This window comes from Haemaphysalis longicornis, unplaced genomic scaffold (genome assembly GCF_048455015.1).
Source record: "Haemaphysalis longicornis isolate Haplotype H1 unplaced genomic scaffold, Haemaphysalis longicornis Haplotype H1 scaffold_18, whole genome shotgun sequence".
NCBI classification, from domain to species: domain Eukaryota; kingdom Metazoa; phylum Arthropoda; class Arachnida; order Ixodida; family Ixodidae; genus Haemaphysalis; species Haemaphysalis longicornis.
In genome coordinates, this window is record NW_027526282.1 from 7,060,577 (window position 1) to 7,132,449 (window position 71,873).

General features: G+C 50.3%; 1 protein-coding gene and 2 long non-coding RNA genes across 3 annotated transcripts in view; all 3 read right to left on the reverse strand.

Moving 5' to 3' along the window:
* Positions 1-21,268: 21,268 nt before the first annotated feature.
* Positions 21,269-26,663, reverse strand: LOC144166603 (uncharacterized). The gene is made up of 2 exons (XR_013321714.1): positions 26,481-26,663; positions 21,269-26,232 (listed from the first exon to the last, which is right to left on the reverse strand). It is a non-coding gene; the product is annotated as an uncharacterized LOC144166603 (long non-coding RNA).
* Positions 26,664-56,077: 29,414 nt separating this feature from the next.
* Positions 56,078-62,498, reverse strand: LOC144166643 (solute carrier family 22 member 7-like). Its single transcript, XM_077696179.1, has 3 exons — positions 62,136-62,498; positions 57,864-59,267; positions 56,078-56,098 (listed from the first exon to the last, which is right to left on the reverse strand). The coding sequence occupies exons 1-3, from the start codon at positions 62,496-62,498 to the stop codon at positions 56,078-56,080; spliced, it is 1,788 nt and encodes a 595-aa protein (XP_077552305.1).
* Positions 62,499-70,050: 7,552 nt separating this feature from the next.
* LOC144166556 (uncharacterized) overlaps positions 70,051-71,873 on the reverse strand; it is a 6,297-nt gene continuing 4,474 nt past the window's right edge. Inside the window, exon 3 of the long non-coding RNA XR_013321702.1 lies at positions 70,051-70,177. This is a non-coding gene — a long non-coding RNA (uncharacterized LOC144166556). The remainder of the gene's footprint in view (positions 70,178-71,873) is intronic.

Consider the following 71,873-nt stretch of genomic DNA (forward strand, 5'->3'; position numbering starts at 1 on the left):
ACCTGTTGTTGAGAGCGAGGAGGGTAGCGTGATGCGGGAGAGGAGGAGTGGGGGGGAGGGCGCACCTGGAACGGCTGTTGCGGAAGCCGAGGCACGCCGACAACGCCGGGTGACATCGTGAGTTAAAGAAATGCTCTGCATTTAAAAGCATGTTGAGACCGATCAACATTCCTCTCCCTCTTCTCGAAGCATCGTTTACTCACCCCTTGGAGGCGTCCTCGTTGCCCGCCTCAACGGCCGGCTGTGCGGGCTGAGGTGCGGCACTCGGCAGATCAGTCTCGGGCTGCGACGCTGCTACGTCCGCGTTGTCGGCAGCACCCGCGTCGTCCGGGTGTTCTTTGCTGCTCTTTGACGGGTGAGAGTTCACGCTCGGGAATGCAGTGACGTTACTCCCGGCCGTCGAAGGCTCAGGCGTCTTGCCTGAAAGGGAAAGCAGATGGGAGAAGATCCCGCAACCGTAGTCTCGCTGGGCAGCGCTTAGATCGTGTCAAAGTAAAGACAGCGTGAGTCGCGAGCTGGAGTGTATGCGGAACGATGAAGAACGAATGCAACTGTGCGTAATGTGGCACCGGAGTGATGCAGTTAGAGATGTAGTGTGCAAAGTTCGAGCCATGAAGCGGTTGTTGTCAGCTTCTTAAGGTAGAGCAGCAAGCGGTGTACAAATGGTGCCATATTTGAGGCACTTAGAGGATGTTCTTACCATCTCTTCATGCTGTCGGCATTAACTAAAAAGGCTTCTTAAAGCTTAAATATATATTGCATACAGATACATGGCACACAGGAATGGGCGGATCCAGGGGGGATCCGGATGTCCTGAACCCTCCCTTAATTTACCATTAATGCCCCCAGGAAGATGAACCTTAAGGTCGTAGAAAAGTCTAGTTGACCATTTTCTATTCCTTATATTTTTAGTTTAACAAAATTTCGGCAAATAAAAAGGCTATTAACCTCATCATCATCATCACCATCATCACCATCACCCGCCGCGGTGGCTCAGTGGCTAAGGCGTTGCGCTACTGAGCACGAGGTCGCGGGTTCGATTCCCGGCCGCGGCGGCCGCTTTTCTGACGGAGGCGAAAAGCAAAAACTCCCGTGTGTACGAGACTTCGGCGCACGATAAAGATCCCCAGGTGGTCAAAATTAATCCGGAGCCCTCCACACGGCGCGCCTCATCGCCTGCGTTGCGTCGGCGCGTTAAACCTTACAATCAATCAACAATCAATCATCATCACCATCATCATCATCACTGATAGCTGACACCCCTACTGAAACTTTCCGTACATACGGAATTATGGGAATACGGAGTTCATACGGATTATTCCTCCCCCAAGCACACCGAAAGTAGATGTCAGTATAAAAAACAGGGAATCACATTAGTGGGCGCAATAAAAACGTTTGGCACAGGTTTCATGTTTTTATCTTCAATAATAAGCAAAATGACGCTCCGTATGTTTTCCGTATACTCCGTATATACGGAATTCATACGGACAATGATTTGGCGGTTCTAGTAAACTTACAGACATAAAATCGGTGTCAAATTTTTGGATAAGTATGCACTATTTCATTGATGGGTGTTTCTCAAAAATATTCCGTGTTTTGTTGCGGCTTTGTGTCAGTCTAGGAAAGTACTCCATATTTCCATATTTCCGTATATACGGAACTTTTCAGGAGGGACCCTCTTTAAAAAAACCTGGATCTGCGCCTGCACACAAGTAGCGGTGCGGGGATGTCGAGAGTCGCAGACAATTGTAACTCGTTTTATAACTGCTGACAAAAAATTCTTATACCGACCGATTTTTTCCGTTTTACAACCTTGCGTTTGGCGACAAAACCGTCTTTTGTGATCTATTGCTAAACAATTTCCTAAGTCTTGTGTATCGGTTTGTTAGTGGGAATAATGCCCTTTCCTTAGACCACTTGTCTGAAGGGCTGGTCAAGCTACTTTTATTTCCATTGAACATAATTCCGTGACTCTTGTCCTCTAGCAAACTTTTTTTAGCCATCGCAAGGACACCTGCCGTCCCTGCAGAAGTGTATGCCAAACAGCGTGCGCTGCTATTTTCTGCGGATAGGATTCGCAAAGAATTTTGGCTACGCCTTAGGAAATACCCTATGCGGGCAGGATAAACTAAGTTGTATCACGACCACTAAATGGGTGCGCGAGAATTTTATTTACGTTGGCATCGCAGCCAATAAGAATAGGGGGATTTACGAACGAAATCATTACTGTGGCAGCTGGAGCCCGGTTACGTCAAGGGGCCCTTTCGGACGTCCCACAAGATTGAAGGCATAAAACTCCGCCTACCTCGGGAAGCATGGAAGTAAGCCCTCTTCAAAGAAAGGGGGTCTGTGCAAGCAGTACTGTGTGTCCCAGAAGGCACGGGAACGCGTTCCTAGAACTTGGCAAAGCCTCGGCTCACGCGACCAATGATGTAACACTGATTGATGAAACCATTATTGGAGATTGCAAATGTGTAAAATACTTGTAAAACAATACTGCCGGACTCTTGCCTACACAGTAAGTGCTCCATTCACAAAACGTAATGTTTAGCAATGGATTTTTTATGGTGAATTATTACATATTGCAGTTGAGGCTCTTCGTGGTTCAATGAACAATAGGACGCCCCAAATCAATTGGTGTTTTCTTTACCACTCGGCACGCTTCACGGTAATAAATCGGCCATTGATTGATTAATCGATCGTGCGATTCATTCATTCATTCATTCATTCATTCATTCATTCATTCATTCATTCATTTCTTGAACACAGCGTTTATATTTGTCACGGACTTCATTAAACGGTCTGCCTCTATATTCACCGTGCAGTAGTAAGATCTGCCAACAAAGACCACCCAGATGTTTGAATCCTTCAGCCATATCAATTGGCATGGAAGAAATAACCAGCGTGGTTCGGCTTTCGAGTTTGGGGTCGAAGCCTCTTAGGGGCTGGGGCTGTTGGCGTCTCCTGTCGTCGTCGTCGTCGTTGTAATCGTCACTGCGTGTAGTCACGGTACTAAAACGCCAAAAAAATCGTTTGCGCCTCGCGCTAGAACTTAACGCGTACTAAAAAACACCGGGTCACTCGTTTACGCATCGCCCTAGAGAGCTTCGTGCTTAAAGCAAAGAGTCTTTTAAAGCAAAGCTCTATACCTCTACCCCCCCCCCCCCCCCCCCTTAGCCCCATAGGTTTCATCTCCGTTAGGAAAGACGCCAATGCGCCAAGAATACACTGCATGTTTCGCCCCTCCCGAGGTTTCACGTTAGTGGAGATGGCCCGAGATATTTTTATGCGTCAGCTACTACAATAACGGGCGTTGTTTTTTCCATGTCCTGTCCGAGCTGTATGGCGCGACGGGAAAACTAGAGCCGTGTACGGGATGCGCTGACACGTACCTTTGCGGCCATCCTTCTTGGACTTCCTGGCCCGCTTTTTCTTTCCGGTCGGCGGCTGGGCATGGCCTTTGTCCGCCACCGGCGCTGCAGTCTCGGCGTGTGGCCTTGGCGCCTCCGTATCCATTGGTGGTCAGCCCTACGCAGGCATGAATGCCATTGGCTAAGCGTCCTTACTGCGTCGCAATAACGCCCCACCGCGCATTGTTTTACCGCCGCAAGATGTATACTCGTTATTGTAACACTCACCCCTTTCACTATAATGCGAAACTACGTCGACTTCTTTATGTTGGCGATGCACAGAACTCTATTGACGCGCCCCTGTGATGCCATCTCTGTAGCCAGGGCAGTCGTATATGCTGGCAGCTGAGATCACTTATCATATTATATTTACAGCTGACCCCTCCCCTCCCCTTCCCCCCTCCCCTCATTGTGCATTGGCGTGACTTCAGATTTTCACTGCAACGTTCGATTCGTGAAGACGTGTTTCACATTTTTAAGTAAAGAGAATCTATGATTGACCTGGAAGGGCGACCTGCGCCCAATTTTTGTATTCACGCAATATCTTTACAGCGAGCGTTGCTAATGAGAAATCACTTTATGCGACAGCTTTTATAAGCGACCATAATGTATGTCTGCACTTACAATAAGTAGAAGTTAGAAGTGCTGCGCTCATGTTCCCACGAGAATGATTGAGTACTTTTGGGTCTGCGCGCAGCGTAACACACTAGAGGTATTATGAGAGTGTTTCCTCAAGTGCCAAGTCTATAAGCAGTCGGTAGCAATCAAACTTAGCGATAGACTGCGCCCACCACCTAAAGCGGCTGGAGTTTACACAAATATCCCTGCACTTGTAAAATAAATGCGGGACGTATACGCTGATATTGTCGCATTGTTTGTTCCATCAAGAATTCAAGCGCCATTCAAGAAACTAAACAATGGGCGTCGTTCGTACTAGGCGCTTTATCAATTCCGTGTAGCATAAGGGCGAAGGGATATACTCTAGGGCGTTGCTATTTATACAACGCAATAACTGGCCAGCCGTACATTCCCGTGAACAACAATTCGGAAGCGTACGCAGCCATGACATCAAAATGAACTACGTCAGTTCAAAACACACATTACAAAAGCGAGCCGTTCTGTAACTGCATTCCCTCAAAGCGATTTATTTGCACGGTCAGAGTCCATAGTGGGGACGATCGGACTGCACAATTTTCTCTCGATACGGTGGCCGGCAACCTCCACCCTTTCCTCCAACACTACGCTAGCTGCCTCCATCGATACCTTGGAAAAAAGCACCAGGTCACGTTCCGTAAGGCTTGAGAAGGTCTGTCACACATGGTGACAGCGCTGCCGTCCCGTGCTTACCTCTCAAGCGCTTGTGACACTGGGAGCAGAGCCAAGTGGCGGCCAGTTTAGAGGCAGGGCGTCTTCTTCTTCTTTCCCTTCACGCGCCGCGTGGTCAAGCCCCCTCGTTTCCTTCGCCCGTGCGCTGATACGCCATTTCCCGCAAATATTCAATCGATGGTGACGATGGCGATGCCATGATCAAATTCGGCTCGTACTCAGAAAAGTGGATGCTGTTTCAGAGTGGCTCGTTGTTAGAGTTTATATATCTCTGTTTATATCTTAGTTTCATGGAATGGGAACGTGTTAGCAATAGAAATTTCAACCCTTTCAGATTATGGAGATGGAAGGCCAGCCAAGCTGACCCGCCCGTCCTCATATGCGGCACATAATTGGAGGAGGAGGAATGAACATTATTGCAGTACGCTATCTAGGGGCGGCTGGTGACCACTGGGCACAGCCCAGCGGTGACTTCAGCAGCACGCTCCACCAGGGCTATTTGGACCCGGGGTTCAGAGCCCCCGATACCTTCTATTGATCAATAGAGGGGATTAGGGGAAAGGGGTCAAGCCCACATAGTGTGGCAGATGGTGTCGACGTCTCCGAAGTGGGGGCGTAGGGGAAATGGGTACTGATCGGGTTATAAATCCGATGAAGGTGTGCGAGACATGGAAGCTTAGGATATTATTTTGATGAAGCAGCCATTAGCGTTCTTCTTTTGTAGAAAGTGATGAGTGATGGGTGGCGTGGGGGGTATTTCTGGCCCTACAGTGCAGTCCCCCCAAAACTCCCGTGGAGCTCCTGTGGACACCTGCCCACACCGGCTTAGGGGGGATTGAGACGGCGCAAACAGCAGATGGAGCTCTTACGGCCCGAGCAAGCCCTTCGGTTACCCTTATGAATTACTGCAGTGCCTACAGACAAACTAGGTGATAATAAGAAGGATTATTTTTATATATAACAACCCAACATAAACCTGGGTATAAATGAGTATGGTAATACGCCGAACCCCAATCTCGATACAAATTCCGCCGGTCAAACAGCCGTCCAGGGGCGGTATTCTCGAGTTTTGTCCCTTTTGCATCCCTTTTAAAAGTGTCCCCTTTGGTGAGCCCTGATTGGCTAAAAGCAAACAACCGGAAGTGACGTAACGCAAGCGCAACAAACCTACTGCCAACGCCCATTGCTTAACCGGAAGTACGTCACGATGAAAGGGACTCAAAAGGGACGTTTTCAAAAGGGACAGTTGCGAGAATACCGCCCCAGGAGGAGTAGACTTCGGCGCCGACAGAGTAAAGAAACGCATTAGCCGTACGCGGGAGTGCACCTAGTTTACGTGCGCTTACGCCGGGCTGCGTCGATGAGCGAGTGCGTCGATATTACGCGTCCTAGTGGTTGGCCCTTAAAAGCGTAATGCTACCACGCGCTGCGTCACGTTTGACAGATTAGTTGTATATGGCTAGGATAGCACGATCTCGCGTCGGCGGCAACAATTTACTCAGCGGCGTTTGCTCGTCAAAGAGGCCTATAGTAGAGCGTGCCTGTGCGGTTCATTGCCTTGTCAACACGTGAATGGATGCCGCAAGTGGGTCAGGGAGCTTTTTACCGCTGATTTTGTACTTAGCGCGTCGCAGCATGACACCGAAGCGGAGGTACATAGCACCGTTCTCCCACAGTGTTCGCTGGGCCTGTCATGGATGATGATGACACCCTTTGTCTTGGACATCCTTATACCTTCCGTTGCGTTGCCATTACCCCAGGCGGCACAGAAAGGGTGTCCCAAGAACGGCCGATCTATGGCCGGTTTCTGGCATGTCCGGCCAGCATCCAGGTTCTGGCAGCCACCGATCATACGTTGAACAGCCAACATTCGGCAACCAGCGCTTCGGTGTTTCTCCGGCCACCCGTGTTCAGACACACAACAGCAGGTACCCGGCTGCTAGACATTCAGTTTACTCTTGGCTGCCGATGTTCATAAAGATAACGGCCGAAATACGGCCGTGGTGCATCCGTTTTTCCATTGAGAAGCGGTGTTCAGCCGAACCACGGCAAGCGACCGGCCACAGAATATTCGAATTCGAATAATCGTAGTCTTTTAAATGCAGAGCATTTCTTTAACTCACGATGTCACCCGGCGTTGTCGGCGTGCCTCGGCGTCCGCAACAGCCGTTCCAGGTGCGCCCTCTCCCCCACTCCTCCTCTCCCTCATCACGCTACCCTCCTCGCTCTCAACAACAGGTCCGCACCACTCCCCCACCCCTCCCTCCCTCGCCGCATCTCCAACACCTTTGGCGAGGCATCGCAGGACGTAGCTCGGCGTTTAGTGCAAAGTGTACTTGTGTCCAAAGCCACATATGGCGCCATGTTGTATTCCCTCACCAAACACCACACCCACCAGCTAGAAGTCCTTTACCGGGAAGCGCTTCGAGCTATAACTGGGCTTCCACGACACACACGGATTGAGGAGCTCTATCGGTACGCTGGTCTTCCCACTCTCGAAAGCATAATCCAATCCAGGGAAGAGGGGGCGAAAGACCGTCGCAATCTCACTCACCAGGGCCGCCGCTTACTGTGCCATGCCGGTGAGGATTTCGGCACGTCTGTGCCAACCATACATAAGCACATTCCACCTTGGGAGGATGAGCTCATTACTGAACAACGACCAGCACCCGCTCCACGTCACCAAGGAACTTACCCATCGCAGAGACATGTTTTTTCGGTCACCGCACCTCCCTTAAACACAGAAGACTCAGCAACACTTTCTGTCTTCGTGGCTGCTTTGTGGCGGCGCCATTTACAAACGGCGTCCCTCGCCGCCGTTACACACGTACCGGCCGTTGACACAACCCGCACCTTCAAGATGACCATACCACCTACCGCCACAGCGCTGGAGCTTCGCGCCATCGACGAGGGGGTCCAGCTGGCTGTACGCCTACTGGCAGCTGATCCCTAAACGTACCGAAGCGTCAGCATATTTACGGAGAGCGCAGAGGCTTTACGTTATCTCATTGGACCACCCAGATGGCACTCAGTCACTCATAACATTAAACGTTCCTGTGCAACGTTGTGACTGCGCACTGGCATTACTGTGACCGTTCGCCTGACACCCGGGCACGCAAGAGCCCTTGGTAGTGAGTGGGCCCATCAGCTGGCGAGCGAGGCTTGTCGAAATTTCCGCCCGCAGCTTCACGGCTCCCGCAGTGAGGAGTTCTGCTTTGATCCCGATGGCGAACGCCGCTGCCGCAAACAGCGCCGCCGTCAGGAGATCCTTTCAACAAAGTTGGTCGTGCTTTCAACAGTGCCCATCAACCCGGACCCAGTGCCTCCTGGGCTTAGCCGCGCTGCACATGTCTTCCTTAACCGTGCGCGCTCCGGATACGCTTTAACTGATGACGTCGTGGCCAGGTGGAGGCACGCCTCGAATAGAACAATGAGGAGCGGCAATTCCACGGCAGCAGCTTCCGAAGACCTTTCATCTGCGGTGGCATCACCATCCGACCCTTCGTACGTCTGCTACGCATTTGGGCAGTCACTGAAGCCAACCATCATTCACCTTGTATGGGACTGCATAGGTCTCGTAGGGCCACGTGAGACACATCGGCCTGCCTGGGTACTCGCTTACGAGGACTGGATCCGTCCGAAGGGCCGCATCAAACAGACTTTATCCGCACTTTGGCGGTTCGTTCTGGACTCCTCCATGTTGGGACACTATTGAGGTCTTCATCTCCCCTCCCTCCTCTTCCCCATGTGGCCTTGAGCCATCCCTTTCAATAAATGTTCGTTTGTTTGTTTGAACCCCTCCCCCTACACTATATATAAAAAATAGTACTTACCGGCGCCTGGTTTCGATCCCACGACCCTGCGGGCGGAACGCAAGGTACATGGTGCTCTACCCACTGCGCCATAAAGCCGACACAGAATGGAAGGCTACGAACGCGCCTTATATCCTTGACTCATTCAAACTACGTCAAGAAGCTGCTGATACAACGCATTCACTACCTGTGGGCGGAACGCGAGGTACACGGTGCTCTACCCACTGCGCCACAAAGCCGACACAGAATGGGAGGCTACGAACGCGCCTTATATCCTTGACTCATTCAAACTACGTCAAGAAGCTGCTGATACAACGAATTCACTACCACCAACTCCCCAAACACTAAACGTTAACGCAATACACCCACCCCCTATGCGACGCATTTACTCGAGTCCCCCTCGCGGGGAGATGGGCCCTTTCTTTTTTTTTTATTCTTGTTCGAAAGGAGACCGACCGGAGTGCGGCTGCCGCGGATTCGCCCTTTCAACGATGAACCGCGCGTCCGGCGGCAGAATATTCGTTTTCTTCGGGCAACCGGTGTTATAAAGGAGACCGGCCGACGTACGTCCCCAGAATGTACGTTTTTCATTCGGTTAGCGGTCCTCGGACGAATTACGGCAAGCGAACGGCCGAAGAATATTTGGCTACCGGTGTTCAGGAGAAGACCAGCCGATGTAAGGTCTCAGGTTATGTCATCCTTTCGGTAAGCGGCGTACTGCCGAACAACGGCATGCGTCTGGGCGCCGGAGCTCATGAACTATAGGTTGGAAAGATCCAGACCGGCCGCTGTACGACTGTTTTTTCCTGGGGGAAGAAAAAGCCGTTAGGGAGCCGAACGACGCAGACGCGTCTTTAATCCGCTCGGTGTTTATACGTTTTTAATGAACGAACTTCGTTTGTCAAGCAGTAATAAGTGGTTCTAGGTGAACGGACAAGGGGCAAGGAGTCACTGGACATTACCACATAACCTCTTAGGGCATCCGAATGCCATTTAGTGCACATGAAGACTGTGCTACGCCCACGGGTGAGCCAAGCCTCTCCAGTCATAGCCGCTACCACGCCTCGCCCGCCGGCTTCGTCGACGCGTCAGCTCGAAACTATTCGCCCCCTCGAGATGATTGGAGACATCGCCCCAGCAGAGATGTCCGACCCGAGATGGCGGTGGTTCACGGAAAATAACTGGCCTTAAAGGAGCCATGAAGAGAAAATGCAAGTTGGTTTTATTCGAAAGATTTCGTGTTTTATAGTGCCCCCAGCGCTTGTCCGGATACAAACGGTGCTTTATTCACTGAGAAATTAAACACTTTAGGTTAAAATTTTGATTTTCCCGCTAAATCGTGCGTTTTCGTGGCCCCAAGTGACATCACGGGAATCGACCGCTCTGCAGCCTAGAGTACCTTCATTCACGCATCCGCCGTACAGGGTAGAGACACGTAACGCTGGCGCCGCCATGTTCGGTTGCTCGCTCGCCGCCGAAGCAAGTCATTGTGTCAAAACCGCGCTAAAATTATCGCCGCAACGCGGTTTACTGAAGACGTTTGAATCATATTGTCTGTTTCGCGTTGCTAGGTCTCGTGGGAAACGAAAAGAATAACGCGTTGAGCCCGTTGGCCCAATTGCGGCGGCACGGGACCGTTCAAAGGTTGTCTCCACCCTGTACAGCGGTGTAGGTTTGTTCCCGCGTTTCTTTACGTTCCGTAACCTAGATGGCGCCACCATACCGTGACAAGCGTTTGGTTTGTTTTTGCCCGCATTTAAACCTGGCTTGTTTTTGTTCTGGGAGAAAATATTCGTTCCCTGAAACAGTACTCGCTCGACAAATGGGGTCACGTAAGACACCGTTGCTTGCGTCAATCGGCCAGTGTCGTCTGAGACAACCCCAAGCCCCGTAGTGCTGTGCAGCTAAACCAAAGCATGCTGTGCGCAGTACGAACAGCAGAACGTATCAGTACTTCTATGTTTACATGTGCTTTCTTAACTTCCACTGTTTGTCCCATCATTCTTATTGCTTTGTAAAGAATGTGCCCTAAATTTAAGCGCAAATCGCTCGTTCGTCTAGTTTGTAAGCTCTACCTAATTTGCGTCTGCTTCTGCCAGCCTCCGCCAATCGCAGAGCTTAGCCCATGTGACATCACAGGTTCTGTTGCGGGAAATGAGCTGGTGGGTCGCATGACCATTCCCGTTTTTCCTAATTATGTAGCTTTTTGAGCGAAGTTTACGTTAAAAGTGGTGTAAGTATGATTCTAACGAGACAATCTTTTGAATGAACCAAACTTGTGTTTTCTCTTCATGGCTCCTTTAAAGGGCGTCCAGCAAGCGGCCACCACGCAGGAGCTCAACCGGCTCCATGTCAAGGACTCCCCACCAAAGAAAGGCGAGGGCGCACAAAAGCGCAAGTTTTCGTCTATTCTAATGACAGTAATACTGCGAAAAACAATGTTGCACTATTTTGTTGGTGATAAAAGTAGAAGTGGCTAAGCTCGTGCATTTGTAGGTTCAACTTCATGGCCTGCACTATGTTACTTCATGGGATTTTATGCCTGCTAGTTAGAAACAAGTGTTATTTTAAATTAGAGATAACAACAGAGCCTTGTCAATGACAAAGTCTGGACATTAACTTAGTTGCGGTGTTTGAAGTTAGACAATAAAGCTGAGAAAAAAAATGTTGCACTATTATGTTGGTGATAAACGTAGAAGAGGCTAAGCTCGTGCATTTTTAGGCCGAACTTCGTGCCCTGCACTATATGACTTCACCGGATTTCATGACAGCCTATGTATAAATACGTGTTATTTTAAATCTGCGATAACAACAGAGCCCTGTCAATGAAAGTCTGGTCGTTAATTTAGATGCGGTGTTAGAAGGTGAGCTTAGCTCCACTTGAGATATGACTCATTTGGTTTCGCATATTCGCCAGCATCCTAGCAAACACGGATTTCGTCATGTTTTTCTTGCTCTACGCAGCTTGTTATGCTTTCGCATGATTTTGCTCTAGCAAAAGATAAGCTTAAAGTACTTGAGTGCATTTTAATGGACTTCAAAAGAGCATTTGACGGTGTTCCTAATGACCTTCTTGTTAGTACATTGCGCGCTATAAACTCAATGAATCGGTATTGCATGGATAGTTCAGTATCTCTCTCTAACGCAGCAGTCGGTCGCTCTCAGTAGTTGTTCTTCTGGGTATGTTCCCGTGACCTCAGGAATTCCCCAAGGCTCAGTTGCGGGCCCTCTTTTGTTTGTGTTAGATATAAATGATATTACTATTGGCCTCGAATCTTTGTTCAAAATGTTTGCGAATGACTGTGTAGTTTAGAGGACTATAGCGAATGAACGTGATTCCGAATACCTGCAGCATTACTCGAATTTAATACCATTGTGGTGTGCTGATTCATAAACGTTGTTGAATGTTAAAAAGTGTGTTAACGTCACCTTTACAAGAAAACCTTTATTCCAAGTCAATACGTATGGCGTAAATTACGCTGCTTTAAGAACGGCGGGAGAATATAAATAACCAGGAGTTTATTTAACGAGTGGTTAGAGGGGAACTAGGCACGATCACAACATAAAAGTTTCGGCTGCACGTGTTCTTAGCTTTCTGAGACAAAATTTCAGCGATCCTCCATCTAACTTAAAAGAACAACCATATTTCACTCATGTGCGCTCAATCTTGGAGTACGCATGTGTTTTCGTGGATCCCTACATAAAAAAGCTGGTTGACACGCTTGAAAGCGGACAGAATAGGGCAGTGCGATTTGTTTTAGGTAATTGGGACCGTCAACTTAGCATGAGGGAAAGTAAAAGTAAACTTAAATGGTAAGACGGGAAAGATTACAGAGGAAAGGGCAGGTTGAAATTTTTTCGTAATATCTATCATTCGAAAACTGAAATCGAAGGGGAGAAGCGCCACTCTACGTATCCCAAAGGGGGAGCGCAAACTCAAAGCAAATTATTAATTTTCCTTTAAAGGTGACGCCTTGCACGATTCATTTTATGTTAGATCAATACGTGAGTGTAATTATATTCCACGTACGATTGTATCCATTGTTTATAATGATGATTTTCACCGTACTTTGTAGAAATATTTTGTTATTTAGTCTCTAATTTCATGCTTAGTGTTATGTATCTCCCTGCTGTAATACATGGAAAGGCAAGCAGGTCTGATATAAATAAATAAATAAATAAATAAATAAATAAATAAATAAATAAATAAATAGACACCCGTTGAAAAGTGACTCGTTGTGGGCATCTTTTAGCAAATGGACATAGCAGGGTACAAAAATTGTTTTCCCTGTGTGTCAATTGCGGTAACAAAAAAGGACTAACACGCAGCCATTGACGCTGTTGAAAGTGCGAAAATATGACAGGTAGAAGCGTTAGAGTGCAAAGCACGGCTGGTGCTCTTTTCGAATGTGGAGGCAGGTGTGTATACATAGAGCCGAGCCGTAAGTTCGCCTCCGAGTGGTTGAGAGCCTTACGCATTCAAACTCGACCAATGAAATAATCATTATGTTTTATTCGTTGCAGTAGTCAACGTTGCTGCATGAATACTACCATCGCTATGGTATTGGTTTTAAACAAATTAAGAAACTCTAGTCTTACGCCTTTCCTTGCGTGAACACAGAGGGATACAACTGCAGCCACCAGAAGCAGGGCGTCATTCGCAACGAGTCTGAAGTAGGACATAAGAGAAAAATTAAGTTCTTCCGGACTATTATGTGGTGTGCACGTAACTCATGAAAACGGCATGAAAAATAGACTCAAAATGAAAGTACTTCTTCAATCTCTCCTATGATCAGCCCTGCGAAAGATCATCAGAAGAGTTGATCGAGTAGAAAAATTCTTTGAAAATGAAATTGGTGAAAAACTGGACATAATTTGTGTGAAGTCAATTGTATGGAATGTTCCTGGGTGTTTTGTGGAGTGCTGAAACGCTTCGTGAAATCATTCGCGCCGGTTTTATGCACAAACTACACTGGTAACGGAACCGTTGTAAAAATAGTTGATTTAGTCAGAGCATAGAAGTGTTCGGGAAGATTGTCTTAAAAGAAATTGGCCAAAAGCGCCACTTCAATCTTGTGAAACTCAACGTACTAAAGTATGCGCCCTCCGCCCGCCCCCCCCCCCCCCCCCCCCTGCCTCCGTTTATTACAGGTAAGCCACCCCACAGAAGATATCAGGACCTGGACAATACAACTATATTCCAGCTCTGCAAAGAATTGAATATTTTCTGCATTCGACAGTAAAAGAGACACAGCATATATAGAAACGACCATTTGTGAGCGTGTTTAATGAATTTTGTTTCCAACTGACGCTGATAATTAAGCAAGGCTGCGCTGAAGGCTGCACGGCTGGTGGTGGCGCGCGGGCTCACTTTGATGTGGCTGCAGTGGACCAAAAACGGTTGGTTTGTGCTGCTGCACATGCGCGACTGAGTCATCTGCTTGCGCTGCATGTAGTGGTCGTCCACCGGCCTCAGTGCTGTTAACGTACTGTGGCTTAACTCCAATGCCCGTAGCATGGCCGATCTTCCGGCAGCTTTAGTCCAGCTGGAGTCCGACGACCTCTTCTCGGCTGTACTCCCGTGGCCGTAATTCGGCCGCACACGGGTGGCTTTTAAATGGCCGGACCCTGCGGCTGGAATCTGGCCGTATGAACGTAAGCCGGTCGACTGGCCGACAGACACTGGCAGTTGGATTGCCATGGGAGTACGGCCGTATACGGCCAAAAGGCCCACATTTGGACACGGGCCGAACACGACTGCCGGAAAAAGGCCGGACAGAACATCACTGGCCAAAGAACACCTGCTTGACAGGCCAAACAGTTCTGTGCTGCCTGGAACGGGTATGATAGAATGACATGGTGATGGAATAAACCCACATTAGTACAGTAATACCTCTTAACTCGGACTCGCATATCTCGAAAAATCGGCTAAGTCGAACCATTTTCTACACGTCCCGTCTATTTGCTGCCCTTTATTACGAAGTGTTTTTGGGCCAAACTGCAGCTATCTGGATATCTGGACTGAGAGTGGAACGAACATTTCTCCGCCATGGACCATTTCACAATATTCGCGCGATGCTCCCGCGCCTAAGTCCTGCGATTTTTTTATCGTTTACCGCGCCTACCACAAAGGCGATGTTTTCCCCGAAGTCTCAACCTAGAGGCATATCAACTTCGTCAAGCAACCCTGTGTCACGTCATGTGACGGTAGAGACATGCGCAGAAGTACAGTGTACTAGATAATAAAGGTGTGCCGTGCTGGGAAAAACCTAGTGCAGAGCGCGGGTCCTTTTTACGGTGAAAAAAATAGTATGGAGTGGGGCCGTTCGCCGGAGAACTCCTGTGGCAGCCAGGCCCACCTCACGACCAAGTATAGTTGGTCGTGGTTGAAAGGATCTCCTGACGGCGGCGCTGTTTGCGGCAGCGGCGTTCGCCATCGGGATCAAAGCAGAACTCCTCACTGCGGGAGCCGTGAAGCTGCGGGCGGAAATTTCGACAAGCCTCGCTCGCCAGCTGATGGGCCCACTCACTACCAAGGGCTCTTGCGTGCCCGGGTGTCAGGCGAATGGTCACAGTAATGCCAGTGCGCAGTCACAACGTTGCACAGGAACGTTTAATGTTATGAGTGACTGAGTGCCATCTGGGTGGTCCAATGAGATAACGTAAAGCCTCTGCGCTCTCCGTAAATATGCTGACGCTTCGGTACGTTTGGGGATCAGCTGCCAGTAGGCGTACAGCCAGCTGGACCCCCTCGTCGATGGCGCGAAGCTCCAGCGCTGTGGCGGTAGGTGGTATGGTCATCTTGAAGGTGCGGGTTGTGTCAACGGCCGGTACGTGTGTAACGGCGGCGAGGGACGCCGTTTGTAAATGGCGCCGCCACAAAGCAGCCACGAAGACAGAAAGTGTTGCTGAGTCTTCTGTGTTTAAGGAAGGTGCGGTGACCGAAGGAACATGTCTCTGCGATGGGTAAGTTCCTTGGTGACGTGGAGCGGGTGCTGGTCGTTGTTCAGTAATGAGCTCATCCTCCCAAGGTGGAATGTGCTTATGTATGGTTGGCACAGACGTGCCGAAATCCTCACCGGCATGGCACAGTAAGCGGCGGCCCTGGTGAGTGAGATTGCGACGGTCTTTCGCCCCCTCTTCCCTGGATTGGATTATGCTTTCGAGAGTGGGAAGACCAGCGTACCGATAGAGCTCCTCAATCCGTGTGTGTCGTGGAAGCCCAGTTATAGCTCGAAGCGCTTCCCGGTAAAGGACTTCTAGCTGGTGGGTCTGGTGTTTGGTGAGGGAATACAACATGGCGCCATATGTGGCTTTGGACACAAGTACACTTTGCACTAAACGCCGAGCTACGTCCTGCGATGCCCCGCCAAAGGTGTTTGAGATGCGGCGAGGGAGGGAGGGGTGGGGGAGTGGTGCGGACCTGTTGTTGAGAGCGAGGAGGGTAGCGTGATGAGGGAGAGGAGGAGTGGGGGAGAGGGCGCACCTGGAACGGCTGTTGCGGACGCCGAGGCACGCCGACAACGCCGGGTGACATCGTGAGTTAAAGAAATGCTCTGCATTTAAAAGACTACGATTATTCGAATTCGAATATTCTGTGGCCGGTCGCTTGCCGTGGTTCGGCTGAACACCGCTTCTCAATGGAAAAACGGATGCACCACGGCCGTATTTCGGCCGTTATCTTTATGAACATCGGCAGCCAAGAGTAAACTGAATGTCTAGCAACCGGGTACCTGCTGTTGTGTGTCTGAACACGGGTGGCCGGAGAAACACCGAAGCGCTGGTTGCCGAATGTTGGCTGTTCAACGTATGATCGGTGGCTGCCAGAACCTGGATGCTGGCCGGACATGCCAGAAACCGGCCATAGATCGGCCGTTCTTGGGACACCCTTTCTGTGCCGCCTGGGGTAATGGCAACGCAACGGAAGGTATAAGGATGTCCAAGACAAAGGGTGTCATCATCATCCATGACAGGCCCAGCGAACACTGTGGGAGAACGGTGCTATGTACCTCCGCTTCGGTGTCATGCTGCGACGCGCTAAGTACAAAATCAGCGGTAAAAAGCTCCCTGACCCACTTGCGGCATCCATTCACGTGTTAACAAGGCAATGAACCGCACAGGCACGCTCTACTATAGGCCTCTTTGACGAGCAAACGCCGCTGAGTAAATTGTTGCCGCCGACGCGAGATCGTGCTATCCTAGCCATATACAACTAATCTGTCAAACGTGACGCAGCGCGTGGTAGCATTACGCTTTTAAGGGCCAACCACTAGGACGCGTAATATCGACGCACTCGCTCATCGACGCAGCCCGGCGTAAGCGCACGTAAACTAGGTGCACTCCCGCGTACGGCTAATGCGTTTCTTTACTCTGTCGGCGCCGAAGTCTACTCCTCCTGGGGCGGTATTCTCGCAACTGTCCCTTTTGAAAACGTCCCTTTTGAGTCCCTTTCATCGTGACGTACTTCCGGTTAAGCAATGGGCGTTTGCAGTAGGTTTGTTGCGCTTGCGTTACGCCACTTCCGGTTGTTTGCTTTTAGCCAATCAGGGCTCACCAAATGGGACACTTTTAAAAGGGATGCAAAAGGGACAAAACTCGAGAATACCGCCCCTGGACGGCTGTTTGACCGGCGGAATTTGTATCGAGATTGGGGTTCGGCGTATTACCATACTCATTTATACCCAGGTTTATGTTGGGTTGTTATATATAAAAATAATCCTTCTTATTATCACCTAGTTTGTCTGTAGGCACTGCAGTAATTCATGAGCAGATGGAGTGCACAAAACTACTGCAACTCATCGTGTCAAGTTCGAAACACTCGCGGTGAACCACTCTTTGCGCCACGTGTAGGAATAGCCACCTCCGGTGATGAAGCGCAGGGCTACCTTCGTTGTAGTTCTTAAGTGCTGGGGGAGCCATCTGACGACCGGAGAAGCCCTCGCCGGCAGTCCTCTTAGGTGGTCGCTTTTCTCATTTCGTATTCTTTCGTCTGGTCGATTTTCGAGGGGACAGAAGTATTCATCTGGGATTCAGGTCACACCTACTTTGTCCACTTCCGATACCATATGCCACTGATGCCCGGCTGCTTCCTAGAACGGCCGCTGAGCAGTTGCCCCCGGTGGAGTCTAATATTGCCTTCTGTCTGCACGGGTATCATATAACTTTCTAGAAACACGGCACCATACAGTGTCGCCACGCTGCATGCTGTGTACCGAAAACCTCAAGCAGTTCGCCGACCTTCTCGACAGCACCAATTGTGCTCATCATGTGGCAGTGCGTTACAGCAGGACGTTACAGCTCTCTCGGCTGACACTCAGTGCTCAGAGACCGTATGTGGTGAAGGCACCACCCAATGTTCGAAAACTTCCTCTCGACGACTAACTCACGCTATAGGGTCTTACGTAAGTAAATATCCTCCGAAACTTTTTATTCTATTTGAAGGCCAATCCTCGTGTGTGGATTGGTGCCACCTTTGTTTTTGGGCGGCACCACTACTTCCACTAGGGCGTAGAGGACATCAACATGGCCTTTTTAGGGGCGTAGCCACGAAGTGGAGGTCACTCCGGGCCCGCCCCCTCTCAGAAATATTGTCATGCCGGGTTTCCCTTTGTTTGAAGTCGTCTGAAGAATCGCCTAAAGTCGCCTGCAGGCGCGGAACTCGTTTTAAAGACGCGCTCGTTCATGCGAAACTGCAAACGAACACTGAGCCATCATCTAATTCCTTAGGCCGGTCTGGATGCTGTACATGTGAACATATACAGCCTGGAGACGCACGGACGCCGCCCGTCTCCGAATAGCTCCTCATGCATTACCCGCCGAATGCCCCTAGTTGGTCCGGCCGCCGGGCAACCCTTCCGCCCGGCAGTAGGGGCAGCAGAGCTGCTTGGCCCGCAAAAGAGCACAAAAAGCCTCATATGAACGTACATGTGATGTGGACCTAAGCGGCATATTTTGTCATGTATTGCCTTTACCACAGTAAAAAGTGTAATAAGATGATAGAGCATGTCACTGTATTTTAGCGTGTCAACAACCGATCATTGATGTTTTTTTGCATACCGACATCGCCTTTCGATGACTACCGGAGTTCAATAATATCTGTTGTACATGCGCAAAGCGTTGCCTTTGGCTCATCCTCTATTCCTCCAAATCAACAAAATGTACAACCCTCTTTGTTGTGTAGCTTTGCCTTTTTAGGAACTATTCCTCCATTCTTTAGCCACCCTCTTGATTTTAATCGATGTTCTGCATTTGCCTAACCGCAATTTTACTGAAACCACGTCTGTTCGACTAAACAGCTATAAATAGAGTGATATTTAAGAAACGCGCAACAATATCAATACTCAACAGTAGGCCAATAAGGTACTCAGGAGATGGTATACGAGCAAAAAACTATCAAAACATCATACATTGATGAAGAGTACGCACATTCCCTTGCTTCATTGCCATATCATATAAATGTGACGCAATTGCGGTCGAACGCAATTGGAAGGTTTTCGCGCGAACACCGACCGAAAAGAGCAGCAGCGCAGAATCCTCTTTTGTGAAGAAGGTGGTGTTTGGCCAGCTTCACGGACTCTTGGCCTTTATATGCGATGTTTATGCAGCACTTTATGCAACTTAAGAAATGGTTAAAAGAAAAGGACAGAACACCAGCTTTCGCAGATCTTCACTGAAAATTTTGTTATCGCCGGAGCATCTCAGACGCAACCAAGTCTGTGTTTGATCAGAACGAATGCAAAGCTTAAAACAGAAAGGGTGGCAGTTTGGTACCCGGGGGGCAATGTTTTAGCATTTTAGTGAAAGAAGAGTGCGAAATCTTGATTTTAATGGTTCATAGGAGAGCCGGTAGGCCCCTGGAGCACTTGGCTGGTCGATGCTCCCGCGATAACCTCAAATTGTGCGCTACTGTGCTTCATAGCTGGACAGAAAACAATGGGATAAAGCCTTGCGTGCCTAACACCCCCTCCCGCCATCTTTTGGTAGAGTGTGTCCCTCCTCCCTAAAAAATTACTGGGTACGCCACTGGCCCTTTGGCACAAACGCTTGGCTCACCAGTGAAGTTGACCGGCATTAACGTCGATTACCGCACTCTGAACATAACACCAGTGTTATTTTAAGAATCCAAAAACCTCTACATCTTTACCAAAAGCATGTCTTAAGCAAGTAATAAATGTGAATTTTGACACAGTGTTGTTGGCTTCTAAAAGATGGCTTCGCAAGCAAGGATTGCACATTTCACGGTAAATTGTGCAAGATGAAAGCGTTTTTTAGACATCAGTGACAGATGTGGTCAAAAACCGATTAATTATCACTGTTCGTCTAATATCTCTGATTTAGCAACCCAAAAACTTTCAAAAACGAAGAGTGCCGCTTCTCTGCGCACGCTCCTACCCGGCACGCTCCAGAGAAGAAGAAAGAGGTTGCGAGCCTCCAAGATGTTCAAAAACCAGCCTGACAGCACCGATGCCACCTGGAAGGCGCGCCTAAAGTCTCGACGTCGTTCGTCGCAAGAGCCACAGGCCAAGGTGGCAACCCCACCAACGGTGGAAACCCCTCCGTCCCCTCCAATGCCCACGCAGTTGGTATCGACGGCTGTCGCCGGTGGATCGCTCGGCCCCACGCTGCAGCACCGAGATGATGACAGCGATACTCAATCCTCCGGCGCATTGTCCTCCGATGTTGTCTCGAAGAAGCGCGGAAGGTCGAGGCGTCGTTCTTCGCAACCGACATCGGCCAAGGTGACGACCCCGTCAACGGCGGAACCCTTCCCGTTCAAGCCAATGCCTTCGCCTATGGGTTTGACGGCTCTCGCCACTGGACCGCTCGGCCCTACGGGAAAGCAGCGTAGTCCCGGCAGCGAACCTCCTCCCTCCTCCACCGTTTCGCCTTCCAGGTTAGTTCTAGTTGAGGGGCCGCCTTAAGCGACACAACCCTGTAGAAAAGGAAGCAATGAGAGGCGGTATAACTCCATTATCCACAGATTATAGTGCGAAAGCTCACGTTTTAATAACATGCGTATCAGCAGCACTTGCCGAAGTGACTGATGTCGTGACTGCCCCATTCCCTAGCCAACCCATTTCAATCCCACTCAACTCTGCACCACATAACAGCAAAACTGCCGATGCAGGCAAATACTCCACCGCCTCCAGACTTCTTCTTTAATACCGACGCGACCGTCGTACGATGAGTCCCAACATGCACTCTCATCATACCATTTCTCACACATCTTCACCCAGCATCCCGCAAGCACTTCCACTGCGGAGCTTATAGATCCAAGGCACGTATTCCTACTGTCATCACGACATCGCTCTTTTCCCGCGTTCTCTTTCCTAGTTGGAGCGGCTAGATCCTCTTGATTCTACAGAGAGCGAGAGTGGGGAAGGGAAGCAACGCAAAGACTGAAGTCTGAGTCTCAGGCAGCCTCCTCAGAGGCAGAACGTAAAGCAGCTTCGTCTGGCGGCGCGTCTTGAGGTGTGAAAGGCTGCTCCAATGCTAGCTTGTCCTGAACACGGGCAATGAGGAAGTTCTACCAGCATTGTCACTGGTGACGATTTAGAACGACCGAATCTTTCAATGCCGCAACACTGAGGTCCGTCGGTGAGGACCGGCCTGTTGTGTCGTGGGCGACGGCGAGCGGCCTCGGCAGCGACGGGAGCGAAGGCCGGCCGCCGGGCCCACCCACAAGCCCAAGAAGAAAGAGTGCGGCCTGCTCGCACCAAGACCAAACCCAAAGAGAACGTTTATTGTTCGACAAGACGACACCTAGACGCATACGCACGTGACCCGTCACGTGCGACCACAGCAACGACATCTAGTTACAATTAACACAACCAAGCGCCCACAGTGAGCGGGCGCTCCACTAGAGGGCGCCACTACACCACATCATCTTCCCGTGCAAAAGAAGTTCGCACACTCTGCGAAATACGCCACTACACCACATCATCTTCCCGTGCAAAAGAAGTTCGCACACTCTGCGAAATACATACAGCATCTTAAATGCACACTGCACATCATTCTCCCGCGCTTTGAAGAATGTCTGCATCTTCCTTTCACTTGACTCACACAACAGGCTATCAGTCGCTCACGACAGTTCTATAAAGTCCCAAAAAAAAACCCGTCCAAAAAACATTTTCAATGATGATATACGATTCAACACAGACATGACACGTTCAACATGACGCAAGGCATGAACCGTACGTATACCCCTTACTGCACATATTCGCGAAGCCACTGAGGCTGCTTAGTCTTACGGCGCGGACGCGTAGACGTTGAACTTGCATTATTTGACGATCCAGAAACCCCCTCATTTTCCCTTGTGTTGTCTACATGGCTATTTGGATCTGTTTGTTCACTATTTTCTTCCTGACATTCTAATGGTTCCCGAGGGACAATGGATTCAGACCTTGCACTGGTAGAGACCTCCGACAGATCAGGGTCTGTCTGAACACTGGGGCTTGTCCCTTCTGACAACTGTAGACTAGGGGACTGACTGTCACAAATGTCCAAGTTAGACAAAGAGTACAAAACTCTTTATGCCTCGACGAGAGTTCAACATTGTCATAGGAATACGGTGCCGAGCCAACCTCAATTCCTTTCGGAACGACTGTGAGTTTCGAAGCGTTCCAGATCTTTCCATCACTGAGCTTAAAGGTGAAAGGTGCAACCTGAGCTTGCACTGTCAACGGCTTACTATACTTCAGAAATCCTTGCTTACGGAATTTTACCTTCACGACATCTCCCACCTTTATGTGGGTCGGCTGCGCACCTTTCCTTCTGTCAAAGTACTGTTTAGCTTTATGCTGCTTCGTGAAGACCTGATTCCGAACATGAGGCAGGAAATTGTCCGATTCTGCTGCCTTTTTATGTATTCTGAAGTTGCTAATATCCACTTTGGAACGAGGCTGACGTCCATGCAGCAAAAAAGCTGGAGAAAGACCTGTCACTGAATGTGGTGTGACCCTATACGACCCAAGAAATTGTGTAATGCTTTTCGAAGCATCCTTGCCTTCCAGTCTGGCTACCTGTAAATGTTCTTTGAGAACTCTGTTAAACCGTTCAATCTGGCCGTTAGCCTGAGGGTAATAATTCGACGAGAACACGTGGCGGATACCTTTTTCCTTTAGATACTCTTGCATTTGTTTGGAGACAAACTGGGGTCCATTATCCGTCACTAAAACCTCAGGGAGCCCTTCCCGACTGAAAGAAGAGTCCAACAACTTAATGACATCCTCAGTTGAAATGGAATTTGTGCCCAGAACCTCAGGCCACTTAGAGTAGTAATCGACTAGTGTAACAAGAAATCGGGGGTACGACACATCTAACGGACCGACGATGTCCATTCCCAACTTTTGCCAAGGCCCTTCAGGCCATTCCACTGGCTGTAACGGAGCTACATGAGGCTTAGCAGACTTGTCTGCCAGCTGACAAACGTGACAATGCTTTACATGTTCTTCAACATTGCGATCCATTTGAGGCCACCAGTAACGTTCCCGGAGAAGTTGTTTCGTACGTACTATTCCTTGATGATTTTCATGTGCTAACTCGAGGAACGTAGGTACCAGTACACCAGGAATGACTACACGGTCATCACGCATGAGTAATCCGTCCACAACAGAAAGTTCATCCCTTACATGAAAGTAAGCTGTTAAGTCACTGTGTACCTTTTTCTTATCAGGCCAACCCTTTGACACATACTCTGCTACCTTCTGCAACGTTACATCGGCCTTCGTTGCCAGCTGCACGGTTTCTTTATCGACTACTGATGTTACCAGCGACACTATCTCTTCCTCCTTAACAAGTTCTTGACCGGTCTGAATGGGTAATCTCGATAGAGCGTCAGCCACCAGATTTTCTGACCCTTTGCAATACTCGATGTCAAAATTGTAGTACAGCAGACGAGCTGACCACCGTGAAATCCTTAAAGGTCTCCGACCTGAGTCTCCTGCGGCTAACAAAGCAACTACAGCCTGATGGTCAGTTCTAAGTGTGAACCGTCTGCCCCAAAGAAAAATGTGCCACTTTTCGCACGCGAACAAACAAGCCAGCGCTTCGCGCTCTCCCACAGAGTATTTTCTCTCAGTCTCCGACAAAGTTCTAGATGCAAAGGCTATGGTTTCAAGCCGAGAACCATACCGCTGCTGTAGTACCGCGCCAATTCCCACATCAGATGCGTCGGTAGTTACTACTACAGGCAAGTCAGGATTAAAGACTTTCACAACCGGAGAACATGTGAGGCACGCTTTCAACTGATCGAAGCTGCTCTGAGCATCATCAGACCAACAAAATGTCTGACCCTTCCTGAGCATGAGGCGAAGTGGTTCAACTATCTCTGCATAGTTCTTTATGAACTTAGCATAGTATCCTGCAAGACCTAAAAATGATTGCAGTGACTTTATGTCCGTAGGAGCGGGAGCATGAACTATAGCTTTTACTTTGCTCTCCAAAGGTGAGATGCCCTCAGCCGAAATCTTGTGACCCAAAAAATCAAGTTCCTTGACCGAAAAAAGACATTTGTCGTTCAACTTCATGCCACTGTTTGCTATACATGTTAAGACTTCAACCAGGCTCGCGTCATGCTCAGCTTGAGTCTTTCCCCACACAAGAATATCATCAAGATAGCAAACAACATTTCTGCAATTTTTTAAGATCTGAGACATCATTTTTTGAAAAACCGCAGGCGCCGACGCCAGACCAAAACACACCCTCTTAAACCTGAATAAGCCTTCATGAGTCACAAAGGTAGTTAAGTCCCTACTTCCCTCTTCCAGCAACAACTGATGATAAGCCGACGCCAAGTCAAGCTTAGAAAAACAAACAGCACCATGAAACATCTGCAACAGCTCTTCAACGTGCGGTAAAGGATATCCATCAATGATAATTGCCTTATTCGGTTCCCGGAGGTCCACACACAGCCGAATGTCACCGTTCTTTTTCCGGACGACGACGAGTGGCGAAACCCACTCCGAGGCGTCGACACGTTCAATGACATCATTGTCCTCCAGGCGTCGCAGCTCGCTGGACACTGGATCACGGAGAGCAAGAGGCAATCTTCGTAGCTTAGATGCAACTGGAGTCACACCTGGCCGCCGTTGGATCTTATGCGAGACGTCCTTGACAAGACCCAAGTCGCCGTTGAAGAGATGTTCGAAACCCGGGGGCACGTTCACGGGACACTGCACTGCACACACCGATGCTAGTCGACACGTAAGAGACGCACCGTCGATCTGAATGCCCAGTTGCTGGATGGCGTCGAGCCCCAAAAGAGATGTCCCTTTGTCGGTGACGTAGAATGTGACGGAGCAAGACCGTTGCAAGACTTGAACAGAAGCTTGGAATGAGCCGCGGATGCCGATACGTTGTTTGGAAAAATTCCACAAGTTGACGGAAGCCTTGGACAGCGCATGCTGTTTACTGAAGTGACGCTTGAAATCTTCGACAGTCATCAACGACACGGATGCTCCGGTATCGACTAAGAGTTGCATGGTCACTCCGCTGACTTCGGCTTGAACGACTAAGTCCTTTCTTGGAGGATTGTTGACGCTGACTTCAGCTTGGACGACTAAGTCCTTTCTAGAAGAAGTGCTGACTGTTAAGACGGAAGATCTTGCGGGTGCGTTGATCTCCGTGGATGCTGGATGCTCTACAGGTTCCGGTGTCGAAGCGGATCCCGTAGCTTCCTTCGAAGAAACTCGATGCACTGGTGCCGGCTTACGGCACATCGATGCGAAATGTCCCCACTTATTACAAGAGTTGCAGCGCCGATTTCGGGCTGGACAATTTTGAAATGCTGAATTATGCCATTTATTTCCGCATCGTTCGCACAACTGAAGCTTGCCTGCAAACTTCTGCTGAACTGTACCGCGGAACTCTACAGCTGACTGCGGATGGAAACGTCCATCTTGGAGGCCACCATCTTGCCTTCCCGAACCCAGTGGAATGACGTCACGGCCTCCCCGGCTGGCCAGGCCATCTTGAATTCCTGTGCCGCCATCTTGAGCGCGCCGGCCTCCCCGGCGGCCCATGCCATCTTGATTCTCCACGCCGCCATCTTGAGCGCGGCGGCTTCCCCGACTGTCATCTTCCGCGACGCCACCTTCTCCTCGTCGACCTACTGCTTGTACTTGATGCGAACCGAAGGCTTGGTTCGCCAACGACAAAGATTCAAAACTCCGACCAATCTCTTCAGCTTTCTCCAAAGACAACTTTTCGCCATGTGCGAGCAGCTTTTCTCTAACCTGGGGGTTAGACGTTCCATGTATGATTTGATCTCGGACGCGCTCCGCGTACGTCAGCCCGAACTTGCAACGCACGGCTTTCTCCTTTAGAGCGGTCACGTATTCTAAAAAACTTTCCCCCCGAAATTGACGACGGCTTGTGAACTCATGTCGTTCAACAAGCGTATTTGTGGACGCAGCGAAGAGCCGGTCCAGCTGCTCCAAAAGTTGGTCGAATTTCGAAATGGCCGGAGCCGAGGATGCGGTCACACTACAGTCGGTCGCGGAGTCGGTCACGATAGGGCTGGTTACATTAGCGTCGGTCACGTTACTGGCGGCGTCCCTCCTTGCTTCGTCCTGCTCCGCCTCAGCAAAATACCTTCGTTGCCCCTCCCTACCCAAAACACTGACGAGCGCCGACGCGCGTCGTCCGTCATTCCAGTCGCTGCCGCCAGCCGCCTCGAGATGGGCCTGAAACAATTTTTTCCAGTTATGCCACGGAATCGGAGGCGGCCCCGGCAATTCGAGGAAAACGGGCAGGTTATCGAAGAGGCCCATGCTGCCAAGCAGGAAGGAGAGAGATGCAGGAGCAGAAGCAGAAGAACGAAGTAGGGCGAGGCCTAAACGACGGTTCGACAAGCGTCAGCACAAAGAACGCTAGGCCTCGCGACGCCAGACGCGCCGGACAGTCACACTCGAGCGAGGTCAAACGCACTCACGTTTTCATTCTGCCGGACCCGTCGACGATGTCGTCGCAGCAGAAGAAAAGCATCCCATCCTCGTCGCCAAAAAGATGTTGTGTCGTGGGCGACGGCGAGCGGCCTCGGCAGCGACGGGAGCGAAGGCCGGCCGCCGGGCCCACCCACAAGCCCAAGAAGAAAGAGTGCGGCCTGCTCGCACCAAGACCAAACCCAAAGAGAACGTTTATTGTTCGACAAGACGACACCTAGACGCATACGCACGTGACCCGTCACGTGCGACCACAGCAACGACATCTAGTTACAATTAACACAACCAAGCGCCCACAGTGAGCGGGCGCTCCACTAGAGGGCGCCACTACACCACACGGCCGATGGCGGTCTTGGCGTCTATGGCAACGGGGCAGGACTGCAAGATGGATTCACAACACGGATAGCCTCCGCAGTACGTGCACTCTTCGGTCGGCCGGGCTGACCTTAGATGTGGACACAATAAGGCATTCATTGGCAGGGCTGTGCCTGTCGGATTAGCGACGAAGCAGTGCGATCAAACGTATAGGAGAGAGTATGTGGAGTACCAACGTTTTTTTTTATTTCAGTAACGTTGCAGTATACAGGATATATATTCTTCAAAAAGGCGGATCTGGACCATACTGCAAGGATGCTTTTTAGCTCGGACAATGTAGGACTGGTAAGTTTGCTCGCTTCGCCGGCTAGCCCCTGGCCCCGTTGATTCCCATCTACGCTTTGGTAGCCAAATGTCAGGCGAACCAAATCGAGGTATGTCGGGGGCAAGTGTCATCCAACTGCGGTGAAATCATATCGCGCAATTCTGATACACCCTGTGCAGTGCCCGTTCGCCAGGTTTGGAGGACGGCTTTATGGCTTTCTATACCAACGATATTGTGGTGCTTGTCGTTATTGAAGTGTCTTTGCCTCAGCGATAGCAAAATATTTGTCCGGCTTGGACGAAGATATACTATTATGTCCTCGCGGGTGCGTTTTACGTGGGCCAATGACCATTGTTACTGTTTTGGCGTCAAAATAGTGAGCATGCGTGTAAAATACATCAAGTAACGTGTCTTTTGCCATCTGAGCTCTTATTTGTAGTGTATTAGTATTAGTTGTTAAATCGATACCACGTGGACATTGGCGCATTATGATTCGCGGAATACCTTTCATGGAGGGCATTCAGCTGGAAGGGCAAGAACTTGGCGAGTTTTTCACCCGACTGCTGCGTGTATGCATTCCCAGGATAAGCGACCGAAGGCGTTGAGGTTGGAACAACCTGTAATTCCACACATTCCCTAAGCGCTTCAAGCACCACCGTCTTTACGATTTTGTAAGTTGCATACTGGGGAGTCATTCAATGGCCCAGACGCCCATCTGCGCGGCTGTGCCACAGGATTGCGCGTATCGGCGATGGTGAACGATTCATGTGCAAGTGAGAGCGTGACCAGTGAGTCATGTGCCATGTGAGCCATGCTGAATGGGAAATTCTACTTCTTGGGAGCGCCGCTCACCGCTTTAGGCGTGTAATAGAGTGTTTCGGAAAGCCATAAAACTTCTAACCCCCGGGCAAATATTTCCTGGACATGGTTTTTAATTCTTTTCTCCGTCTATGCATTGTCATAACGTGCAGACGTGCGCTCGCGCGATACTCTTAAAAATTTTATCATCTTCGCATGGTGGACTAATTAAACGCGAAGGTAAAAATTCTCTCAGGTACGAACAAAATTCACAAAGATTTTGTTGTGGTTTATTGAGCAGGCACCACAGGTGCAGTCTAGTGCTGCGAAATAATCGTGCGCTTTTTTTACTTAATTAAAAACGAACAGCTTTGTGTTCTGACCCGCGCCTATCACTTCCGCTTTCACTTTGCTTTTACTCACGTGTCGGGTAACTTACCCTTTCGCGTAACTTTGTTTTCCCAATGACTACCGGGTCTTGTATACAAATCCCTAGGCAAGGCTTTTAACATTAGCAGTAGCCGGGAAAGTGGGCAGCGCGATCAGTGAAATTAATTTTTCCAAGTACACGCATGGTATAGGTGCACAGGTTTGAGAACAGTGCCCAAAATTTTCAACTTGTCTGCTTTAAAGGAGCCATGAAGAGAAAATACAACTTCGTTTAATTTGAAAGAACTAGGATTCAGTATCTCACTCAGCTCCATTACACCACGAAAGGTGTTTTTTAACGAAAAAAAAGCAAAAAGTATTTAGAAACTTTCAAATTTTGCGCCACAGTGACGTGTTATGAGCAAGAATGACGTCATACGGGCCAACAATAAAACATAATTTTCAGTGCGTTAACTGCAACTTAGCATTCAAGTGGTGTGGTCAAATGGAACTAGAGGCCCCATTACAGACGTACAGTCATGTGTCGTCGCGACAGGTCAGTTAGGCGGCCGCCAATCGCACAAACAAGGTTCCGTGACGTCATAGAAAAGTTGCGAGAAATTGGCTAGGGGGTCGCGACTGCTTCACACGTTTTCTGTAATATCTCCGTTATTTGTTCGAAGATTGCGATGATATTGGTATCATTGTTATCGAGATTAAGCAGTCTTTCTAATAAACCCGACTTGTATTTTGTCTTCATGGCTCCTTTAAGTACCAGGACCTGGTTTGGCTACAGGCTGTATTTTTATTTTTTCACAAGGGCGGACAGCACCCGGAAAAATATTTTCGGCTACACCATTTCTTCTAAAAGTGCTTTTACGTGAAAAAGGAACAAACTTTCTTGAGTGTGTGTTTCTTCGCAGGGTGTGGGCGTAGAATATTTCTTTGCACTGTAGTAGAGAGTGGTTTTGGGTACGGCAGGTATTCTCAAAAATATATTACTAGAAGAAAAAAAACACTTTTGAATAGCGACAAGTATATCACTGAATTATTTCTAAAACTATGTATGTATGTATTTATTGTACTTAGGAAAAGGAAAAGCCACCAACAGGCGTAGTTTGTCTCGCCTAGGGGGCGGACACCGGAACGCCTGCTGGTGTAGGGGGGGAGGGGGAGGAAAGGGAGAAAAGAATACATAGGAATAGGAGGATAGGGGGAGAAGGTTGACATTACAATGCATGTAACTCGCGCAAGGGTAAATATAAAACACAAAAGAGAAAAAAAAAAGGAAAAAGGGGAATAAGGGTAAATATAAAACACAGAAGAGAGAAAAAAAAAAGGGTTGCACACTGGGAAAATTAACATTACAGAGAAACACTACAGATATAGACAACACATGAATCTACAAAGGACACAGCACACTTGTAAAAGGGGTCACACACGCACACACACAAGTACAGAAGCTGCTTCAGCAGCAGCACTCCTCCACAATCTGGGCAGCTAGGCAGAGTTGTAGTGGAGTGCGCTGTGCAGCCCCGAGGCCCGCAGGTATGTACCCAGGGCCTCGAGCACTTTGTCTCGCTCCCTAGCACTGCCCGGGGGCCAAAGCATAAAACTACCGAAAAATGTGCAATAAAATGCGGCTTATTTTCCTATAGAGTCACCGAGAAGCTTAAAATCTCAAGTCAGTATTCTTGGGCCTCAGAGTTTCAGTGTGCATATAATACTAACACTTGTGGTAAACTTCTCTTTCAGTACCGATGTACCCAGACCAACGATCGCTCAGGGAAGAGATCTTTCCGTGGCTGACGTCCAGACCCCCGCGTCTCACAGCGATACGACCACATCGTCGGGCTCTTCAAGCAGGCGTAAAAAGCCACGGCGAGCCGGCATCGCTCGAGCAGACCACCTTTGGGCAGTCGACGCTGAAGTAGCTGCGCCTATGTACCAGGCAATCATATCTCAAAGCTCTTCACGCGGGCCTAAAAAGTCGCGCGACCGCAAGAAAGCCAAACCGAAGGATCGCCCTCAAGCTGAGAAAGCCCCGAACGCTGTCTCCGAGTCACTGGTCAAGCAAGACCATCGTGACGCTGTGTCGCTACGTCGTCGGCCCAGTGCGACTCCGAGCACCCAGCCACCGCCGCAGTGGCTCGTCCGGGAGCAGCAACAGACGCAGAAGGTAGCGATGCCGTACAGCCGCTACCAAACAGCGCTCCTGCCTGGTGAGGTAGCAGTCGTTCAGGGGGATTTCACACCGCCGGTTGACCAACGTCCTGACCGGGTCACACTTTTGCCACCGAGATCTGGACTTGTTGCGGCAGTGAACGACGCCACTTCCCAGCCGCCGACGCTACAACCTCAAAACAAAGGTACGGCTCCTCCTTCGTCCAAACCGGAAACAGTGGTAATGGTAATGTGCCATGCAGCACAGGTAGCAGACAGGAGGCCTCGTTTAACCTCGTTTACACTTGTTCTTTTAATTAACCTTTCGTGACTGATACCAGCGTCAGTTTTCGCCTAAGCAAAGAAACGAGTAAAAGCAGTGTATAAAATTTTCTTGATCGGTAGCAGAATCAGTCCTCTCCGAAACTGAATTAAAAATAAAATAGCGAATACAGTTTATTAAGAATTTCAACCTTGAATTTAAAAGTGTAATAATAATTTCGATCTTGAATTAAAATGTTCGCGTTCTTATTGATAGAATAAAAATTGCGAATAAAAAGTCCACCAAGCGCAATCTCTTACACTACGCTGTTACCAAAAAAGATTGGACGCCTTGAATAATCGTGAGTTAGTGCATTACGCCTGCGATTTGGCACGAAATCATAGTCACGAAGCTGCACTGCATTGTACCCTAGAACTCTACGTGTGTACAGCACTGCACCAATACTGTATTCTGTCTCCGCTTGGCTGTTCCATTAGTAGCAGTTCCAATAGTAGCAGATCAGGAACTCCTTGTCTCCAAGCCGTCTTCTGTGCAGCAACCTCTTCCACAGCTCGAGGGAGGAGGGTAATAGGGATATGTATTCGGCGTGACAAAGCTGTACGAGGTCGGGTGCTGCGTTAGGGATATCGGGGCAGATAGGGCAATCGTAGAGGTAGGCAATTGGTGAGATTTTGTGAAGTTGACGGCGATGGTAGTCGGTGTGGGTTTGCCGTCGGCGGTACGTGCGAGCGTCTGTCGTGGAAAGGGAGGGGTTGGGAGAGGGAAAGGTGAGGCGGGGCTCCCTGTAGTGGCGGAGGATATCTGTGTACGTTTAAAGGGGGGCCTGTCTTCCTCTTCTGGAAAGGCTCGGTGGATGACGTGGTGGGCGGTGGCCTGTGCCACCTCATTCCCAGGAAGGAATCTACGGGCAGGATGCATACGATGTATGTCTGGGGTAGCTCAGGCCATTGAGAGAGTACGGTTGCTGCGATAGTGGATATTCTTCCTGATGCAAAGCGCGGGCAAGCCGCTTGCGAGTCTGTGACTGCGGTAATGTTGGAGGAAGGGGCGTGTGTTACTAAGGAAGCAATGAGCATCTCCGGCTGGGGCGTTGGAGGCGGTGAGGAAAGTATGCGCAGTAAGAGTGGCGCCGTTTGCTTGGATGGCTGCACACGCGTGTGCGGGGTGAGTGTGATAGCGTGCAGCGTCAGCGTAGTGGGCTCCTTGGCCATTGGTGTATTTTGTGACCCGATATTGTCCGCGGCCTACGTTATAGATGGGGTGCATGTGCCTGGGTATCGGGAGAACGTGAATGGCGGTTCGATGAGCAATCGATTGACAGTGTATAGGCCTACTGTTCTCCTTTTGAGGGAGGGAGTATCCTAGCTTGGCGAGTACTTATCGCCCGGTTGCTGGGAGTCGTAGGCGTTGTAGCTGGTTGTTGGTCTGCGCGCCCGTGTGCTCCGATACTGTGTTATGCAGGCCTAAAGTTGTAATAGTCTTTCAGTGGAGGTAAAAGCTGGGAGTTCGAGAACAGTTTTGCCAGCCTAGTGGGTGATGATGCCAATCTTTGCTGTTTCTTAACATTTAAGGGCCGAGTGTGGAGTTCTGTACGTGATGCGGCCCTAGAGCATTGCTTGAATATTTCGACAGGTATCAGCTTCTTTAAGGCCTCTCCGGCGGGTGCGGATGCATTAGAGGAGATGTGAAAATTGCTGTACAGTTTGTCCGAGTCACGAAGCAGGGCTCCTGCTGACCCATTATAGGGATAAGGGATACCTAATATTCGATGGGTTTGCACAATAGGACCCCACAGGCAGTTTATGATGCCTGTCGGGCCTGGGGCGGTGTTGGGAGGCCCTCCCCGCGTCCGGGCCCGTAGAATAGGAAGAGTACATGAAGCGGCATGGTTTCATATACCGTATTTTTGCTATCCTAGGCATTCCTTGGTTCTAAGCGCCCTCCCCTAATTTCAGAAAAACATTTTGGAAAAAAGTGTGCGTGCGTATCATAGCACCCCCTTTTTTAAGCAACCATGTCAAGGTGGATTTTGGACGCGTGTTAGCGGGTTCAATGTAATGTTGTGATCAGGTCATTTATCGGACGTTTTCAATAACATTTCACTTCGACAGAAAAGAGGACCTGCTGTGGGATACAGAGAGCGGCGGCTCAAACGGTGCAACGGGCTCGAGGGGTAGGGAGTGTGACTGAGCATCAGACGCAAGCAACGGGTTCACTGCCTGTACAAATTTTTCTCCTGAATATTTGCCAAATGAAACATGATTCCTTGCGCCCGTCTCGTCGAGATACCGTCGCAAATAAAGTATTTGTGAGGGGGAATATTTTTTTAATCTAAGCAACCCCCTCACTTTCGGCCTTGCGATCCTGGAAGAAAGGTGGTACTTAGAATCGAGTAAGTACGGTAGTTGGTGGTGGTTGTGATTACTTGCTGTAGGCGGACTTTTTGGTTGTCCAGAGATCCGCTGTTGGTCCGTATAGTAAGGTCCCCCGCATAAAATGCGTGTGAGATGCTCGGTGTTTCTCGATGCAGTGCGATGTTAAAAAGATAGGGGTGAAATAACTAAGCCTTGCGCAGTACCCTTGATGGTGTGCTGAACTTGTCCGAGGTGTCAGGGCCTAGATGGAGTGATTCTGTGCGGTCCGTGAGATAGGTGGTGCGCACGTTATTGTAGGTGGCGGCTCCGCATTTAAGGGGACGTAGCCTGGTAGAATGACCTTGTGGGTGACATTTTCAAAAGACTTTGCACGCCTAGGGCTATAATGAAGCTGGGCTGAGTCTTGCTGAGGTTGGCAACGATTTGCCCTTGAAGGTGCCGTTGGATGTCATTGGTGGATACGTGGTTGCCGAAAATCAGACCATGTGGTAGAGTGAGCCACTCTTTTCAACGTAGTCGGTGAGGCGGCGTGCGACAAAGTGTTAAAAAGTTTGCCAACGCATAAGGTCAAGAAAATGCGGCTAAGATTGTCGGTAGTGATGGGCTGAATGGGCTTCAGGAGAAGAGTAATGTCCGCGTGGCGCCAGTGAGCCGGTACCGTGCCGTAATACCATTCAGTCGAGTAGCGAGGTAAATTGTTCTTCTTTGAGGTAGCGGAGGAGACCGACGAGGATCTGATCGCCGCCGGGTGCCGCTTTCCGGGTTCACTTTGAGATAGCTAGAAAAAAAAATTCACAGAAATGATGTGACAAAATCAAAAATATGCATCTTATACATGTAGTCCGAAAAACTAATATCTTAGTAAAAAACGCGGAAAAGAACGACGGAAAATGAGCAAAAAATAGCGCGAACGGGCCAATCCTGCATATAGGTCTTAGATCTTGGAGAAAAAAAACAAATAGCAAAACAAACGGACTTCATGGCTATCATGATATAATTTTACATCATAAAATAAACAAAAAAACTTAAAACAATGAAATGATCCAGCGTAATTTCTTGCTTATAGCCATATAGGGCTGTGAAGAAGTCACACTTACACAAGCGTAATAAGGATGGTACACATTAATCGGAAATTCTCCATATTTCTACAGATTTTTAACCGAAAGAATCGAAGTGCTATATAACACGTTCAAATTTCGCGCTACAGTGGTTTGTATGGGCAGAAGCTACGTCATATGGGCCAGCGCTACAACTTTCATCACCTCTGTCCGTTCGCATTCAAGTGATACGGTTAAACTAAACTAGATATTCCACTAAAATCTCCTACTGTCAGTTTCTTGGAGGTCGTTTAGGACAACGGCCATCGATCGTACAAACAAGTCTCTTTGACGTCATAAACAAGTTGCGGGAAAGTGGCTAAGGATTCGCCACTGCTTCACAGGTTTTCTTTATTATATTTTTGTTTGTTTGAGTTTCCGGTAAAATAACTAACATTATTATCGGGACCCAAACATATTTTCTCTTCATGCTTCCTCTAAACCCCACAAAGGCGATAAATATTTCCCAGAGAGGTCCTTGGGCAACAGCCGTGATTCTGCATTTCATGTGAGTCCCAACGTTAACACAGCGGTTCATATCCACAAAAGAAGCATAGTTACCCGCGTGACCCAGCGGCGCAACATTCACCACCAAGCCTTGCCGCTCTGAGCTGCTGCATGTACTGCACTGCTGGGCAGTCTGAATTGCGTATATATCACTGGTGGCTGCAACCTCGGCGGTAGTGAGCGGTAGCCAGCCGTCAACGCTGTACTGCGTAGGTACCCCGAAGTAGAACTCATAGAAGTACAGATTAAACCCTGCAGCATGCACCCTCAAGCGGTGCTCAATTTACGCAATAATGATTTCACATTAACAATTCATCGCAAGCGCTTAGTGCTTTCTCTCCGTGTGAAGTGGTACTTAGTGCAGACCGCTATCTTTCTTTCTCCTCACTCTTTAGATCCTGCGACGAAGGACAGACGCAAGCATTCGATGCCCTCCGCTTCCGACACGCTGCAAACCCTCAGCTTGCCTCCGGATGCTGTAGTTGACCCACCACCATTGGAACCCGCGTCGGCAACCCCCGCAGGTCCTCGAGATTTTAGTGAAGCAAGGAGCAGCATCACCGCGCCTCCAGCTAGAGATGTGAGTAACCCCCCTTTACTAAAGCCCTGAACACGTACGTGTGCTGGCTTGGTGGTGTTAGGAGAGCTGCCCGGGAGCGTAACCTGAAAGACAGACCCGTGCTCAATCCTTTTACCATCCCTGGGGTTTAATGCTTTCAAGTGGACTTGTTTTTGCACGCCCATCGCGCGGTAAGAACGCTCCGAGCCAACTGTCTTTGGGCATACCTCGGGCACAGGCGGAGAGAACCATTTTCTTAAAACGCGGTGAGCGGCTCTTGATAGATCCAAAAGCACGGTGCTTCCAAAACAGATCAACAGATCAACAGATCAAGCGTTTCTGACTTCGGCGCAAGCTTTGAAAATTCTAGGGGCAATTTTAAAACCCGGTTTCAACCAATGTATAAAGTGTACCAGCAAACCATTCTAGGAGTTTCCACAGCACGGAGCGTACGCGTTAAGCTACGCGCACACTAGTGTCGAACGCTGCCCTGCCGACGGCCGCCCCTGGCGGCCGTCGGCAGGGCGGTATCGGCAACTTCGACGCTAGTGTGCACGTAACTTTCGTGTGCGTGCTGGCGCCGCCGGACCACCGACGTTGCAACCGTATAACGTACAACTTCCACAAGTGCGATGAATTGCACGTGCGTTTTAAAACTCCTCAGTCGGTTTAAGCAATTCATGGTCACCCGGGTTTCCACACACCATGACGAGGCACGACTGGTGCTTTTCTCGCTTTTTCATTTGAGCTCTTTGGCTGCTTGAATTACCAAGTATTTCGGGGCTAGTTACAGCTGACATCATTTTTTTCCCGGCGAATAGCCTTTACGACACCCTGGTGAACAGCAGCGGTGACTGCGTTTCTTGCACGCTCTCCCCGACGCAGTCGCTGTCGGAAGGGCACTGCAGCGAGTGCGCCCCGCTGTCTCCTAGGGGAGTGTGCAGCATCAGGGCGGAGGCCGCGCAGCGCTTCAAGGTGTACCTCACCGGCGCCATCGTCGCCGCGGTTGCCCTTATCGTCTTCATCCTGGCGCTGCCACTGGGCGGCCGCCCGGACTGGGACCATGGTGTCTGCGCCACCCCGGACTGCATTCGTCACGCCCTCGTGCTCGGTATTCTCGACCGAAGCCAGGATAACGGCTCGGTTCCGGGACCATGCGACGACTTCGGCACGTTTGTCTGTAAGGCGGCCAGGAACCGCTACGGCCGGCTAGCGGCAGACATCGTGTCCCAGATGATCCTCGACTGGGCCGCCGGGCTGGGAACCGAGACGTCTTCCCTGGGTACAAGTTCCGACAGCTTCTCGAAGCCAGCCGCAGTGATGCACTCTTGCATGCTGTGCACAGGCTGTGGAAAGGCGAGAATAGAACGCCTCGTCGAACTCGTGGCCAACCGCAGCTTTGCTTGGCCCACCATCGGCGACGATCAGAAGAGGGATGCATTTATCAGATACAATTACGCGATGTCTCTGAGGGTAAGGATGCTGGAGTTCTCTTTCTCCTTGTTCTAAAATGCTTCTGACACCTGCTTTGAGAAGAAAATGTTGGAAAAGTGTCTCCAATAGCGCCCTAATATCCTAACGCTTCCCCTAAGCCTTTTCCTGCACTACCCCATATTTAGTGCTGAAGAGCCTCTGATGGAGATGAACGACAAGGCCCTTTCCCATTGGCGCCAAATGCATATTTCTGTTGAATAATTCTGTCCACTTTGTAAACCACTACTCTTGTAGATTTTTAAAAACGACAGTCTTTCTTACACTACTTAAAGGGACCCCGAAAAGCTTTGTGAAGGTGGCAATCAAATGCATTCAGGTGGTAGAACACATAACGGGGGATTTTTGAGCCAAGTGTGAGCCCCATACGTTGTACAGATAATTTGTAAACAATTTTTGAAGATCGCCTTTCGCAGCCGATGAGCGCGACACCGCAGCGAGCCGACCGCGGCTGACGCAACGGCGACCGCGGCTGACGCAACGGCGATCGCTGCTGACGCAACGGCGAAGGCGCCCCCTGACTTGCCCAATCGCCGGCAAGGTCGGCCGCCGGCGGCGTCACTGCCATTGGCTTCCGGCTGCTCTTCCTCCTTCCTGCGCGATCCCGAGGCAAAGGCGGCAAAGGCGGGTCCGCAGTGATTGACGCGAGCCTAGGCGCAGGAATGTAGCTAGCTGCTTTGAAGGAGGCAGAGAGGGAGGAGGAGTCGATCGGCAAGTGGGGAGAGGTGCATTTAATTGCTTCTGGCGCAGCTAATACTGAATGTAGATCAATAATTCCAACGGCATTGCATCGCTATATTGGTGCTACGTGACAATACAGGCCTTTTGTAACTTTTACAGAAGGCTTTTCTGGGTCCCTTTAAATGCGAAAAGGTTGGTCTGTGACTATGTCTGTCAGTTTGTCGATCTAACTGCCGTTGCCTTCATTCAACTGCCGAGCCAAAATTCGAGAGAACTCCGAACGAGACGCTTACATATGCAAAACTTTACCATACTACTAAATCTGGTGGCAATGTTCATACTTGTCAACATTGTTGAGCGAAAACGGAGCTTGAGGCACATTTGCGGCAAGCTCTGAATGCGTAGCTGATATTTGCATTATTCCTTTATTAACAATACGTGGGTACTTATCTTTCGCGTTAGCGAATAATAAAAATACCCATTAAGAATGTTTCGACCTCACAATACAAAAAGCGCTGGCGGCACACCCCTTGTGGCCGCAGTTACAATTTAAAAAAAGAACAAATGGTGCCAGTAGAGGGAGCGAGCAGTGGAACGCGGCAAAATTGAATTGACCTGAGCTATAGCCTCCGCTGTGTTTATCGTTGGAGGAGCGAGATGGCAGGGCAAGAGTGTGGCAGGTGCGCGGGGTAGAGAGGAGGGCAAGTCACGTGACAGGGGTCAGAAGGATATCGTCTTTCGACTCCATTTCCCGTGCAGTAAGCAGATAGGCTGCCGATTTTTCAACATACGGGCTTTTCGTCGACTCTGTTCTCTTGGCTCCCCATAGAATGCCCTTCACCTTCGGCTACCATAAACGTCTTTAGTGCGTGAGGTTAAGCCGCATAGGTGCCCCATTTTGATCCCTGTGGTTTCCCATAATACGTAGAACGCTCAAGGCTGTAATTCCAGCTTTTTAATAACCATCACGGACATAGCGCACCTTACACACACCTTATCCGAACACTTCGGTACGCACCTCATAAAATCCGCACATTATCCGTGGACACTAAAGGCGGCGATATGTCCCCGTCCTCACGCACTCTATAAAGTCCCATTTCCAAACGGCTCATCGTCTCGGGAAACTGTTAAAGTGGTATTCCCACGACGGAGAAATCTGCCATGTCGCTGCGCCACCTGACCCCTACCGCCCCTACGTCACGGTTTCTCGCAGGCGCAACGCTCCGATCGGAGGTCAGAGCTTCTGCTCGCGAGCTACAAATGATCTGATGTTTGGCGGTGGAGGCGGCGGGATTTCGTCTGCTCGTCAGGCAACTGGCCGCGACTCAAGTTCTCAAGCGGTTACAAGCGCTCTATTTTAAATGCAGAGCATTTCAGTAACTCACGATGTCACCCGCGTTGACGTCCGTAGTCGTAGTCCGCACCCCTCCCCCTGCACTATATAAAAAAAATACTATCCGGCGCCTGGTTTCGATCCCTCGACCCTGCGGGCGGAACGCAATGTACATGGTGCTCTCCCCACTGCGCCACAAAGCCGACAAAGAATGGGAGGCTACGAACACGCCTAATATCCTTCACTTATTCAAACTACGTCAAGAAGCTGCTGATGCGCTCGCATCGCGCTCTCTCGCCGCGGTCGGTTCGTGCTTAAACCACATATGTCGTTCGCGCGCGCTCCGGTCGCTAACATCTGTGGCGTGATGGTGACTTCCGTATCACGCGTTCGTGTGGTGGCGCGATTTCGGCGCTATAACACTCTCTCGCGAGGGGCATTGGATTGGATTCGATTGGATTGGCTTGGATTGGCTTGGCTTGGCTTGGTGTGGATTTGGATTGGATTGAATTAAAGTGGATTGCATTGGATTGTGTTGCGTCATAGCCGCGTCACGTTGCGTCATAGCCGCTCCACGTTGCGTCATAGCCGCGGCAGGGGGTTCACGGCACGTTTCACGTTTCACCATCGACTTCATCGACAATGTCTACGCTGGAAGAGAAGAGCGGAAATGCTCTGCATTTGATCGTGCCCCTCGCGAGGGGGATGTTCTCATTTTTTTTATTGCGTTTTACAACACTGGAAGCGAAAATGCGCAGCGCACCGGACAGGTGCATGAAAATGCCGTGCATAGAACCAGCATGGTCACTGTGCGAGCGGCGGCCGCGGCCGCAAAGAGGCGCAGGCTCGTGCGATAGCTTGTTATCGCTCCCCAACGCTCAAGAAAAGCTGCACATAAAAGAAAGGGGGTAATATGTGATCGCGAATTGCATTAAAAATGGTCGCCTGCGCTGCTTGCGAGAGCGACAATGAAATATTTGCCGCAGGGTTAAGCCTAAAACCTGTATGCGGGCGTGTAGCTGGACCGGCCGGCTGCTCTCAGCGCGCGTCTCCCCACCGCGGCAGCACCTGCATCGCGTCCACGGCCAATTTTCGGGCGGCTGACAAGATCAGTAGAAGGAAGCTTTCGCAGAAATTGCCGCCGTCGCGGAATCGCCGGTGCTGTGCCAGCCCTGCTGTCGAGAATCGAGATAGACGAGGATGCGAGATGGTCGTATCCTCCGTGCGAGCAAAGGAGCTGGCCGAGCGGAAGTCCGCCTGCGGTGACGTCACGATCTCCCTCGGATTTCTCCGCTGAAAGGCTCCGTTGTGTGACTACCGCTTCAACTCAAAACATCAAATTTTAAACGCTCCGCTTGGGCTCTCTTGCAGTTTTCGGTTCCTAAAATTTTTTCAAAACTATTTTTCCATCAAGGGGCTGCCGAAGTTCCGAAGCGTATGCTATATAATCAAGAGATAATGATGGAAATCTGCAAATAACTTTCGCTCAGAATTTGTGTACTATGTCTCTTTGGGTTTAAAATGACCCAGACACGCTGCCATTTTGTGGAATACATTTCTTTTGAGCCTGCGATGTGAAATTTATTTTCACTTCATTGGAACCAGCGTATTGTTGCTAGCAATATCCAGCTGGTGCTCCCATGGTAATGCGTAAGTAAAGGAACGGACTGTCAGGAGGAGCAGAAAACTTCGTATCTTGTTTTCATGTGGGCTCTTCTGTCTAGCCTACTACGTACGTCGTAAACCCTCTGCGTTTCATTATAGTATGCACAACTGAATACCCACTGTACAGGCATCAGATCGGGTCAGTCGTCCATAATGATTCGCATCTGTTTGTGTCACAGTTGTTAAGATGCAGACTATATGCCCGTGACGTACCACGTATTTGTCATCATTCCTGATCATTCATTGCGGAGCATCTTCTCCAGTGGCTAAAGATGTCCGATTTGGTTTACCTGCATTGCCTAACAGCACGATAAAAACGGGGCTAAACGGTGCGTAGAAGTTCGAGTTCTACAGTTATACGTGGTTTTGGACTCATCTTACAATGCATACTACAAGCGTACAAGGGCGTGGTTCCAACGGAGTAAAAATAAGGATAAAAGAAAATTTTTCTTGTTCCCTTTCTGCTTCCCCGGGGTGGCTAGATAACTAAACCACATCCAAACTATGAGGCAGCCAATTTGGAAATAAGTAAAAAATCACTTCTGACACACTTTGCAGGGTATCACGTGCAGGGTATCACGTGGTGCCATTGTGACACTAAACCTCTCTTTGCAGGCTCTTGTGGAGCTCTCCGTCGAGTGGGCCCTACCACTCTGGTTCCGGCTCGAGCTCTCACCCCCCACCCAGCTCCGCCGTCGTCGCGTAGTCCGCATTCTTCCGTCGCCCATGCCACCTCTCTGGGACGCCTTCCACCAGGACCTGCTGTCCGACTCAGATGCGTACGTCTCCTACCTGGGGTGTTTCAACGCCTCTATTCTCCGTATGCGAGAGCCATCCCAACAGTACTACAGATTCCTGGCCGAAAGAAGCGCAGACGTTCAACGTAACATCTTCGAAACCCTAAAAAACGCCACAGCCGTGGTAGCGCCGTTTCTTGTCCAATTGAGCAACTTGTCTTCTTTCGTGCGAGGTGTGACGGTTGCCAACTGGTTGACGATTCTCCAGTCTGCGTTTGCCGTCACTCCCAATGTCTCTGAACAGGACTTCGTCCTCGTAGCCAACGCGCGTCTCCTGGGCGCGATGGACAGGATCTTTGACACTCACTCACCGTTGGATCTCTTCTACCACACGACCTGGTGGTTCCTGCAAGCTCTGGGTCCATTCGCGAGCGATAAGGTCTTCAGCTTCCTGGACAGCGACTCTGCGCGCAGGCTTTTCTTGCGGACTATGTGCGCTGCCCACACGGAGAGCATATATTACGACTCGCTGGCAGCAATTAACAAAGCCAAGTTCACCGAACAGCAGCGGTATGCGATCAGTATTCACCTTCGGAACGTCCGGACGGTCGCAGTTGAGAAAGTGAGTTCTCTTGAGAAAACAAGCAACGCTTCGAGAGACGCCTTGTCTGACATCCGTGAGAAAACCATTGATTTCATCTGGCCTCAGAAAGATCTAGAATTAGGTTCCCTCCGCATGACCAACGCAAGCACTGTACACTTCTTCAACGAGTGGGTGGAGAGTAGACGCCCCCTCCACGACCACAGCAACTCTACCAAGTCACTTGGTGACGCCTCCAAGATTTTCCGGCTTGACGCCAGACACGTGACATCGTACGACCCGCTATCGAACGTCATCTCCGTGTCGGTCGCCGCCCTCGATTCGCCTCTCTTCTACTTGCAAGGCACCAGCGCCATGACCTATGGAGGTTTGGGGTTCATCTACGCCTCTGCATTACTAAAAGCACTCGACACCGCAATGCTTATTGGAGGCGGCGACGCCGTCTTTGCGACCACAGATACAACCTCACGCGGAGGCTTACGGAATTTGTTACCGTGCGTACACACCGACCTCGCCTTTCCTGAGCTTCCAGCGCTGCGCGTAGCGTACGAAGCGTACGCACGCTTTCGCAATGCTACCACGGACCTTCCTTTGAAAGGACTGGCTAACTACAGTGCCGAGCAAATTTTTTTCCTCACGTTTTGTCACAGCACCTGCGAGTTCAGTAAATCCGGTTCTCCAGAGTCGCCGCGCTGCAACGAGGCTGTTACGAACTTCGAACCCTTCGAGAAGGCGTTCAACTGCCACTCTGATTCGAAGATCAGCAATTCCACTAACTGCAGCCCTAACTTATAAACGTATAGTGGGGTAAAGCTCCAGACGTTCGAACAAATTTATTCCAGTTAGTTTTCGTGGCGTGTGAGCATGTGGTTCACAGCCGTCGTGCCGTATTTATTACGAGTGCTACAGTTGTATGCTTTTTAATTTTTGTGTTACGGGCTCCATTTTTGATGCTCATTCTCGTACATGCCTTGAAATGTGCATATCCAATAAATATGCACGAAGAAATCCAATTGATGCTGTGATTTTGGTATCATCATCATCATCACCAGCCTCTCCACGCCCACTACAGGGGAAAGGCCTTTCCCATTAATCTCGAACTATCCCGGTCCTGTGCTAACTGCGAACACTTTATCCCCGCAAACTTCTTGATATCACGTGCCCATCTAACTCTCTGCTGCCCTCTGCCACGCTTCCCTTCTCTAGGAATCCCCTCTGTTGCCCTTAATGACCAACGGTTATCTTGCCTTCGGATTACATGCCCTGCCCACGTCCATTTCTTCTTAATTTCTACTAATATGTCCATAATATGGCCTCCCTTATTTATATGTAGAATTGGAGTGCACGTTGCTAACAACCTCGAGATGCGCAGATGCTAACAACCTCGAGATGCCCCTCTCCACCGGGGACGGGAGGAGGCGAATTTAAATGCAGTTAGCCTCGCCACCAAGTCAAGTTTCAAGGTAGGTTTCCTGCAGACTCAGATCCGGAGAGAGTCGAGGTGTTTGCGAGGAACTTGTTCGTCCGAATCCCGTCGGCGGCAGCCGCTTTTCTCATGGCGGCTAAAAGCAAAAACGCCCGTGTATGCGAGATTTCGGTGCACGTTAAAGATCCCCAGTTGGTCAAAATTAATACGGAGCCCTCCACTACGGCGCTCCTTAGCGCCTGCATTGCGTCGGCGCGTTAAACACAATCAATCCATAAATCAAATCGAGGAACTTGTTCAAGAAACTTTCTTGCGTTCTGGTTAGGGTGGGAAGGAGGTGAGTTGGCCTGGAGGTGTGAGGGCATTGAGGCGTAGCTGTTCAGCCGCTAGCAGTTGTAGAGCCTCATTGCGGGAGCGAGGCTGTGATCATTGCACGATTTCTGGGACGTGAGTTCCGACGTACCAGCGGTCGGGAACTCAAGCATTACAACGGCGTGCATGCACGCCAAGCCCGCCGTCGCTCCCGCCTGCGTGCCAGTGACGGAAAGACGGGTGACAGCTGTCAACCACGACACAATTAAAAGTGGTTTTGATAACTTGTTTTGTTACAGCGTCCGTGGTTACGGGGAGGGGGGAATGTGGGCTGTTCGTAACGTGCACGCAGATACATCGCAATGAATGTGTGCCTTAAATTAGCGCTTCACGGCAAGCCTAGCTGCGCTGCGGTGAAAGTAGCGGTACAGTGATTACTGAGGGAGCGCCATTCCGTTACGAAGTCAGTGGAGGGCGTGCACTTCAGGTGCGAAGTAGAAATTTAATTAAACCTAGAAATGTAGACATTTAATTAAGCGTGGCGATAGGCTGTTCTTCGCAGCTAAATTGATGTAAAGGTTACTAATCCACCCTTATTACGTTAAAGGAGCCATGAAGAGAAAATACAACTTCGTTTAATTTGAAAGAACTAGGATTCAGTATCTCACTCAGCTCCAGTACAGCCACAAAAGATGTTTTTTAACGAAAAAAAAGCAAGAAGTATTTCAAAACTTTCAGATTTTGCGCCACAGTGACGTGTTAGGGGCAAGAATGACGTCATGCGGGCCAACTATAAAATATAATTTTCAGTGCGTTAACTGCACGTTAGCATTCAAGTGATGCGGCCAAATGGAACTAGAGGCCCCATCACAGACGTCCACTCATGTGTCGTCGCGACAGGTCACTTAGGCGGCCGTCAATCGCACAAAGAACGTTCCGTGACGTCATAGAAAAGTTGCGGGGAATTGGCTATACTCGGTGACAACTTAAGAACGGCACCAGAAGTTGCCGCTGTGCCTTATCACTGTAGCCGGATGTTTCTCCGCGCGGCGCAAGTAGGGCGTTACTGGGAATATTTTGAACATAGCAGGAACCGTTCCCGTGATTTTTTGGACTTAATATGCTTATAAACGACTCCAGTGACGACAAACAAACTGCGTGAGACAAGGCAGACGATATCACGCATTCATAGCAAACCCCTTTCAAAACGCGTGCGCACTGACATCACGGGTCCGGCGCTTTGGCGGACTGATACACTACATGAAGTGGTGCCGTTCTTAAACACGTTTTCTTTAATATCTCCGTTATTTGTTCGAAGATTGCGATGATATTGGTATCATTGTAATCGGGACTAAGCTGTCTTTCTAATAAACCCAACTTGTATTTTGTCTTTATGGTTCCTTTGAAAATGCACGAATTGATCTTATGAAACCTTTTTATAATAACTTCAGGGAAATAAAAAGAAATATCGGAATCTCCTCCGTCTAACGCCGACGATGGTTGGAACGCGAAAATTTCTCGCGTGACGAGAAAATCAGACGTCCAAGTGACAAAATAAAAGCCGCTGAAATCTAAGCCAAGGCGCCAACGATCACAGTGCAAACCGCCTGCGAGTCCAAGTCCAGACGCCAATGACAGGAAGTGTATCCCTCACAAAAAACCTGAGTGCCCCCGCCGTCGTCGTCCAAAAATCCGAACTGCCGAAGCCCAAAGCCAACGTCTAATTCACCCTAAGTCCCAAGCCAGCGCCCGTGGAATGACTCCCCCCCAAAATAAAAAAGAAAAAGACGCACAGCGGGCCGAATGCTTTGATGGCGCAATAGGATAGGCGTCGGCTTCATAACGCGGAGGACAGGGGTTCGATTCCGAGCACGGAAAGCGTTTCAATTTGTAACAGCGGAGCTGCTTTACAAGCCGCAGGAAAGAAAGAAAAGAAAAGAAAGAAAAATACAAAGAAACGGTTTCTGTCGTAGACTACCATGGTCTACTGAGAAGTGCGTCGTTCTTAAAATATGAAAACAGCCATATATTAATAGTGTCGATGCAATCGTAGCTCGTGTAGGTCGCCGCTATATTGAACAGGATGAGCGAGACTGATACAGAGCCACAAAAGAAAAGCTGCCACAAAGGGGAACATCGCCCATTAGTTCTCAGTAATTAAACCCTACGTGGGATTCCAATCGACGGCATGCATCCATGGTTATCGCAGTTAAGCCATTAAGCCAGGTATAAATGAACCTTGCTGTAGCAAATTCGACAATATATCTGCATGAAGAGATAATTAAAAAAAAAACTAAAAGACTACCGAAAATTTTCACGTTCCCTATTTAGCAAATCAATGTTTTAAGGCATAATACAAAAAAGTAAAATAACGTTTCGCCTGTACAGCATTATTTCTCGCGCAAGAAAAATTCGTGTGAGTTGAAAAGGCTTGCTTGCTCGATTTGGCCATTGACAAACTACGCGCTAAGTAGTACTCGCGATTTGCCCATGAGCTCGCTTCCCGTTACATGTCACGTATATGTGATTGGCCGTCCACCGCATGTGCGGTTCTGTGTTTACACAGGAACAAGTTAGCCCGCACGGAATAGGCAACAGCTGATAACGCGTACCAGGCATATGCTGACCGCGTGAGCTGAAAATTAATGCTGACTGCTGCACCTTTTTCATTGCACGCCGAAATATGAAACGGTCAAGAAGAAGGGGATCGCCACAGGGGTACTAATTTTCCACAGTTGGGTTCCACAGTAGTCACACAAAAGTGCCGTAAATTCCTCCCGCGGTCTAAAACCGGTACCACCGACATCGAGAGCTAGTCTCTGTGCACCGGACGACACGTTTCACTTCTCTGAGTGCAGTTTCAGCCAATACCACAGCGCGAGCTAGGCCTAGTCCCAGTGGGGTTTACCCAAGCAACGGGCCCGACCAATTCCGGGCTCGACACTCGACCCAAGGGACCGCCCCGCGGTGCTCCCGAACACAGACGCAAGTCAAACTGAAGACAATACAATGCTACGACACCCAAGTGAAGGCAACTATGATGAACTTGTGGACTCAATCTACAACGCATATTGGATTGATGCCGTCTCCCGAGCCCAGCGGCGACGAGAGCGGAAAACGACGCCGGAGTTAGGCCTAACGGTTCCGTCGAATACTTCAAATCCTTCGACTAGACCCACGAGTGCTCCCCGATGAGCTCCCCTTCCCAGGGACGATTACAAACTCGTGTTTCGACGACAAGGTGACCTCAAGATAGCGCAACTGGACGTAGCCGAGGTGTCGCTCGCGTGGCGCCAAACCAACATGTGCGGTCGCTATGACCCCATCGGTGGACGCTGCAAAAGCGTTGATCCCAATCAGGCAGATCCAAATAATTAACGTGACCTATCCAGTGCAATTCTACGAACTCGCCCCAGATGACCTCGTCAAGGGAATCACAACAGGAGCGCCCCTCCGCTTCAAGGGGCTTGAATCGCTAGAAATTATGTACGTTCCGAAACACGAGATATACGCATGTAGAAGACTTGGAAATTCAAATATCGTTACAATCGCATTCGCGGGATAGAAAGTCCCTTATTACGTTACCCCCTCGGATCGGAGTACCCGTGCTCCTTGTAAAAAAAGACAGTAACTGCATGTGATAAGTGTCATGAAACGGATAGGGAGACCGCGTGCCCTCAGCCAAAAACACGAGTGTGCCACTAATGTGGCGCCAAGACTCTTTGCTCGCTATGCGGAGGGGTCCACCTAGCTCACAGCTACCATGGGCTGCCCGAAACGTTTCCAGGAGCCTTTCGTCCTCCGTCGACGGAAGTTGGTGCGGAAGAGGGCGCAACAACAAGCGGTGCGATCAGGCCAGCCAGCTTCGCAAGCGGCTGGCCCGATCAAGTAGCTCGGGTCGACCAACTCGACTCGCATCGAATGGCTACATGTAAGCTCCATAGTCTCGCCCATCAACGTGTGAAATGAAGGATGCCGCTTCCTTCCCTGATGACTACACATCCACACAGGCAAGACATCTCTGCGCTGCTCCAATGGGGCTCTACCAGAGCGAATGTAAGCTATGTACGGGCAGGGCAGACTTACGTCATATCATTTTAAAATGTCCCCAGAATAAGAATCCATTAGGCGCTTCAATATTAATTAATGCCCAGGAGAAGTGGGAGACCATGCTGCGCAGCTCCGACCCGAACTACAGGTCCGGCCTGTTTAAACGGACGTACACGCCGCCGTAGCCCAAGGACTTCTGGCCGCCGTCTGAGGGGGATGAAGGGGCTGCGCCTTTTTTGCTTCAAAACAATGTTGGACAAATAAATTTTCTTTCTCTCCCTCCCTATCTCTCTCTGCCGCGGAATTAAAGAGAAATCAACAGCGCTACAAAAGTATCTCGGCACACTCACGCCAACGCCTGAAATCATTGCAGCTCAAGAGACGAATAGTCCAATTAAGCTTCCAGGATACAGCAGTTAAACAGATCCCTCTGGACAAGGTATACGGCTACCTTGGCTAAGAGCGCCATAGCAGCCATTCAGCCCCTCATCCTGCAAAGGATTGCAAGGACACTATGGTAGAACTCATCTCGCGCTCATCAAACTGCAAAAGCAGCGTCTTCATTTCTAACGTTTCCTGCTGCCCCCGAAAAGCCGACCAGGCATAGATGAAACTGCACGATAAGCCCTCCAACTCGCCCGCAGGGCCCCTCTCCTCGTACAGGGAGACCTTAATGCAGCTCACCAACTGTGGGGCTACATGTATAACAACAGGAGAGGTAAAGATCTGCTAAGCGCCATGGAAAACGCACAGCCTCACGCTCTTAAATGACCCGCAGACCTCAGCGCGTACAGGAAATAGCGTCACTAGGAACACTTATCCAGACGTTCTCCTTCTTCGAGGCTCACTCGACATCACCCAACTTCACACCTCCTCACCTACATACTCCCTCACCTACATCTCAGTACAGCAAACTGGATCTAATTCTAAAAGAGATGCAAAACATGCGAGCGGAGCCGACATGGCGCTACTTAGAAGCGAGAACGCCCAATTCAGGGCAGAGAACAGTAACCTTAAAACGCAAATAGCGAAGATAACGACCAGCAACGCCACGGAGACGGAACCCACCACACCACCACTTAAGAGCAAAAATACGAGAAAACCGGTAACCAACCCCAAGTCCGATGACAATATGGGCAGTGTAGACATGCAAAAATTCAAACAAGAAATGCTTAGTCGCTCAACGCCACGCTAAGATAATCCATTACGGCCCTGCGGACGGAAATAGTTGGAAGCCTTACGAACGCGAAGGCACCGGCAAGCAACCCAACCGACCGGGCGAGCACGAGCCCTGTATCAATAGATATCGAACAAGATGCCGACTTCTGGACACATCACCATGTGGCAATGGAACTGCAGAGGCTACAGAGCCAAGAAAAATCGTCTGCAAGACCAGTTGTCCACGGTAGATAAACAACACGAAGTCACATCCTTACAAGAGACAGGGTCCAACACCAAACTTCTTAACTATACAGCGGACACATACCCCGATCACCCGCAGCTAGCTCACTGGTCGACAGAAACATATGCACGTTCGCTAGCAAAATAACCAACACAAATACACCACACGCATTCATCACTCTATTTCCAGTCATGAAGGGACAGCAGCGTCTCCACGTGCTCAACATTTACAGCCCACCAAAGCAGAAGACCCACAAGTTCAAACCCCTCCTGCTAGAAACCCTGACAATAAACCGGGCACCAACCCTTGATAATATAAGGCGACTTTAATGCTCCACAGGAGGCGTGGGGATACCATAAGACAACAAGCAAGGGCAGGAAATTAGAAGAATCAATAGAGACTTTGTGTCTCACCCTACATAATACGCCAGGAACACTGACCCGCATCGGAAATAGCCTATAAGCAGACACAACCCAGGACCTAACCTTAACACACAAAGTAATAGCGGGTAAATGGGGGGTCTCCTCTCAAAACTCCACCATTACATAATAGTAATAAAGCCAACTACAAGACGCGGCTGGCACAAGAGCCACCCAGGAAATCTCTCACCAAGTGAGATCGATTCAGACAGAAATGTACGCAAGTGGAACCGCCCAAGGAAATTACAGAAAGCAACATCAGAGAATGGACGCAAACCACTTTGAAGTGCAAAGAAGATAGCGATGCACCAATAGACCCGATTGTCCCGGCACCGTGCGTTGATTCTAAGGTACAGCACATGTGGGACGCATATCGCAGCATCGAAGCGAGATGGGAAAAACACCGGCACTGGAAAGCATTTAGAAGAAAACTGCCGAAGCTCAAGATAGCAATAGCCAACACGAATACCTGACGTGAATGCAGTGGCTCCAAGCGTGCGTCGAAATTCGCGGCACACTATCGATGAAGTGCACGTGGGCGATCCTACAGAAACTAATCGACCCCAGCCACAAGACAGAATCTGCTAAGAAGATCCCGAAGCTTATACAAGATTACGAGGGCTCGGAGCTACAAATGCATGGTGAGCTGATCAAGCTATACGCAACGAAAAATGATAATACGCGTACAGGTTGGCAGCGTACGCTGCCAACCTGTGCAAGGGAAATTGGCGCACGTTGTGTGACGGCCTTCAGTGCACCATCTCTACTCACAAAACATGGCACCTGCTGAGACATCTGATCAAACCTCTAAAGAACAAGGGACAAAACAGTAAAACCCTGGCGCACACCATATGCACTTGAATCCTGGAACGACCAAATCACCTCATCCAAAATCTGAGGAACAAATACCTACGTCCTGTAGAGGGAGACCCTCCTTCCCTCTATGACGGCCCACCTAACCTTGAGATGGACAAAGATATCGAAATATACGAGGTCCGAGCAGTCATTGCAAACGATCTAGTTCACCCGGAAAAGACCGAATCATCAACAACATATCGGCTAACTTGGAAGACAAGGCTCTGGGAGATCTCACGGAGTATTTACACGTCTTTTGGCGCGCAGGCACCTTACCATCTCGTGGAAACAGCGGATGTTCGATTTATCCCGAAACCAGGAAAATCACCTCACATACATTATCTCCGACCGATATCGTTAACCTCCTGCGTGGGAAAAATAATGAGAGACCACTTTTTCTGCTGCTTCAGCAACACCTTGATGAAGCCCAGCAAATAAACGACTTACCTTGTGTTCGGGTTCAGAATGCCCCCGTGTAACTAGGACATCCATGTTCAAATCAAGGAGAGCATACTCGCACCTGCCACCAGGAACTCGCCCCGGCTATACTGGCCCTTGACCTATAAAGGGGCGTTCGATAACGTGTCACACAAGGCCATCCTCCAAAACCTGGCAAAAACAGGCGGCGGGGAAAGGATGTACAATTACGTTGCCGACTTCCTCTCGTACCGCCAAGCCATCATAAAGCTAGAGGACGTCTCCTCGGACACAATTAACCTCGGAGACAAAGGCACCCGATAAGAATCCGTCCTATCCCCCATTCTCTTCAACATAGCCGTTCTTGAGCTGCCGAATCGATTTGAGCAAATTCTCGACGTTAAACACGGCCTCTATTCCGACACTATTACTATCTGGATGGGCATAGATTCCATCTGTGGCCTCCAAGACACGCTCCAGCAAGCAACCGATATTGTCAATAATAAGTACGCTAAGTAGGGAAACTAACATGTGCGCCGCGAAACTCAAAACTTCTGGTCTTGCTCAGGTGACGCAGAAAGAAAGACAAGGACGATATCCAAATCATGTTGGAAGGTCATCCCACCAGGCCTACAAAGACGGTTCGAGTTCTTGGATTAGACATTCAGACGGACACAATGAACACCGGACTGATCACAAAACTCAAGTCGACCCCAGAAGAAGTCACTCAGATGCTACGTATAGTGGCCAAAAGACAGAGAGGACTGAAAGAGCAGGACACCAGCGTATTGGTCCACACCTTTATCCTCTCGCGCATTACCTACATGGCCCCGTAGGTAGTTCTGATTAAGAGAGAGGAGGAACAACTCGACGTCATCATACGCGAAGACTACAAACAGGCACTGGGAGTCTCCATTAGCGCTCCGACAGCTCGACTGCTCAAGTTGGGCCTTCACAACACCCCATCCGAACTAATCGGATGTCGCCCCTCAAGCCACAAATTAAGGCTTCAACTAACATCCGCTGGCAGACAGCTCATAAACTTCAGTGGCCCCACAGGGCAGCTACAACCCGGAGTTCTTGCACCGAATACGAGTCAGTGAATACGAATCAAGCCTGCTCTTCGGAACATGCATTCTGAAGAGCACGAAGGAAGACGGCAAGCCAGGGCCAAAGTCCCAGATAAGATATATGGCAACGACGAGGGAACGGTCTGCACGATCATTTTGTTTCACGGCCCTTCGTAGTCATTAAATCGTGCGTCCACAGCCAACTATTTCATCGTACGGTAGCTCGTAAGGAAACCTTCAAAAAGAAGCTTTAGAGAATTATAAATACATGCACAATTCTTTCATGTGCGTAATGTTACAGCCATAAGGCCTTACTTGTGTTGTGGAGTATGTAAAAATTTACCACATCTTTCCGCGGGGGGAAACCATGGGGTGATGCTAGTGTCACTAAATAAAGACACTAGGTGATGCGACACATCTGAGCGGTGCTTGTTACGGTTGCGCCGACCTTCGCGGTAGCAGACCTGTTAGTCTCCATTCAAATCATCGGTGGTCATCGGATGTCATCGGAGCGGCGGCGGTGGAGCGACTGAGCGGAGCGGCGCAGTTATCGCGTTTATATGTACCGCGCTTTAACGGTGAGGGGAATGAGAGAGAGTAGCGCATGCGCATGTGTTAACCGAGCGCTAACGCGCGCTGACGCACAGCTGGCATGGCGAGGGGAGCGAGCGCTAACGCAAGATGGCGCTGCGGTGAGAGCGGCGTTAGCGCGCAGCTGGCGTGGCCGAGGAGAATGGGGGAGAGGCGTGCGGATGGACGCCGGATGCATGCATGGAGGGACAAGGCGAGTTAAAGAGATGCGTCGCATCTAAAAAAAATGAAGCCATCGGACAACCATATGTTGGGCGAAACACATGAGCAGGAAACTAGACGACCAGCGCAAATCAAAACGGTGCTGAGACGACATTCACCTGAGATTCTATCTCATATAGTAATCTCTGAAGGTCTGCACTAACTACCTATACACGGGGACAACTTTCTGTCGAAATGCTGTCACGGCAACAGAGCCGAACCACGCCGTTTCGCTGCGCACCTGGAAGTAGTTCAACAAAAATAATTGGCTGGGTGTAACCTAGCTAAGCATTCCAAAAGTAAATAGTTCTTATTTTAGCCAGGATTGGTAATTCTACTTAGGAATTAGCCAAAATATGCGCAACAGCGGCCAATATTTTATTTTTAGATTTCGCGTTTTTTTTTTTTTTTGGTTGCAGCGTTCGCCACTGGCGTCGCATCGGTTCTCTTCACACACAAAAAAAAACTCTGGGCCGTCCAGCAGGTCCGAGAGCCAATGGCTAGGCAGGCCCCGGAGGTCCCCGATAAGGGACCGTAAAGGGACGGCCCAGCCGTCCCCTCGAAGATCATCTAGGCCCGATCGACAAGCGCTAGCGTCTCGACGTCAGCGTTAGTTCTGCAGGCTTAATAAAAGTTTATTCAATCAATCTAACCAGCTTCTCTAACCAGATAAGTAGACTGTGGACGGCAGGCTACCCTGGCAATGTTATCCTCATGGTCGTGCAGAAGCTAGTTAAATGGATAAAAGGCAAAGATGCGGCAGGTTCCGCAACGCAGCCGCCAATGAAAAGAAAAAGATACCCCGTTGCAATACCGTATAAGCATCGCCTCTCTCATAACCTAAAAAACGTGGCAAATAGGTACGCTGTCGACGTGCTCTTCTCGGCCCGCAATAAATTATGAAAATTGTGCAGTACGGTTGGCCGAAGATTAGCTTCCCGGGATACAAGGACAAAAAATGTGTGCCCGATAAATTATTCAGACCCATTTGTGAAATGTGCAACGGGTGTCATGTGTATGTTGCCACTTCGGTGTGGACATATATACGTCGGGCAAACCGGGAGGTGCCTGAACTCCAGGTTGTCCGAACACCAGCTTTCATTAAAAAAAATTCCCTCGCACTTCCCCGAGGGGGAGAGTGTGTAAGTGCGAATGCACGGTTGTTGATTGCGCGATTACGGTGGATATCGTGATCTTGGAGCGGAGAGGAGGCGCCCAACACCCGCAGTCACTGAGCGGAGAGAGGAGGAGGAGAGTAGCGCCCGCCGTTACGGCGAGGGCTACACGAGCGCCCTCACGCGTCGGAATGCGGAGCGCCCGCTACGCGAGCGAGAGCTCTCCCGCCCGAAGTGGAGAGGAGGCGCCCAACACCCGCAGTCACTGAGCGGAGAGAGGAGGAGAGTAGCGCGCGCCCATCTCCCCCCGTTGCTAGGGAAGACGAGGAGGAAGACGAGGAGCGCGCGCACCCGCAGCTGTTGCTATGCGGACTATGGCGGCGGACGATTCAGGCTCGCTTAAGAAGTGCATTCGCACTTAAAAGGGAATCCGTATAGTCGCCTAGCAAAACACTGCAGCCTTCACGGCTGTGAGCCGGTCTTTAAAGAAACCACTGTGTTGTCGAAACACAGAGATAAAACAACAAGATAAATTATCGAGGCCTTTCAAATCAGACGATCTGCCGACCAATGTATAAGTATGCCCTCAGTAGTGCTGCATGACCGGGAATACGCTTATCTGAGGGATACCCTTGCGTGACAACGCATACCAATAGATTACACTTGTGCAGACCGATGAGTGATTGCGTATGTTTCTGTTTATTCGTTGTAATAATTTACCGCCACGTGGGAGACTTATTTAGGTTTATTACTAGTGATTTCTTCAAAATAAACAAGTTGTGAGTGCTGCGCTGTCCTGCCTACTTGATTGATTGGGGGGTTTTAACGCGCCGACGCAACGCAGGCGATGAGGCACGCCGTAGTGGAGGGCTCCGGATTAATTTTGACCACCTGGGGATCTTAACGGGCGCCGAAATCTCGTACACACGGGCGTTTTTGCTTTTCGCCTCCATCAGAAAAGCGGCCGCCGCGGCCGGGAATCGAACCCGCGACCTCGTGCTCAGCAGCGCAACGCCTTAGCCACTGAGGCTGCCCTGCCTACTTCTCGTTCCTTTTTAGATGCGACTGCATCTCATTCACTCGTCTTGTCTCTCCATACGGCGTCGTTGTCCGTCCACACCCCTCCCCATTCTCCTCGCCGCGCGAGCTGCGCTCTCCGCCGCTTACCCCCTCTTCTCTCCGATAGCGAACACTCTCTCGCGAGGGGCATTGGATTGGATTCGATTGGATTGGCTTGGATTGTATGTGGATTGGATTGGATTAAAGTTGATTGTGTTGGATTGCGTTGCGTCATAGCCGCGGCAGGGGGTTCACGGCACGTTTCACGCGATGGGAGAATCAACCTAACGGAAACAACAACGGAACCCCCTATGCGTCGCATCTACACAGGGGTTCTTGCGAGGCAGGTGGGAGTAATTTTATGGGCGAAGCTCCTAAAGCCGTGGGTCTGTTCATCCCTTGTGTCTCGTGGTACGTGACCACCTAGTTCGATGACTCACTCGCAGGTGGCGCTACGTGACCGCCTAGTTCGATGACTCACTCGCAGGTGGCGCTACGTGACTGCCTAGTTCGATGACTCACTCGCAGGTGGCGCTACGTGACCGCCTAGTTCGATGACTCACTCGCAGGTGGCGCTAGTGTGAGTGACGTCATGATGACGTCACTCGCACGTGACTGACATTATAAAAGGCAATCGCTGTTGACGCGCTTCCTCTTTAGCAACGAGTCACCGGATGGAGGAGGTGGTTGTTGACAAGGCTGCGGAGCGGAGGGGGCGCAGGGCGGCGGCAGCGCGCGCTCGCCGACAGGATCCCGCCGTGCGCGAAAGAGAGGCCGAAGCATCTCGTCTAGAAAGTCGCGCTTAAACCGCGCGTCGGCAGCTTCGGGCTGAGCTCGCTTGATGCGTTTTGCAGCCGCCTCGCGAGCTCTCACTGCATTGGGGTTTGCCTGCCGATACGAGCGCTTGCTTGCAGCCTCACGAACCCTACAACCACTACAACAAACGAACAAGAACAAAATAAATGAACAAAATAAAAGTTCATTTGTACAATGTACGCACACAGTCTTACGTCTTTCTTAATGATGTAATGGGCGAACTTTCACGGGAGAGTTACGGTTTCCGATGATCTCCCCCTCTCGAGCTTCGCCCCACTTATCATCATTCATTCCGTGGATATGACGTGATTTTTTTTGTGGTTTGTTTTTTCCGCGCTGATTTTCAATCATGAGGGTCCCTATCTACCCCGACTCTGATGCGTCGAATGTATCCGGAGGCGTACGCAACCGACAAATGCCAGCTCTGCTGCACAGAGACTGCAGACCAGAAGCACATCTTTCGGGACTGTGCCATAAACCCCGTAGAAGCGATGTCAGGAACCATCCCGCCACGGGTTGCAGCAGCCGCAAGGAGCTACACCTATGAGCATCAACTCATAGGCCGTCCACCAGGTCCTGCGAGTGTTCGATAGGCAATACACTCGCGAGTCGGCAACGGTGGGCTCGGCCGAGTAGTAGCTAACCACCAGGACGGCGCCGAGGACCGCGTCACGGCGCGTAAAAACGTCGCCCTGCCGGTTCAAATGAAATTTATTCAATCCAATCCAGTCGGAACCACCGAAGGCTGGATTGCGCCGTCAACTTAGTGCGTTTAAGTTCATGCAAAACGTACTTGATCGCTCCAACTTCAATCCTTGTGGCAAAACTTGGGTCCCTGTCGTGCCCCGCTCACTGCATTCGCGCATATTTTGGCAGCCCTCCATGACGATTCAACGGTTGACCCCTTGAGACAACTTGGGATCGCGTCAGGAGCAGCTACTTTTTGCCTGGCCTGCCCACCGGAGTCGCCCGATATATAGGTCGCCTCGTGCTTTGCTGGTCCTTTTTTTATACATTGTCCGGAGACTTCATTTCTCGTATCGATCACTGTCAACTCGTTCGACAGCGTACCAGCCAATGGGACGGCAAAAGTCGCTATAACGTGACTCACCGTCTTGTAGCATACAAATCCGGCGACAAGATCTTGTAGACGAGGACTTCCTTTCTATCCCCGGGCTCTGCGAGAAATTCCTTCGACGTTTCCTCGGCCCTTCTGACGAATTAATTATGAAAGCACACCCATTCTTACCACTACAGACCGGCCCTGTCGCGAAACCGAAATTTTGCGCTGTTTCCGGCCCAAACCGTTTACCCGCCGGCACTTTGCCTAGATTGCCTTCTACATTCCTGTTCGTAGTCATCACCCTTACATTCTTCATCAGTGTTTCAACATTACTATCATTTCAAATTCGGATGGCTGCTCGGTCGCTGTTGCCCGAATAAACGATTGCGTCTTACCGTGCCTCTTGAATCTTAAAAGGTCACATTTTCCCCTCGTCTTTAAAACAATTATTTTGCAGTCGCTCCGCCACACGCGTCCGCGCACACTCCGTTGGTAATTCAGCGTAGAACAAGCGTTTACCCGATCATGAGTTGCACCAGGAAGCGGAACACACAGGGAGCGTTCATTTGTTGTAATGAACATTTCTAGCCCCAAATGAGTGGTACGGTTTCAACGCTCCTGAGCAATGGCCATTTTGAACGTATGGTACGAGTGCCGAACAGTGTTTCTGAACCACAAAAGTGCGTTTCTATAATAACCTGGCGTAGCCGGCCTGGTCCACAAGTGGCTGTAATTAACAGTAACCGCCATGAACACTGTAGAAAGGTTTCATCTTTCTAAACTTATGTTTGTCATTTCTGCAAGGAGTTAGACGTGTCTTCTCTAGTCGAAATGGTAGATTAACTTCGTTGTTGGCCAACTAACGGTTACCAGATGCCCTGGTCCGGAACTTTGACGGATGTAAGCATCAAGTCTCCCGGATAGCCGAAGGCTCCGTTTATGGTAGAGTGCTTAGTACAGTTATTAAATACAGCAAAAAGTGTAAGGCCCGCGGTCGTGACAAGTCAAGTGTCCCATACACTTCATTAAAAGCTTGTAAAACTTAACTTGATACACTCCATGCCCCTTGATACACTGTCCCATACACTTCATTACTTCATGCAAAAAATTAACTTGATATACTTTATACATTAACTTCATACACTTTATGCAAAATAACGCTGGAAGATCGACAACCCAGGAAGAAGGTGTAAAATCGCACGACAATAATTATGGTTTCTGGGCGTCACTTCCTTGTGGTGATATCGGCGACGAGTATCCCACTAGGGTATCACTCACGGACTTCGCCCTGCGGGTGGGACGTTTATGCTTCCCCGCCCTGCCACGGGGGCTGAGCACCCCGGGCGACGTGGCCAAGGAAGCCAAAATTGCCGCCTTGCGATCACCTTCCGATCGATGCTCCTGTCGAGGCCGCTCCCTCTTTCTCTTCTCCACGAAGATTTCAGGCAGCCACTGTATGGCCACGGCGCTTAGCAGGGCTAGAACAGCCACCACCACGCTGAAAGCGACGTGGAGTCGGCCTTCGACGACGAACAAGAGCCCCCATGCTGCGAGCACCCCGATGCGGCCAACTGTGAACGACAGGCCGAGTCCCCAGCTTCTTATGGCAGTGGGGAAGACCTCAGCGGTGTAGCCATAGGTTACGCTCAGCACCACCGGCCCAAGACTCGCAGCACCCACGTCCACCCATTGAAGCACCAGGGACCAGCCGACGAGCAGTAAGAAAGACTGGGCAGCTGATAGCACGCACGAAAGGACGAGCAAGATTAGGAGCGTCTGGCGCTGTCCGCGGGATTGCAGAACGTGCCAGACTCCGGCGTAGAGCAGCGACTGAACAGCGACGAGCAACGCGAGCCATATTCCTTCGGCGTCCGCATGGCGCAGCAACTGCCCGTAGTAGATGAAGCTGGCGCTAAACCAAGCAGTCATCACGGACAGGGCACGGTTCCGGTACGTTGCGTTCCAAAAGTGTTCGTCGGTGGTGGTCGCCATGGTTGACAGGGGCGTCTGCTCGCACCTCTTCAGGTGCTCTTTGAATGCCTTGAACGTAGCGCGCGCCTTGTTCAGGTCGACGGCGTTCTGGCTTGCCGCGAACAAGATGACCTGCTCGGCGTCTCGCGTCCTCCACGTGGCCAAGAGCCAGAGGGGCGACTCATCCAGCAGGTAGCACCAGAAAGCCAGCATTGCCGTTGGCAGGAGGAGGAACATGTGAGCCAGGTACCAGTGGGGCTCGAGTAAGGCCAGCGTGTGCACCAGGAGCGGCACCAGCGTGGTGCCCATGGCGGTGGCCAAGACGCCGAACAGCCCGCGGCGGTCGTTGCCGGTCACCTCGTAGATGAGGATGAACACAAGGACTTGCAACGAGCAGCTGGAGGCAGACACGAAGAAGCGAGTCACCAGAAACACCGTGAGGGTCTGGGACACGGCCGCTCCGACGCTGCACGCCAGCAGCACAACCACGGAGGCCAGGATGGTGGGTCGGCGGCCCGCACGATCGGATGCGAACCCAACCGCAGGCACGAACAGCGTGGCGCCCAGCAAGTACGTGACCCTGGCAAGCTTCTGCAGCCAGCGACGGTCGCACACCAAGTCCCAGTTGCTCACAATGCTGTCAGCCTCGTAGTCCACGTCGTAGTTCCAGCGGTCACAGCTGACAACACGACGCTCCTCGTCGGGGTTGACCTGCGGTGAAGCAAAATGAACGCATTAAACTTGTGCTTGCTTTTTGGGTGATCCCGGTCAACGGCAAGAATACAAGAGAGCTTTTCGCACATCTAATGTGAATCGTCTCTTATTTAAGCATATAGGCTGTTTTTACTTCCTCTAGGATTTTAGTGATGCCGATGAAGGGGAAGATGATTTGAACTGACAGCTTCAAAACCTCGCCAACAACCCTTGTGATGTTTAAATAAAGGTATTCAGTCCCCGACACGGCAGAAGGGGAAGGGGTGGGGGAGGGGCTCGCTTTACGAACTCGTTTCTATTCACTTCACCGACAGAATTAGGAAACATCGTTTTCAGTCTATTATGTGGTTAATTTCTGATTATGCTGGGAGTTTTCACTTTTGCGCCTTGTCCAACCGCTGTAACCTATGCATAGACTGCGGTTGTGCAACGAAATTGAATCAATGAGAGAGAGAGAGAAGAGAACGCACTTCTCTATCACCTGATTGATCGTGTGAATATGGTCCATTGTTGAATAGCCTATACGAAACCCTGCTTGTTCTTCAGGTTGACTGAAATCAAAGTTTGCAGACATTCTGTTAGTAATTACCTTGGTAAGTGCCTTATAGACGACTGACAATAAGCTGATCGGCCTGTAATTTTTCAAGTCCTTCATGTCACCTTTCTTGTGGATTAGGATGATTTTCGCGTTCTTCCAAGATTCTGGTACACTCGCGGTCATTAGGCATTGCGTGTACAGGTTTGCCAGTTTTACTAGTACGGTTTACCCGCAATTCTTCAAATGGTCTGCTGTTATCTAATCTTCACCAGGTGCTTTGCCCCCTTTCATTTCTTTTAAATCCTTCCTTAGTACTTCTGCCGTTACTGGTGGGATGTCTATCTCCTCTGAACTCTGGCTACTGTACAGATCCCTGTAGAACTCCTCGGCTACTCTGTCTATTTTATCCTTATTTGTGATGACATTGCCTTGCCTGTATTTAAGTGCATACATCTGATTCTTCCCCGCGCCTAGACGCCTCTTCACTTCTTTCAGGCTGCCTCCGTTCGTTACAGCATATTCGATCCTCTCCATGTAATACTTCCGTATGTAAGCTATGTTATGCTTATTGATTAACTTCAAAAGGTGCGCTGGTTCTATTTTGTCAGCTGAGGTGGAAATTGTCATGGTTTGGCGTTTCTTATTAGATATTTCGTCTCCTGGGAAAGTTTACCAGTATCCTGTCTAGCCATCGTGAAGCCGACTTCTACTGCACACTCCATGATGATGCGCGTAAGATTGTCGCTGGCATCCTGTGTCGTAAGCTCTGCTTCCTTGGTTAGGGCTGAATATCGGCTCTGCAGCGCGATCCAGAATTCTTCAACTTTACGTCTTACTGTCAGCTTATTGATCAGCTTCTTCGTACTAGCTTGTTACGGTCCCTCCTTAAATCTAGCCTAATTTGCGATCTTACCATACGGTGGTCACTACACCTTACCCTTTAGAACTTCCAGATCCTGCAGGACGCCAGGGTTATCGCATAATATGAAGTCTATCTCATTTTTATGCTCCTCATTCGGGCTCCTCCACGTCCACTTCCGGCTCTCCCGTCCGCAGAAAGGCCGACGGTATACGAGTAAGAATTTCACTAGTGACCCCGCATACCCACACATGCAATTACCTGGTTTCTTGGGTTGAATTTGTGTAATATGGGTAGGGGAGGACGAAGCTACAAAAAGGAGGTGGTGTGTAATGAGAGTTTTTTTTCATTTTCAATTCAGGAATAATAGCTGTCTTTTTTTTTACTGGAGGTATAGGGTCGTGTCCGCTTAGCCTAATAGGCTATTCCTGAAAGCTTTTATGCAGTGCTTCATCTCCATCATCTGTAAAATTCTCCACTTTTCCACTTCCACTCGTAACTTAACGTTCGGCTTATCTATTATCTTTCTCCCCTACGATGCTCGGGTGCGGCAAAACTTCAGCCATTTTGTTTCGGCATTCCTTCCTTCATTACTAAGGCGGTATTCTGCTACAACTTTCAACAGCGGCGCGTGCCAAAATAAGTTGATAATAATGTAAAAAAAACGAAGATTTATAAGTTCAGCCTGACAGGGTTAAACGCTGTGCCATCGCTTATTTCTTCGCGAAATTGACAATGGCCGAAATTACGCCCACCTCCCCTCGCGGGAACCCTGGTGTGATGCGACGCTGAGGGTGGTTCAAGCGCAATCCGAGAGCAACCGTCGACCGAAAGGCCGCCAGAGAGCGGCACACCGGTTATATGCGCAACGCGCCCTAAGGAGAGGAGACCGCGGAGAGAGAGAGTACTGCACATGCGCAGCACCGCGTGCAGCACCGCCTACCGGCGGAGTGAGAGCGCGCTGGGCCGCACACCCGCAGATGTTGAGAGAGAGTGTTCGCTCTCACCTGGGCACGCGCCGGCGCCAGTGCGTCTGCCGCGGCTATAACGCAACACAATCCAACACAATCCACTTTAATCCAATCCAAGTCAATCCAATCCAATGCCCCTCGCGAGAGAGTGTTCGCTATCGGAGAGGAGAGGGGGTGAGCGGAGGAGAGTGCGGGCACCGACGCCGACGACGACGGCGGACGCACGCAGGAAGGACACGGCCGCCGACAAGAGATGCTCTCAGCGTCGCATCTAAAAAGGAAAGGAAAAAAGAAAACAGGAAAAGGAAAAAGAAGAAAGAAAAAGAACAAAGGAAAATAATTGAAGATGGTTTTGCGGAGCTTTCTGCACGTCGTGAGGACAACAAGTGTCCGAAAATGGAGCGATGGAATGGTATCGGTAATTGCCAAATTGAGCCCCATGTGCTAAAGACGCGGATATAGCCCGAAGTCCCCCAATCTTTAGGCGACGCACTTACCGGTACTGGCGGCTCGTAGACGGTGCACTGGCTGTAGCTGCCGTCTGCCTGGAGCGGGATGGCCGCGTTCCTCCAGGCATCGGGTGGCAGGTAGCGCAGGTTGTCCGGAGGGGCGCACCAGTGCGGGACTTCGCGGCAGATCAGCTGGTAGGCCAGCGCCTGCATCACCAGCACGGCCGACGAGAGCATGCCGGTGAAGAGCACGCGCCGCTGGAAGTGGCCGTGACCCAGGATCGCGTACACGCTCTCCTGGATGGCGGTGCGCGGCTCGGCCCACCCGGAGCCCGTCAGCAGAGCGGCGTCGGGCCGCGGTCTCCCACTCGGCGTGGAGGCGAGCTGATCCGTTGGGGGGCTCTGCGGCATCCTTGAGAGCCGGCGTCGAAGTCAAGATGCTCTTGGAAGCCTGGCTGGTTCGGGCAAAACGAGCTGCTCGCGCTTCTTCACGCAGAACTGAAATTCTTTGCGCGTGTCACGCCCACCGTGGCACGAGATATGCTCTTCTTTCTCTTCATCGTTTGCCTCCACTGATTTAGACAATGGTTGTAGCTACGATGGGCGCGTTAGGTGTCGTAGTGAGCGTATCGTCGAGAGAGAGAGAGAGAGAAGTAAACTTTATTGATAATGTCCGGCGGAGGTAGCGGGGAGGACCACGCAGGGTCGCCCGCCACCCGACGTAGTTAAGGCGTCTTCGGGGTGTTGCCTCCCCGACTCCCGCTAGGCCGGCCCGCTGTCGACCTGTGGGGTTTATACCCCCGGTCTCCAGCCGGCTCAGCCCCACGCGTTTGTCTGGCAAGAGCCACCTCGAGCCGCTGGACGGCCTGCAATTGTTCTGTCAAGTCCTGCGATAACACTGCACGAGCTATGTCTTCCGGCAGTCGCCCGGGAGAGACGACCGCTTCTTCTTCGGGATGTAGGTCACAGTCCCAGAGGATGTGGGTCAAAGTTGCTTTAGCCCTTTTGCACACACTGCACACTTCACTTTCGAACACCTCCGGGCACACGTAACGCGCAAGCGCCGGCGTGAGCACGGATCTAGTTTGAAGTTGTCTGTATAACACCGCCTGTTCGCGTGTCAGTCCCGGGTGGGGCGGGGGCATGGTTCGGCGACCGTACCGGTACCAGCCCAGCACCTCCGCATACCCGAGTAGTGGGTCCGTTTCGTCGTCGTCATCACTGCACATATCACAGTCTTCACAGTACGCTCCTTCCGCCGAGGCGAGGGCGGTGGGGGCGGCCGCGCGGTTGGTAAGTACTCGCGCGGCGGCGTCCGCCGTCTCGTTGCGGTTGGGATGGCTGCTGCTGCCGCTGCCTGTAGTTATTGTATGCGCCGGGAACCACCTCAGATGGGTGGCCGGCACCGAGTCGTTCACTGCACTGCAATGTGCCACGCGCACTACCTCAACGACGGGGCGGTCACCGCCCTCACAAAGTATTCAACCGATGCTGGCAAGCGGGAAAACTACCCCCACAATGGAAGACGGCCCGGACGGTCCTGATACCCAAGCCCGGCAAACCACCCAGCATTGAGAACCTGCGCCCGATCTCTCTTACATCGTGCGTGGGAAAGGTCCTTGAGCACGTTCTCAGGAACAGATGGCAACGCTACCTAGAAACCGAAGGCCTCTACCCCGACACCATGCTAGGGTTCAGGGAGAAGCTCAGCACCCAAGATGCAATGCCGTTGCTGCAACACGAGATCCTCGACTCGTCCGTCCCCACCCGCGACAACAGGGCGGTGCTGGGCCTCGACCTCCAGAGTGCCTTCGACAAGGTGCGCCACTCGGCCATCTTGGCGCAGGTCTCCAGGTTGGGCATGGGACGACGTTCGTACAACTACATCCGGGACTTCCTGTCTGAACGAACCGTGAACGAACCGTGAACTGTCAGAAAGGGCACTGGGGAGCGTCGGTACTCCCCAGGGCTCCGTCATATCACCACTCCTTTTCAATCTCGTCATGATCGGCGTGGCCAACCGACTGCTCTCGGAGGTCCCACAAGTCCGCTATACCATCTACGCGGACGACATCACGCTGTGGGTCCCCGGGGGCAGAGACGGCCACATCGAGGAGACGCTGCAGTCCGCAGTGAACGCCATCGAAGACCACCAGGATGGTACGGGCCTCAAGTGTTCGCCGCAAAAATCCGAATTGCTGATCATCCATCCATCGGGAAGGTACCGCAAACAGGCAACGGAAGACTCAGCGAAGATCACTCTTCACATGAAAGACGGCACCGTCATCCCCAAAGTCAAGACGCTCCGGGTCCTCGGCATGTTCCTGGAGGCCAACAGAAACAACGGCACCACAGTAGACCGACTCATCACCAAACTCGGGACGGCCACACGTCTCATAAAGAGGGTAGCCACGAGACACCACGGAATGAAGGAAGCAAGCCTCCTCCGACTGGTCCAGTCCTTCGCCACCAGTCACGTGGCGTACATCGGTGCGTTCCACTACTGGAAAGTGCAAGAACGAGACAAAATCAACGCAGAAATTCGCAAAACCCACAAGGCTGCACTGGGGCTTCTGAACTGCACCAGCACGGCCAGGCTTCTCGAACTGGGGGTCAACAACACCCTCGAAGAGATTGCAGAAGCTCAACGAACCGCGCAACTAGAACGCCTCTCGACGACCAGAACGGGCAGGAGCATCCTCACCCGGCTGGGCTTCGCAGGGGCAACAACACCACCCCAGCAGCAAGAAGCCGGAGTCTTACCGGCGGAAACCCTACAAAGGCTCAAGATAACACCGCTCCCACGGAATGTCAATCCCGAGAACAATCCGGGGAGACGTGCCGCAAGAGCCAAGGCCCTTACAGACACGTACGCGAACGACACCTGCGCCCTCTTCGTGGACGCGGCCAAGTACGCAGACAGAAAAGACACTTACGTGGCAGTGGTGGTCAAAGCCACGACCGGTGAAGTGTACAGTGCCTGCAGCATCCGGGCACCGTCGGCATGCCAAGCAGAGGAAGTGGCCATTGCGCTTGCCCTCACGGACCGTCGGTGCTCGACGATACTGAGCGACTCCCGCTCGGCAATCAAGAACTACGCCCGCAACTCAGTATGTGCCAGTGCAGTGAGCGTATCGTCGAAGTTCAAGCTCCAATAGAGGTTTTGTTTGTCGATGCTGCACTGGGATTGTGGTGCGCTATAGAGAGGGAGAGACGGAGAGATTATGGAAAATCGAGGTCAAAAGGGACGGTGACCGGCAGTTCCAGCTTGCCGGTGAACAAGGCAGCCCAGCCCGTTTCATTAGACATTTCTGCATCGGCGGGTCTGAGCTACCCAGCGCCGCCTCTCATTGCTCATTAGTACGGATTAATGGAAAGGGATCTTGGTTGCATAGCCACATGAATGAGGTTGCCCTTCAAGCCAGCATGCAGGGCAGTTGGGGGATTAATACAGGCGGGCTGAATTAGGTGTAGTCTAGCACGACAGGGAAAAGTGTTGGTTTTAATGAGGAGCCATAAGCGTTCTTCAGAGTGAGAGAGGGTACGTAGGATGAGCCGGCGAGAATATGTGGCGAGAGAGCCGGTAACGTGCTGTTTTTTCGAGCTCCATGTAAGGATGGTGAGGCCTGGGATTCTCGGAGAGTGAGTTCTCGAGCCGCTTTGCTGGCTGTTGACCCCCAACCCTGCGTGCGCAGGAGTCCAGACCACAACCACGGGTTCGGTAGGGGGATTTCTAACAAGAATTTGGAACGCCTGAGGAGAGATGGTATATACCTCTGGCGAGGTTTTGAATGGCAGTTTTCGATTCGGAGATTATGATTGCGGGGGTTGGTCGGCGCATTTGTGCTACGGCCGTTGCCGCTTCAACCACCGTTGCCGGATGGCGGGTGCGTATTGTGAATGACCTAAGGGGTGGGGAATTAGGAGTAGATATTGCCGCCACACTGTAAGCATCGTGCTGTCAGGAGTTCGACCGGAATACAGTTAAAACTCGATTTTACGAAACCTTAATTTGCTAATTTCCCGATTTAACGAACAAATTCAGACTCCACCGCAGTTGCTTATAAGTCTTACTTCTTTTACGAACTCGAAATAACGAAACAAACTTCGGCGCAAAACGCGATTTAACGAAGCATGCCGGAAAAAATGTGCATAAAAAGGGTCTTTTTCGAATTCCTGGCGTTTGGAAAGTCTGGAAGTGTGCTGCCAGCGCAGTGCAAGCACACGAGCTGGCAATATGCATCTCCCCAGCCTTCGAACGAGGACCATCCGCCGCCTCCTGAGTGACATCAGCTTCTTTGAATATCCACGCCACAGGAAGTAACACGGAAATCATAAAGGCATTGTACAAGCAAACTACACAGTCCATCCGCCTTATCTCTCGCATAACCAACCGAAAAGGGGGGATGAAAGAAGAAAGCACCATAAAACTCATCCAGGCTTTCATCATCAGCCGGATAATCTACGTCACCCCTTACCTTAATCTCTAGAAGGGGGAAAAAGAAAAAAAATGAACAATATGATTAAAAGGGCACATAAACGAGCTATTGGCCAATGTCAACCCCAAACGACAGATTCGATGCCTTCGGCCTTCACAACCGCATCGACGAGCTCATAGCGGCGCAGCAAATCTCACAAATTGAAAGGCTCTCCAAAACTCCTACGGGGTACAAATCTTAAGAGAACTTTGCATTCCCCATGGATCGACACAAGCCGAAGAAGTTGACATACCCGCCACGCTACGACAGCTTATACGCACAACTCCACGGCCCTTAAACATGGATCCGACATATAATAAGGCCAGGAGAACGGCAAGAGCAGAAGCTCTCACTAAACAATACAGCCAAAACTCCGAAACAGTATTTGTAGACGCAGCGGACTATCCGGCAAACCACGCCATGGCTGTGGTGGTAGTGGACCACAAAAAACAAACACTCTCCTCGGCGACGGTTCTCACAAAAAATACTGCATCTTCAGAACAGGCAGCAATCGCTCTTGCGATCACCGCAACTCGATCCAGATACATAATCAGCGACTCGAAGGCAGCCATACGTAGCTACTGCAAAGGGCGGATATCCCAAGTCGCCGCAAAAATGCTTCAACAGCTGCGAGTACCAAAATACCGGTCAACGAAACTTATATGGACTCCTGAACATGAACGGTTACAGGGCAACGAACAGGCCCCCACAGCTGCTTGCGAGATCGTCACCCGAGCAGCAGTTAACCCCCCCGCAGTGGCAACAGAGCCCTCAGAGAAATTCGACAGTGTCAACACGTACAAAGAGATAACAAATCACTACAAACACAGCAGGTGAGAATTTCCTGCCGCCCACCGCACACTCAACGCTGCGCAGGCGAAGGCATGGGGGCAACTTCAAACCAATACCTACCCGAACCCGCTTGCCTATAGTCACTTCAATCCAGAGATCTTTTCGGATAAGTGCAAACACTGCGGCCACCGCGCAGACCTCACGCACATTATGTGTAAATGCCAAAGAAAACCACGGAGCAAGACCCCTCTACCCCCCATAGATATCAAACACCTAAAGCACTGGGAAACCCTGCTGCGCAGCTCTGATCCTCTGACGCAGCTACGCCTTGTCCAGATGGCCGAAGAAGCCGCCAGGGACCAAGATCTCCTGGCTGATTAACGCGGCAAAGGAGTCCAAGCTCTCTACTTCTGGGCAAACAAAGTTCTCTCTCTCTCTCTCTCTCTCTCTCTCTCTCTCTCTCTCTCTCTCGTCTTATGTGCTCTTAGCTCGTGTTGCGGGCTCCACAAGCCCGCGACACGAGCAGGAAGAGGCTTCGCCCAGATGTTGGGAACACCTTCGTCGGCGTGACGACGTGGCCGCAGATCAGAACTTCGAGGACTTCGTGAACACCGACGCAGACGCGCACACTGACACAGCAGAAGTTCTCGACGGCGAGGAGATAGTGCAGCTTGATTCCGGCGCACAAGAGGAGTCTGAAGATGCGAATGATACGGATGCTGTCGAAGCTCCCGTGCGCACGCCAAGCCAGGTGATGCACGCCGTCGGCCTTCTCAGGCGGTTTGCTGGGACACACAGGGTGTCGAGGTCGCTTTGACTTCACTGGCCAGCTACGAGAAGTGTGTGCTCACGCTGCTCACAAAAGGCGCGCAGGCGAAAATCACAGGCTTTGTCTCGAGGCAATAAATTTGTCATTATCTTGATTTTACGAAGTTCGCGATTTAACGAAATAAGAGCTTCTTGGACGAGTTGGAGCATTCAATAAACACGGGCTTTGCGCGAAAATGGCAACACATACAGGAAGGACGGGACGAGCGCAAACTCTCAACTAAATTTTATTGGACGGATCACACAAATATAAGTACACTTGTTATCAGGTCCGTCATGCGCATTTCCTACAACCGTAGCAATCTTTAAAAGCAGCGCCATCCCATCTCTACAGACACGTGTCAAGATATACAATCTCTCGTTTATGAGGGAACACTGATGTAAGAACACTGAACACTGATGAACACTGAGGGAACACTCGCGCATTCTTTGTTGTATGCTAGACCTCTAAAAGTTCCCGTGCCTTCGTTTCGCTGCACCTGCGCAGAACGTCGACTTCCTTTATCAGCAGTACACACTCGCCATTCGTGCAGGCAAGACAGTGAGCGAGCAAACGGGCATTCGTTTTGTTTTCGACAGAGAGGTCATGTTCACGCATACGGTCGTTGATGCAATAGACTTTTTCACACTTTAACACACGTAGACTTTCCCACATAACTAAATAATTTGTGGGTCCCGGTGACTTCGTTAAATCGAGGCTCAAGTGTATAAGTTTCTCTTTTTTTATTTTGTTATTTTCTTGGTGGCGTATAACCCCCACCCCCTCCACACACACACACACTTCCCGAAACTTATTTATGGCTACGCCACTGGTTGGAAGTGTACGTAGCGCGCCTGTCCGTTTCCTCTTTCTCGTGTGTAGTAATATTGTTTGCACTACTGATAATGATTCTTGTAATTGCAGTGCTCACTGCGTGTCACGTGTATAGTTTCTTTGTTTTTGCATTTTGTCTGCTGTATTCACTTTGCCTATCGTGGCTCCTTCGATCTCGCCTTCTCCTTCCTCGGTATATTTCACAGGCCGCGGAATTAAGCACCAGTTGCTGGCCAGCGCCGTGTGTTGTCCTTATTCGTCGCGTCTCTTAGCGCTGTTTTGAATTAACACAGTACGGACCAACTAGTCCAAACCACCGTCTTTATCCTCACGAGTCTCGTCGGTTGTCTTTGATCAATCGAAGCTTTGTGATGTGCATTCGGCCATTTACAATATTGCGACGCTCCCGCTGAGAGTGTGTGGCGATGACTCTGGCGTCGCTTTGGCCCAGGGCAAATGCCATCGCCGCTTGCTCGGCTTGGGAAGTGGCCGTGTTCGTTGTTTCAAACAACACTGGCGGCCGTCGTGGCTGCCGTTCCAGGGTAACTCGCCTGATAGTCGTAGACAGTGGATGGTTTACCTTTGTGCATTTTGTATATTGTCCAGGCTCAGGCGTCCCTCCGATCTTTGTGATGCACTGGATGCATGTTGCGAGGTAAGAGTGGCACAATGAAATTTCTTCCCCAAGAGAAATCCCAACAGACATTCAGGCTGTTGGACCGACAGCCAATCCGGAAATTCGGCATATCGGTCTGTTGGTCTGATGGCAGCCTGGTGGCCTGATGGCAGTCTGTCGGTCTGATGGCAGTCTGTTGGTTTGATGGCAGTCTGTCGGTCTGATGGCAGTCTGTCGGTCTGATGGTAGTCTGTCGGTCTGAATGCAGTCTGTCGGTCTGAATGCAGTATGTTGGTCTGAATGCAGTCTGTTGATGAAGCTATAGGTCCGATGACGAGATTGACTTAGGACACATGCTGTGAGGTGTGGAACTGGTTTACAAGTTTGGCAAGTATGTAGGCCTTTTAGCAAAATTAAAATAGACAAGTTCATTTTGTGCTGCTCACTCATTTATTTGCGCTGCATGTCGCCGTGCTTTTGCGAAAGGTGCTTTCGCACCACCTTTAGCCTGGCTTCAGTGGGCTCCGCAGACGCAGCCTGGCCACATAGATCTGAAAAAGAGCTGTAGATAGAGAGAATTAAGGGTTCAATGACCTTGTGAACAAAAGACCATGTGGTAAAAGGGTAACAAATATTGCCAAACAGGTTGCCAGTAAAAAGCAACACTTTGGGGAACAAACTAATACCCTGTAGCATTTTTTCTTGCAAGCTAACCCATGCTGGGCCCGCAGCAAACCATTATTCATGAATGGCATTCAGGCACAATAGAGAGTTTTAGCAGTCCGTCCGTTCCGTTGTTACCGGGTTGACCGGGACCGGTCTGCGCTTGCGCGCGCAGTAAGGGCGAGGAGGCGCGGACATGGTGAAGGCAGGCGTGCGGAACTAATCCCCCTACTGTGAAGAATGCCTAAGTGCCCAGACGGGTCTCGGTAAACACGCTAGCTACGTACGTGACGGAACGGACGGACTGCTAAAACTCTCATATGTGAGACCATTTATTGTGCCAGAAGTTTCATATTAGGGGGTGCTTGCTTTTGCGAAATTATGAGTTAGCTATGAGTTCTGATGCCAGATATAACATGCAATACCTTTCAGGGATGTGACCTTCTCTGGTGTCAGGGCTGGTTTGGGCTTCGTTTTTGCATGGCCCTTGTTCACTTCGTTCCGGTGCTACATTAATCTTCTGTGCAGATTGCCTGTTTCGCCAATGTACACTGATTTGCATTCGGCGCACGGAATCTAATAAACAACACCTGGAAGCTTGAAACGTGAGAGGGGGTCTTTCACGCTGACAATGTCAGAACGTAGCTTGCTAGTGGGCACGTGCACGATGTGCACACTGTGTTTCTTGAAAATGCGTGCAAAAGCTTGATTGATGTGTAGGACGAGAATTGCAGCACGTTTTGACACAGGCGTTGTGGACGCTTCTGCCTGCTAATGTCAATGCGGATTCCTGCTAGACGCCCTCTTAGCTTCTTTTTGAATACAATGCTTTAGGCATCAAAACGTGCAGCAATTACCTACGTCCCACACAGTGAAACTCTCACACGCGTTTTCAAGAAACGCAGTGCATACATCGTGCATGTGCCCACTAGCAAGCTGCGTTCTGACATTGTCAGCGTGAAGGACCCCCTCTCACGCTCCAAGCTTTCGGGTGTTGTTTATAGATTCCATGCGCTGAATGCAAATCAGTGTACATTGGCAAAACAGGCAATCTGCACAGAAGATTAACGCAGCACTGGAACGAAGTGAACAAGGGCCATGCAAAAACAAGTGCACTGGCAGAGCACCGTGAGAGGACAGGACACGTGGTCGACTGGAACAAGGCGAAATTACTGACAACTGAGTGCAATCTATCTTCTCGATTACTGCTTGAGTCCCTCATCGTTCAGACGACGCCCAACATTATCAATATAATGGATGGCAATCCGCACCATATCTATGCAAACTCATTGCACTGTGTAATGCCCAATATATAGCTTCGTTTTCCACGACACATGCTCACCGTGAACAAGCACCAAACCGTTAAATGGGTTTTTTGACTTGGTCAGTGACCTACGTTTCATCATTGCAATACTGCTTTTACCTGCCTACACGGCATTTTGTCAAACACTGGACTACACTACATGAGCCATTGCCGTTCTTAACCTGCACCAGAGTATATAACCTTTCACTACTGCTATGAGATAGACCCATAAACGCACTTCAATATGGCCTTTAATTTAGCTCTTGGAAACATGCATAATTTCACCTTTATG

Bases quoted from the DNA above. Each gene is read 5' to 3' on its own strand.
- LOC144166643 (XM_077696179.1), bottom strand. From the start codon at position 62,498: ATGCCGCAGAGCCCCCCAACGGATCAGCTCGCCTCCACGCCGAGTGGG. The intron at 59,268-62,135 runs GTAAGTGCGTCG...GCTTCACCGCAG, and splicing joins TCTACGAGCCGCCAGTACCG to GTCAACCCCGACGAGGAGCG. The intron at 56,099-57,863 runs GTGAGTGATACC...GAACACTCGCAG, and splicing joins CCACCCGCAGGGCGAAGTCC to GACCTGGTGGACGGCCTATG.